The sequence below is a fragment of the Hibiscus syriacus genome, unplaced genomic scaffold (assembly GCF_006381635.1).
Source record: "Hibiscus syriacus cultivar Baekdansim isolate YM2019G1 unplaced genomic scaffold, ASM638163v2 tig00111372_pilon, whole genome shotgun sequence".
Lineage (NCBI taxonomy): Eukaryota > Viridiplantae > Streptophyta > Magnoliopsida > Malvales > Malvaceae > Hibiscus > Hibiscus syriacus.
The window spans coordinates 1,034,386-1,106,474 of NW_024063072.1; the positions used below are offsets into that span (position 1 = coordinate 1,034,386).

At 33.7% G+C, this 72,089-nt stretch overlaps 5 protein-coding genes, 1 long non-coding RNA gene and 1 pseudogene across 8 annotated transcripts in view; 3 read left to right on the top strand and 4 right to left on the bottom strand.

The window, feature by feature from the left end:
* The first annotated feature begins 17,324 nt into the window (after positions 1-17,324).
* LOC120159766 (glucan endo-1,3-beta-glucosidase 8-like) lies at positions 17,325-18,992 on the top strand. The gene is made up of 2 exons (XM_039170324.1): positions 17,325-17,681; positions 17,768-18,992. Exons 1-2 carry the CDS (start codon positions 17,344-17,346, stop codon positions 18,990-18,992), a joined length of 1,563 nt encoding a protein of 520 aa, XP_039026255.1. The 5' UTR covers positions 17,325-17,343.
* Positions 18,993-20,425: 1,433 nt separating this feature from the next.
* On the bottom strand, positions 20,426-27,936 carry LOC120159733 (crossover junction endonuclease EME1B-like). Of its 2 annotated transcripts, none has more exons than XM_039170296.1 (12): positions 27,588-27,936; positions 26,827-26,982; positions 26,581-26,669; positions 25,131-25,316; positions 24,893-25,046; positions 24,699-24,808; positions 23,799-23,974; positions 23,253-23,316; positions 23,024-23,142; positions 21,697-21,786; positions 21,172-21,286; positions 20,426-20,644 (listed from the first exon to the last, which is right to left on the bottom strand). In XM_039170296.1, exons 1-12 carry the CDS (start codon positions 27,871-27,873, stop codon positions 20,474-20,476), a joined length of 1,716 nt encoding a protein of 571 aa, XP_039026227.1. In that variant the 5' UTR covers positions 27,874-27,936; the 3' UTR covers positions 20,426-20,473. The 2 variants fall into 2 exon arrangements, with proteins under 2 accessions (XP_039026227.1, XP_039026226.1); XM_039170295.1 differs by having other exon boundaries at positions 25,131-25,334.
* A 3,282-nt stretch (positions 27,937-31,218) lies between these two features.
* On the top strand, positions 31,219-34,312 carry LOC120159736 (exosome complex component RRP4 homolog). Its single transcript, XM_039170298.1, has 7 exons — positions 31,219-31,373; positions 31,470-31,571; positions 31,672-31,717; positions 31,840-31,929; positions 32,905-32,970; positions 33,081-33,149; positions 33,728-34,312. The coding sequence occupies exons 1-7, from the start codon at positions 31,219-31,221 to the stop codon at positions 34,163-34,165; spliced, it is 966 nt and encodes a 321-aa protein (XP_039026229.1). The 3' UTR covers positions 34,166-34,312.
* Positions 34,313-35,244: 932 nt separating this feature from the next.
* On the bottom strand, positions 35,245-37,282 carry LOC120159735 (protein NRT1/ PTR FAMILY 2.7-like). The gene is made up of 4 exons (XM_039170297.1): positions 37,137-37,282; positions 36,817-37,034; positions 36,200-36,738; positions 35,245-36,093 (listed from the first exon to the last, which is right to left on the bottom strand). Exons 1-4 carry the CDS (start codon positions 37,267-37,269, stop codon positions 35,277-35,279), a joined length of 1,707 nt encoding a protein of 568 aa, XP_039026228.1. The 5' UTR covers positions 37,270-37,282; the 3' UTR covers positions 35,245-35,276.
* Positions 37,283-41,577: 4,295 nt separating this feature from the next.
* LOC120159767 lies at positions 41,578-44,982 on the top strand (annotated as a pseudogene).
* Positions 44,983-46,056: 1,074 nt separating this feature from the next.
* LOC120159715 lies at positions 46,057-48,453 on the bottom strand. Its single transcript, XR_005519379.1, has 3 exons — positions 48,194-48,453; positions 46,435-46,630; positions 46,057-46,341 (listed from the first exon to the last, which is right to left on the bottom strand). It is a non-coding gene; the product is annotated as an uncharacterized LOC120159715 (long non-coding RNA).
* Positions 48,454-70,559: 22,106 nt separating this feature from the next.
* The window catches only part of LOC120159729 (cellulose synthase A catalytic subunit 2 [UDP-forming]-like), a 6,301-nt gene continuing 4,771 nt past the window's right edge, over positions 70,560-72,089 (bottom strand). For both annotated transcript variants that reach the window (XM_039170289.1, XM_039170288.1), the window contains 3 exons: positions 71,911-72,089; positions 71,463-71,813; positions 70,560-71,325 (listed from right to left, as the gene is read on the bottom strand). The exon at positions 71,911-72,089 is cut by the window's right edge and continues 18 nt beyond it. In XM_039170289.1, coding sequence (XP_039026220.1) covers positions 70,741-71,325; positions 71,463-71,813; positions 71,911-72,089 — 1,115 coding nt within the window. In that variant the 3' untranslated portion in view covers positions 70,560-70,740. The remainder of the gene's footprint in view (positions 71,326-71,462; positions 71,814-71,910) is intronic.

The following is a 72,089-nucleotide window of genomic DNA, read 5'->3' on the forward strand; positions in this document are numbered from 1 at the left end:
ACATGAGCTTCTCTCTTCAATGTCATCAAGTAAACAAAACTGATGTGAAAAACATCTTCGTAACCTCAACAGTATGGTTGAAACTAACTGACAGGAATCTCAAAGAAATATTTTCAATTATCACCGACACACAAAAGGCCAAATTCAGAGTTCGAAATCTCAAGGAACTAATCCTTGGATCAAATAGTCTACAAGGAGACCATCTTTATTCATGCAACCATGATGTAGCTTAACAAAGAAAACACTGTCATGTGACACATGGTTAAGAAGATTGGGTATTTGAAAACATATTTGCTGAGTAGATATTTGTTCAATAACAAGACCCTAATGCAACTGCCTGATGAACGAAGCAATTATGTGTAGCCAGATTGACTGTTATTGTTTCACCATTTTCATTCTTCATATTTTTCTGTCTCATTAGAAATATCTGCTCAAGTCAATGATTTTTAACACATGATGATGTGGGCCTTCAGCATGCCCCAGTATTTGCTAATACAAATATTCAAAAATGCATCAACAATAATAATTCTGATTGAAATGGGCTTTCAGCATGCCCCGACATTTGCTTCTTGTTAATCTGGTCCTTCAAAATGCCCCACATGGATTTGTCTGAAGGAACCTTTAAAATGCCCCAACATTTGATGATACAGATGTTAAAAGTGTGCTTAACATTACTTTTTGTTGAGATGAGCCTCCAAGAATGCCCAAATATTCATATTGTTATGAGCCTTCACAATGCCCCAATATTTTTTTTTTGGTTAAAAATAGACCCTCAAGATGTCCCTCTAGATCTGTCTGAATTGAGCTTTCGAGATGCCTCAATTTTCTATTTCTGGTTTACTCTCGACGTCTGTTTGAATGAAATGTCATGATCCCCACAAGGTCCAATTTTGACAATGAACTGTTGTAGGTACTTGTAGCTTTATTCGTGCCCCAAATCTGTTTATCTTGAATACTCTCATTCTGGTGTCACTAAACAGTAGTATTGTCAAGTAATTAGAGAAATTTTCTTCATGTTGTCACAAACTTAAGAAGTACTCAATCATTATGACAGAAATGTCTGAGATATGTGTATTTTGAATGAGGTGACCATTTTCTGTATCTGGCAGGATTTAGTCAGACAGAGCAATAAAAATAGCTTGGTAATCCGTTCCAGGCTTACACAGTGGCTTATCATCTTTTAATGAAGGCCATCTCTAAAATATACACTTCCGTAGGTGAGAAACCAATTTATGCAAACAGTAATCTGATGCACTGGCAAGACTACATATGCAATGCTCTTGAAAAATCCACACCCATGCAACATGTTGATTCTGATAACAACTCATCTGATTATGAAGCGATCTTTCAGGATGATTTCACAGATATTGATAATTCTTCTGATACCGAGAAAATCCTGAATTCTGATTCTGATGAGGAGAATAAATTGTTATACTTGACAAAAATAGGATATTCAGAGGTTGAGGCTTCAATAGCCATGGAGAGATGTGGTCTGGATTCATCAACTGCAGAGTTGATAGATTTTATATGTGCTGATTAAATGGCTAAGGTTGCTGACACACTTCTTCCGGTAAAAGATAGGAAGCCATTATGCAATGATCCCAATTACAAGCAAAGGCGAAACTTGGGCCATGATTTTTGAAAAGGAATAAGCAGAGGAAGCTTGAAAAGAAGTTTTTTAATGAAGACGATCATGCAATTCATCTTTCAATTCAAATGATTGGTTCTGGAGTTCCTACTGAACCAGATCAGATAACTCAAAGAACACTTCCAGAAGATGCTATTGGGTCTCCTTATTTCTACTATGAGCAAATTCATCTTTCAAATCCAATGATTGGTTTTGGGGTTCATACCAAATCAGATCAGATAACTCAAAGAACACTTCCAAAAGATGCTATTAGGTCTCCTTATTTCTACTATGAGAACGTGGCACTTGCTCCAGTTGGTTTGGACTGAAATATCACAGTACTTATTCGATGTAGAGCCAGAATTTGTAGATTCGAAGCATTTTCATACTGCTACACTGAAAAGGGGCTATATTCATAATCTGCCAATTGAGAACAGATTTACTCTTATCATGTTTTCTCCACGCACTATACATGATATTTTTCCATTGACAAAGAAATGATGGCCTTCCTGGGATCCAAGAACAAAGTTGAACTGTTTACAAACATGTACAGGAAGTGCCAAATTGACAGAAAGGATCTGTAAGGCTCTTGAAGCTTATGACAATGAGCCACCTTCGAGTGTCCAGAAGTATGTTCTTGATGAGTGCTGAAAATGGAATCTGGTATGGGTTGGAAGGAATAAAGTTACTCCACTTGAACCTGATGAGGTGGAAATGCTTCTAGGTTTCCCTAAAAACCATACACGAGGAGCTGCTAGAGATAAGTTCCCCAGTGATATCAATGTTCTGTCTCTTTTCTCTGAAATCAGTGATGCAGAGGTTGCCTTCTACTGTCTTGGCATACTTTTGAAAACAGATGTGCAAGAACTGAATGATGATCAGTTGGAGTAATTGATGAGTAGATTTGTCGAATTCGACCTTGTTGTCAGTGGTATCTAGCGTAACAACCTTACTGGAAGAAACAAACATCATCAGGATGAGCTAGAAGATTTTTGTTGGTGCATTTTCTTGCAATGACTGCTATGACAACTGTATCTTCTGCTGCTCCAATATATCCCACTTTTTCGAATCATGGAATGGTTTAGTTAACGGTAAAACTGGTCATATTCAACTTTTGGAATCTTGTAACCAATGTTACCCTATATAAAAGGCCTATAAGGGTAGATTTTGTTCCAATGTCTTATTTTTTGCCATAAGTCCTCAAATTCAAATTCAGCAATCTTCTGAAGGACATAATGGATATCATCTTGATAAAGAAAATGATCGGCATAAAAGAAGTAGCAATGATGTATCAAGACTTGAGCCAGCATCACGGTATAACCAGAGTGCAGGTAGTGACTTGTTCATGGCTCTATGATGTAATATTCTAGAGAACATGAATTGATGGTTGAGGAAAATAATCTGTCTGGTGATGCTTATCGCCCTCAACATGAGATAAACGATAATATTTCTTGATGAGCTACTAGTAATGTCATAGGAGAGTGTCACAAGTTCAATTCTCCAGACTTTCTGGCTTCTTGGACCACTTGCCTTCAAAAATGTGAAGTGCTTCATTATTCTGGCCTCGTTCATTCTTTTTCTACAACAGAGGTAGAATAAACAACAGTTGTTTCAAGGACCTTCTTCATTTGAGACTGTCCTGTTTGAAAATGTTTTTTCTTCTTTCTTTATTGAAGAATGAAAGAATTTTGTAAAGTATTACCCCTTTCATGTTCACAATATAATCAAAACATAAATAATAAGTTTAATGAATATCCAATAAATCAACTACACTTTTAAATCATTCAAAAATCATAGTCCTATGGCAAGTGTCAAAACTATTGACTGATTTGAGGTGTAGGTTCATTTTGGTAAAGTAGGTTCTTTCAAGTGTCAAAAATCAGTATGTCGCTTCGGGCTTTCACTAACTTGAAGAAATGGTTGTTATGCTCATCTTGTAGAGATACTTCTTGATTCCAGAATCTCATGAATGTCTTTGGGATGTGTGGTGCTTCATTAAGAGCTTAAGATCATCTCTTATGTCGTTGTTGCACCATTCAATATTCGAGCCGCCTTTTCAGGTTTTCAACTCGAATCCTCCTTTGGTTTCAAGATGTTATTTAAAAATTTACATCTTGAACCCCTTTTTTATCATTTTTTATATCATGCATTAAAGATTTTAAAAATCAATTTTTGCAAATAAAAATCAATCTTGAGAGGCAGAATGAATTCTGAAGATATTCTCTTTAGATGCCTTCAATCTTGCTTTGCTTGACTTGGATCTGCCTTGCTGGGGATTTTTCCATCATCTGGATCCCTCTAGACTGCCAAATTTTGGATTCATTTCCATTTTCTCATATCTTCAGCATTTCTTGCTCTTCTTGTTCGTACTTGATCAACCTTGTAACTTGAGGATCAATAAGTCACCCATCTTGATTCAATTTCTTCCCTTTTTCTTTTTTCCCTTTTTTTCCTTTTTTCTCATTTTTTCTTTTTCATCTTTTTTTCTTTTTTCCTTTTTCCTCATTTTTTTTCTCTTTTTTCTTTTTTCTTTCTTTGCTAGATTTTTCTTTTTTCTTTCTTTGCTGTATGAGTATAAGACTTCAATTGCTTTGAACACCTCTTTTTCCTTTTTGTCCTTTTTTCTTCTTCAAGTATAATATTTCTTGACAAAATCTGAGTTTATTTGGTTTCTCAGAACTTTCCTTTCCATTTCTGCCAAAATCAATACTTCTCCGGAAAAGGCCTTTTTTACAACGTATGGCCCTTCCTAATTAGGCATCCATTTTCCCCGGAAATCTTTATGTATAGGCAAAATCTTTTTCAGCACTAGATCATCCTCTTGGAATTCTCTTGGATGTATTTTCTTGTCCGTTTCTAATGCATTTACTCATGGTAAATAGCTTTCAATTGATTCTCATCAATAAGGTTTAATTGATTAAATCGAGCTTAGATACATTCAGTCTTCTCCAATTTGTCCTCCTTTAGGATACAAAATGGTGGGATCTCAACTTCAATTGGTAATACTGCTTCCATCCCATAGACTAAACAATAAGATGTTACCCCAATAAATGTTCGCATAGTAATTCAATATACATATAAGGCAAAAGGTAGCTTCTCGTGCCAATCCTTGTAAGCTTCAGTGGTATTTGTAATGATCCTCTTAAGGTTCTTATTTGCTCCTGCAAATACCCCATTCATCTTTGGGTGATATGACACTGAGTTGGTGTGCTTGATCTGTGCGCGAAGTTTAGTCATCTCATACATAGAAGTCTTTGTAAAAAGAGGTATCTCAAGGGGGATGAATATTCAAGATTAACTTTACTTACATGAAAAATGTAATTAATGCATGATATATTTATTTCAATCAATCATTTTTTCTTCTATGAGTATGCTCCAATCACTCAAAATTATGTTCGATAAGCTGGTCCATAATGCCTCATCTCATCTCCTTTTGCAGGAAGATTCACAGATAATTGAAAGTTTGGTTCTTTTGAGGTTATTTGGTTTATGGTGGTTTTGTATTTGGAAGGACCAATGTGTGACTTTTGAAGTTGTATATATGGTGGAAGGTGGTATCATCAATCAACTCTACCCGAGAACATAAACATCTAGAGTGAGTTTCTCAAAAACAGGTAAAGACATTTCTTCAGAGTCTCAGATAAATGTAGTGTCAAGATTTGGTTTTGGTAAGGGTCGAGTAATTGGCATTGGATGGGATATTGAAGATATAATTTTACCACTTGCCAATAGATCTATAACTCTTGAAAAATTAAAAAAATATTTAATCTACTGGATACTCAATAATCTCAAGATTAAAATTTGACTCCTTGCTCATAACCATAAAAGAAACACATATTTATTTATTGCACAAAAGGCGGAGAAAGGAACAAAAAACATATTCAAACAAGATGCTGAAAATAGAAAGTACTACAGTGGTAGATAACACTTCCACTTGTTTATGTATCATTACTCCTCTATTGTTGGGTGTGTACTTGGCCCAGGATTCTTATCCTTATTTGCCCCCCATTTCTTGATCATTTCTTGTATCAAGACTCCCTTGTCGACGAGCGTCTCTATTTCCTTTAACAGTGACCAACAATTCCCTGTTGAATGTCCAGATACTCCCAAGTGAAAATTATAGAAGCTATTTTGATCGTAGCAATGGGCATAAGGCTTTGGTGACACCTTCACCAATCTTGGTGTAATGTATTGACCTTTAACCAAATGAGGGTACAGGTCTGAGATAGATTCTTGAAACACCTTCAGAGTTTTTCTCGCTCGCGAGGCTATCGATTTCTTTGATCGTTCTGAACGAATGAATGCTATCATGTTATCGAGGGGGTTCTGAATGCTCATTTCAGCTATAACTAGGGTAATATTAACCAGATTTCTTAAGTTATCCTTTGCCTTACTGGTTTTCGGAAAATCTGATACATGTATCTGAGGTGTCTTCTGGGTTATATCTGCCTCATTCTTTCTTAGACCTATAGGCCAATCTCGAATTACATCCATGGGAGCCTTTTGATTTCTTTTCCCATTTTCTTGTGCCCGATATTCTTCGTAGGATTTGGTTACATTAGTTTCTGTTGCAACAACGGTTTCTGAACATTGAACCTTAACCCCTTCTTTTATCTTGCATTTTTGAATTGCTTGCTCTAAAGGGTCTTGGAAATTTCCCTTAAGGTTACCAGGAACCTTAGCTGAACAATTTGGAATTCCAGTCTAATTTATCCAAGGAACTTCCTTATAGGTCCAATTCTCATTTGGAGGCCACTGTGAATGATCAAGTTATGGAGTAATTGATCTGGCTGATAGCATTTTTGGATGCAACTTTTCACTCGAACAGTGGAAGGGAGGAAATTGAAATCCCTGCACATTCTTTTTATTCTTGATCACTCTATAAGGTTTGGCACCATGTTTAACTGAATAAGACCTCACTGTATTAACCCCAGCTTCTTTCTTGACTTTAGTATTGTCAGAGCCTCTTATCTTGCCATTCTTGATAGCCATTTCGATGATTTCTCCACTTATGATGATGTCAGAGAAATTATTAGGGACAACCCCTATCATGTGATTAATATAAGGAAATTTTAATGTGCTGATGAACAAAGTAGTGAACTCTTTTTTAGTCAATGGTGGATGTACTTGAGAAGCAACGTCTTTCCATCGTTGTGAATATTGTCGAAAGCTTTCATTGCACTTCATATTCATGCTTTGCAACATTGTTCGATCAGGGGCCATATCAGTCATGTGCTTGTATTGACCCAAAAAAGCTTGAGCTAAATCCCTCCAAGAACGTATTTGAGTACATTTTAGCTGATTATACCATCTGGATGCAGACCCAGATAAACTGTCTTGGAAACAGTGGATCAACAACTTTTCATTCTCTGCATAGCCAGTCATACGACGACAATACATAGTGATATGATATGAAGGGCATGTGGTCCCATTATACTTCTCAAAATCTGGAACCTTGAACTTTGGTGGAATAACCAGGCCAGGGACCAAACTTAATTCTTTGGCATCAAACCCATAAAATGACTCAACTGTCTCTATAGATTTTATCACATCTTCTATATTTTCCAGTTGTTGAGTGAATTTTTCCTTCTCAACTGATTTGTTTAGGTCAAGGACCTCATTACTAATACAAAATTCATCAGGCTTCAACTCAGAAGTAGTAGGACAATCAGTGGGGAACGATGCTCCAGCTTGATATGGTGAGTTCTTAACAGCGAAGTAAATCGGTGATTGAGTTTCCTGGGGTATAGAGGTGAACTCAGGAATATGAACAGGTGTAACACCCAAAGAATTTATGGGGTTTTCAACAAGACTCTTTCCAGCGGTCTGGTGCTTCTCAATCATTTCTTTCATATTGTTCAATAGATCGATATGAGAATTTGTAATATTAGCTTCAATTTGTGCCAACTTGCTCCTCAATTCCTCTTGTATTTCTTTCTGCTCTATCTCAAATTTGGCTAGCCTATCCTCAATTTCTTTAGACATTTTTCTTGTGTTGTGCTAAGCGTTCTTCTACAAGGGAGAACCAAGATCACTTCGGTTGAAATCCTTATTTTAATGAATGAATGTTTTAACGTATGATATTAGTTTGAAACTATAAATGTAATTATACAAATATGCAAATGTAAAGATGTAAATGTAAAAATAAAATAATACAAAATCAAACAACAAATGCAAAATGAAAATACAAAAATGCAAATGCATGTATAAAAATGTATTACTCAAGAGTGATCATCTTAGAACAGATTTCATTGAACGCAAAAGTGATGGTACATCAAACAAAACTTTACATATAGGGATATATTTCATTCCTAACTTCTCCAAAGCCAAATTAGTCTATCAGCTTAAGGGACATATTGTTTGTCTAGACTGCAACTTCTTCCATGACATTCTCTTTCATCTTCTGTGTCACTTCTCGGAGTTGCTCATTTTCCCTTGTAAGAGAACCTTTCTGTCCAAGAAGTTCTTGAGCAAGATCTTCATATATGTTGCAGTTCTTTTTCAGCTTGGTGACCCCTGTGATCCACTCTTCTGGGGTGTTCCCTATACCAGCATTTTGAAAGGCTTGACTGACCTTCTGGAAATCTTCCTGTATGCTTTCCATTTCGGTGCTCAATTTATCATTTCCAATCTTTAAATGACGTATTTGAGCCTCGAACCTCGACAAATCTTCTTCTCTCTGGGGGCCCCTACTGATACTCTTACCTTTGAAGACTTTTGGTATTAATCTAGCAGGACCTTCGGTTACCAAACTAGGTCGATCATTTACCATAAATTGTAAGGTTCCATGATCCAAAAGACTTTGGACTCGACGTTTGAAGGCAAGACAATTCTCGATGGTATGTCCTTGAGCTCCGGCATGATATTCACAATGAACGTTGATGTCATACCAATTTGGATACGGAGGTTGGAATGGTTTTATGTAATATGGAGCTACTTCTCGTGCTTCAAGTAACTTTTCATACAACTCTTTATATGATATAGGTATAGCATCAATATGAGAATCGCCTTTTGTCTTGGATTGAACCTGATTTTTAGATGTCAGGAGCAGATTAAACTTTGACGACTTCAGATTACATGATTTCTTCTCATCTCTGGGAATTTTTACAATTGTCACCATTTCTTTGGTATCTCCAGATGACTTTTGAATACGAATGATGATTGTCTGTAACTTTTCCAATTGATTAGGATCAGAATTCTCTTGCATATCTGAAATTGCAAGATTATGTTTATTGATCTCTATATCTTTTTGTGCATGAATCTCTTTTCCTTTGGTTAAAACAGATATTCTTTCCATCATCTTGGACATCTGCTCTCTTATTTCTCGTATCTCCTCTTGCTCCTTAATGGACACATGATCTTTAGGTGCATAGCTCTCCTCTATCTTTGGAGTTCCCTCAGGATGCCATTCCATGATTGCGCCATATTTTGTTCGATCATAAAACTTTTTGTCCATTTATGATTTCTTTCCGATTTGATGAACAGTTTTTCAAGTCAACACCTTTTGGTTATGATATGATCATGAAATGCAAACGAAAGAAATCAATATAAACAAGTTAGAGAAAAATAAAAATGGGAAGAAAAAAAATAAATTGGTTAGTACCAAGAAAGATTATCTATCAAGGTATATAATATATCCTAACCTCATGTTTTTTAGTTTCATGCTTTGTTTAAAAAAAATGACCTAACCACATGATTTCTAGTTCACATGCATTTATTCAGGAAAAAGAAAAGGAAATAAAATAAATTAAAAGCTAGAGCTTATTTCTCCTTTGTGTATACTTACAGACAGAGGTTCAGTACTGTCTTAGATCAGGAGAATTTCTAGGGTTCATTATATGCAGGGTTTTGGTTCTAAGAGTAAAGGTACTCGAATTGTCCTTGTTGATGCCCCCTTGGGCTGTCAACCCTCAATCCTAGTCCATCACAGACTAAAGTGGATCGAGTTCAATTCGAGGGGATATACTTCTCTATGCCTGACACAGAGAATAAATTCTCACGAAGACATGGAGCATATGAACCCCGAAAGTTACTTGCTAGGTCTGACACGGAGAATAAATTCTCACGAAGACATCGCTTTCACTCCCACTAAAAAGGGACAAACTCAATTATAGAGCTTTATGTTATGCAATGCAAGTGTTGTGTGTGAGGAGAAATGTTCAAACCTCTAACAGACAAATAAAATAATTAATACCTGAGTAAAATAAAAAAAAATATTAATAAAATAATAAGTAATAAAAAAATTTGAAAAAAAAGAATTAAAAATTAAATGAATTTTTAATTTCTAATTAATAGAGACAATTTATAATTAATTTTAAAGTTTGACAGTCCCCAGCGGAGTCGCCAACCTGTCGTTACCGGTTTTCGTCCGGGCACGAATTTTTTTTATACTTTGCGGGAAAAATAATGTGAATAATAAATGATTTGGGAGTCGCCATCGGTCTTTTGGGTCAGGTAGGTCGAATACCTAAAAATTATCTTTTAAAAGAGTTTTTAAGAAAACATCAATTAAAAGATGAACTGATCTGCATTTATAACCAAAAATTCGTTCTTTTTATTAATAAAAAGGGATTCGTGGTCGGTTACGTTTAGGGAAGGATTAGCACCCCTATAACGCCCAAAATTGGTACTTTTTAATTATAAATTGTCTCTAATAATAGAATTTTAAGAATTCAAATATATTTAATTTATAATTATGTTATTTCAAATTTTATAATTTTATAAAAATATATAAATATAAGAAATATCTAATTATTTAGAAATATCAGAAAAGGGCTTCTAGGTGTTTTAAGACAGCTCTTTTCTTCGATATAAATAAATAAATAAATATCAAAATATGATTATTTCTTAAAAAATTTATAACATTAAATAAATAGGATTTTTATAAAAATAAATAATCATATATTATTTATTATATATATATTTATACATAATAATAATAATAATAATAATAATAATATAAAACAATAATAATGAAATTAAAACTATAAATAAAAAACTAGTAATTATCTTAAAGTATTAAAATGACTAAAATAAAATTATCTTAAATTTGAATATCATATTAAAATAAATTAAAAACATGTATTCAGGATTAAAAAATTAATTATTAAAATTAAAGGATTAAATCAGTAATTTACCTAAAATATTTATAATTACGGTTAAGGACTAAAATACATATATATAAAATTCGAATACCAAATTAAAAGGATCTAAAATTTGCTTTAGTGACTAAAATGGAATGTTACAAAACTAAGATGGATGCGGAAAGGATTTATCCATATATGTAAATTACGCATATACCCCTTCATAGATGGCCCGAAGGGCCAGCAGCCTCATTCTTCTCTTCTTCTTCTCTCTCAAAACTGAGAGAGTTATAAAACTCTCTCTCGCCTCTCTCTAGCTTCTGTCGCCGGAGAGAGACCAATCATCGGCCGACCGCCTTGCCCCGGCGCCGGCAACCACCGCCGGCCACCACCCATGGCGGTCGGAATGTACAAAATTACCTCACTTTCAAGATCCAACTACCCCAAAGCCGAATCTGGCTTTCTTTTCTCCTAAAAACCCCAAGAATTTCCTAGATCTAGGTTTTATACCTTCAGGTTTTCGATGTTTCGACGGCGGTTTTGAAGTTCCGTTGAAGGTAAGCCACTCCACTCTCTTCTCTTTTCTTTTTGCTCCCTGTCGTTTTTGGTTTGTGCTCTGTTTTAGGTTTGCAGTTGGTCTCCTCCTCCCTCTTTTATTTTGCAGGTGTGGTGGCTTTTATAGCCACCACCGAGGCTTTCGTCGGACCGGTCCCTTAGGAGGCTTTTGGTGAGTCACCGAGCTATGTGGTGACTCACCCCAATAGTTGTGACGTGTGGGGCGGCTGGCTCTTCTGGAAAGCTCGGTGAGGCAGCAAGCGTCGGCAGCAGATATTGGACCATCTGGCGGCGGCTGGGACGTGGCTCTCTAGAAGCAATGGCGACGGCTGGGACGTGGCCCTAGGGTTATGATACCCTAGGGTTTTATCTAGAAAGCTGTGGTCCGTTGGATCAAAACAAATCCAACGGCTGAAATTGATGCTGGCGGCTGAAAAAGATGAAACCTTAATCAGTTTAGGGTTTCTGTTTGTAACTGGGCCTAGACCAAGTTGGGTCTGTTGGGTCTGGGCCAGTATGGGTTGTAATTGGGCCTCCGGTCTGGTTTGTAATTTGGGCCTGTAATATAATAAAATTAATAATAATTAATTATTTAATAATAATATAATATAATAATAAAACAAAATAATAATAATAATAAATAAAACAAATGAAATAAAAACTACTGTCTTCACCTAACGTGCTTGACTATGTTAGAACTATTTATTAACTAATTAATAAGTATGATTACCACCCACAATTATGTTGATCTAGTGGGATGAGGTATCAGATTTCTTAAACAAATGTCAGGGGTTTGAACCTTGACCTTTGCAAATGTAGCATATTTTGGCTGGGAGGGTCACCTCGTCTCTGTAGTACTCGATTTGGATTAATCGACTAATATACTAGATACTAATGACTAATTAAAAAATATGTACGATTACCAAGGATACACTTTTACCAAGCATACACTTTTACATACTAACATACAGAGTAACTTACTCAAACATGCCTTACACATGAATTTACTTGTCAACAAGCAACTTACTTATCCAATTACCTACTAAACATGATAACTAATAAGACATACATGCCACCAACATCAAAATTACATACATTCACATCTCTCATATACTATATACACATCAAGCATCATAACAATATACCCAAACAAAAAAATACACAAACTAAATACTTCAAGTACCATTTTATACATTTCATCACTTTAGAAGTTTTTCGATAAGAAAAAAAATCTACATAGATCAACGCTAGAAATAACTTGTGACTCCTAACTGTAATCTAGAATGAATTTTTTTTTGTCTTCGTTAATTAAATTTTTATTTATACTAAAAATCAACTAATTTTCTTAATTATTAGTTAATTAATTATCATGCCATATATTCAATATATAAAAACATTACGGATGAATTTTGAAATTAAGCCATAAATTAAACTTGTGTTTAACTTGTGTTTTCATTTTGTTATTCACGTGCCTAGGTATTTGTTTTTTATTGTTCTCCTTAATAATTATATATTACTTTGTTAGCTTGTTTCTTTGTTCTTAATAAAATGTTGCACTGAGCTTTAAGAGAGGAAAAAAAACTTGCATTTTCATTATTTCAAAAAAGGGTTACATTTATGCAAACCAAACAGTGAAAATGCCCACAAAAATTAGAAAAACAAGTGGGGTAGAATGATAGAGAGGGTGAAGGGGAGAGGTACAGGTAGATGAAGAAGGAGAACCAGAGGGAGAATCAGAGGGAGATGATGAAGAGTGAGATTTGGAAGATGTTGATGGAGGTGAATGCGCCAAACTGAAAGTGGAAGCTTTCTGGAAACTTTTAATCATGATGGGGAACTTACAAGTCCCATTGGATGGATCTTGTTTAACAATCTTAACCATTCCTTGGAAATCACAAGCTGCTTTACTTTGATTTGACATTTGGTAGTATATGTTGAACGCAACCGATGCGTTCGTTTCAATTCCCATGCCTGAACATGAAGCTCCGGCCACCAAAGTCGTGCAATCAGTATTATTGCAAGCCCATGCAACCTTTACTTTCAAATCCTTTTGGTCGGAAACATCCTCGTTGTACACACCACGGCTTTTGCATGTAGGGCAAATTTTTCCCACCCACAAGCGACTTGTTCTGTCCTTTCCCTGAAAGATCCATTGGGTACTTAGGTTGTCCATCAATGCTAAAAATTCCCCAGTTCCTCTCAAACATTCCTGAATCAATACTCTTTTGATCTTCATCCAACAAACAAAACATGTACACATCAGGATACGTCTTTGGACGAAGTGGAGTTCCCTCCTTTTTCGCCATTTTCTTCAACAGACCATCGTAGAATCACTTGGCATTTTTGGTGGTTGAACATTACCATCAGTCGGCCATCCAACTCCCCAACGATGATTGGTATGTCTGGGAATTTGGCTACTTTGAGTGCCGCAACAAGAGTGTCGATATTGGCATCAAGAACATTACGATATTTAACGCCATTGTCATCCATGGAAGACGAGTCATCGTTATGGAAGAATGCATAGTTTTCAGGGAATCCAGGGTTTTGATAAAGATTAAGAAAAGGATAGATATTGACGATGAAAGTCGAATCGTTTTCGTCGAGAAATGCACATATGTCGCCCATGATATCTGCTATGTCAGGTCGGAATATTCCGTCGGATGGTTTGTAAGTAGGTGTTGTGTAAACGTCACCATTAAGAGGTGATGATACTTTGATATCTTTTCCATGACCAGCTTCATTTAATGCCTTTAGAACGTTCTTCATAGCTGGGAGTGTTAAGTTGGTGAACGTTCCATTGTAGGATGTCAGAAATGGTTCATTTTCTACCGCCACGTACCTGTAAAATAGTTTAAAACATTGAAAAAAAGACAAAGTAGTTTATGTATCAAAATTGAAGTTGAACTTACTTGAAATTGGCACGCTTTTTACCCATATAGGTTGTGATATTTGCTTTAACCCAAGCCTGGGCGACACTGTATTTCTCAGAAAGGCTTTCCAAAGATTCATTAGGAATCCTCACCATGACCTCAAGATCAGTCCCTGCCAGGGCATTTAAAACTTCTTTTTCAGCATGGAAAATCTTAACCTTTTTGATGCCATTATCTTTTATCATTTGAACAACAATCTTTGGGTCTAAAGGATGTGATGCAATGACACCCCAATTCACACCAAGCTCTTGTGCTACAATGGTAGCAGGCACAAATATCAGTACACATGCCCATAAAAAGACCTGAGCTTGAACCACTTCAAAGGAGGGTATCAACAGTTTATTCAGAAGAAGGAAAAAAAAATGGATTTTCTTTGTTTTTAGTAAAGTAAAACTATGGGTGTTATTGGTTTTTATTTATTTTATTTCAGTTTTATGATTGTCTCTGTTTCATTTGTAAAGGTAAAACTTGAGATTTATAAGGATTATTAGGCATATATCTATAGTAGAGTTCTTGGTCGAACGAGAAACTAGTGACGATACCAGCGTTAAGAATAGATCTACATGTTGGTTGCTAGTGATTTTCTATTTATTGTTTCGTTTGAAAATATGTACAAAAATAGGGAGTTTACATGTTGAATAAATCTACCAACTGTACAGTACAAAACAAATAAGAGAAAATATTTGATCTCTCTCATCCCTCCTTATTTCTTCCTCCACCTTATACCTTTTCTTTTTCTCCCTTTCATAATTATCAAAACCCTAGGTTTGAGTTTTTTAATTTTTATTTTGTTTAATAAGGGCCAATTTCGGAGTACTTATGGTAATATCTATCCCATAATTAAGAAATGTCAAACACCTAAAATTTAATTTAAAATCAGGACTGCAAAAGTGATCTTTAACCTATCTTCAAATGCTTAAATTACTAGCCTTTTGATGTGAAAATTTAGTTTTAGAGTGAAATTATATTTTTACTCAATTATTTAATTTTAATTTATAACCTAGTGTGGTAGTACTACAACTATTGTGAGATCCAAATCTATTGTGATAGTACTACAACCATTGAAAAAATCAATAGTAAATATTATCATGGAAATCCAAACCTATAAGAACAATGTGAGATCCCATATAACCAATGATACCATTAATATTGACTATATTAAAAGTGATGATAATCTTGTAGATCATTTTACAAAAGTTGCAGCCAGAGAAAAGATCACTTTACAAGTATAAAAACAACTGTGAGGATACCCAATGTTGTTATTGAATATCTCAAGAATAGGTTCGATATGGAAAATGAATTTTAAAGTGATTTGATGCGATACATGTATCTTGTAATGGAAATGAAAGTTACGTATATTTATACTTCGAGTGACGTCTATAATTTGTTTGAGTAGAATATGGAGTAACGTGAGCATCCTTATAGCATATAGCCTCACCTATATGAGTGTGGAAGAGAGGTTGCTTCCTATGCGGATTAAGGCTTATTCTCTAAAACGTACATTATAATTGGAATAAAGCACATGGCATAACAAGTTAGTTTAAGAAGTTCTAAGAAAATTAGTTTTACAGAAAACCTGTGAAATTTTAAAAAATCTTAAATTCCAAAAAAACCCTTTAAATTTCCTAAAACCATAATATCTAAATTCTTAAATTCACCTAATATTATCGTTGATAGTTACGATGTTACCATCGCACTAAAGTCTCCTCCGCTTGTCGTGCACATTGTTTGTCATTCTGCCTTTGGCCGCCATTTGACTAAAACATTTTGCATTCGTTGTTTGACAATTGATTGACACGTCATTAGTTGATTTTTAATAATGGAAGAGTGGGGCAATTGTTAGGCATGTAAACGAACCGAACGCACACGAACGGATGTATGTTTATGTTCGTAAATAAACGAACAAATTTTTTTTGGTCATGTTCGTTCATTAAGGAATATAGCTTGTTCATGTTCGTTCATTTAAATAATAAACGAACACGAACGAACGAACATTAACGAACAACATAAACACACACAAAAACTTATTCGAATACAACAAACGAATGTAAAAAAAAAGTAAACAACAAGAATAACAACTTAAAATTCATTAATATAACCTGTAACTTTAGAGTTAATTTGTTCGAATACGACAAAAACATACATAAATCATAAATAAGCTATATGAACATAATAAAGTCTTAAAGTTAATTTGTTCAACAAAACAATCTTCTTGAAATCCAAACAACTTCAATAATCTTCGTAATATATTCAACTTGCCCTCTGTTCGAACATAAATGAACGAACATATAATCGAACGTTCACGAACGTAAATGAACGAACGAGCCCTTTGTTCATGTTCGTTCATTTAATTGAACAAATGCAAAATCTTGTTAATGTTCGTTCATTTAATAAATAAACGAACTTCCCGCCGTACAGTTCATGAACGGTTCGCTGATTTTTTTTTTGTTGTTGAAATTTTCAAGAATTTCAGGGTTGTTTTGAAGATTTAATTTTTTATATACATCATATATAAAAAAATATTATTTATATATGTATATTATTTATTATATTATAATAGACGAATTAAAACGACGCGGCTTTGATGGGACAATCATGTCAGCAACCATTAATGTTGTCATCTTCTCGTTATTGACTTAAAGATAGAGTATCATAATTGAAACTGAAACCTAAATTAATTACTATAATTAGTAAAATTAGAAGTTCAATAATATAAGTGAGTAAATAGACAAAGTTTAATGGTATATAATGTAATTTTTTTTAAATCAAGACCATTTCACATTCTTAAGCCTAAAACTATTTTGTTATGGGCATAGTTTCAACCAAAACTAAAAGTAGTAAATCACAACGTGATATACGTAGTCTTTTGTATGACTACTTCCAACTGAAAAGATAACCATGTAATGCTGCTCTCTTCTCTAGTTTCTCGTCCAACCAAGAACTCTACTACAGAAATATACGTAATAACTCTTATAAATCTCAAGTTTTACCTTTTCAAAAGAAACAGAGACAAACATAAAACTGAAATAAATAAATAAAAAACCAATAACACCCATAGTTTTACTTTACTAAAAACAAAGAAAATCCAGATTTCTTTTTCCTTCTTCTGAATAAACTGTTCACACACTCCTTTGAAGTAGCTCCCACAATGGTTCAAGCTCAGGTCTTTCTATGGGCATGTGTACTGATATTTGTGCCTGCTAGCATTGTTGCACAAGACCTTGGTGTGAATTGGGGTGTCATAGCATCACATCCTTTAGACCCTAAGATTGTTGTTCAAATGATCAAAGATAATGGCATCAAAAAGGTTAAGATTTTCCATGCTGAAAAAGAAATTTTAGATGCCCTGGCAGGGACTGATCTTGAGGTCATGGTGGGGATTCCTAATGAATCTTTGAAAAGTCTTTCTGAGAAATACAGTGTCGCCCAGGCTTGGGTTAAAGCAAATATCACAGCCTATATGGGTAAAAAGCGTGTCAATTTCAAGTAAGTTCAACCTCAATTTTGATCCATTAACTTCTGCTTAGTTTTTTTTTTTCAATGATTTAAAAATGTTTTGAACTATTTTACAGGTACGTGGCAGTAGGAAATGAACCATTTCTGACATCCTATAATGGAACGTTCACCAACTTAACACTCCCAGCTATGAAGAACGTTCTGAAGGCATTAAACGAAGCTGGTCATGGAAAAGATATCAAAGTATCATCACCTCTTAATGGCGACGTTTACACAACACCTACTTACAAACCATCCGACGGAATATTCCGACCTGACATAGCAGATATCATGGGCGACATATGTGCATTTCTCCACAAAAACGATGCGGCTTTCATCGTCAACATCTATCCTTTTCTTAATCTTTATCAAAACCCTGGATTCCCTGAAAATTATGCATTCTTCGATAACGATGACTCGACTTCTATGGATGATCATGGCGTTAAATATCGTAGTGTTCTTGATGCCAATATCGACACTCTTGTTGCGGCACTCAAAGTAGCCAAATTCCCAGACATACCAATCATCGTCGGGGAAGTTGGATGGCCGACTGATGGTAATGTTTACGCCACCACAAAAAATGCCAAGAGATTCTACGATGGTCTGTTGAAGAAAATGGCGAGAAACGAGGGAACTCCACTTCGTCCAAAGACGTATCCTGATGTGTATATGTTTTCTTTGTTGGATGAAGATCAAAAGAGTATTGATCCAGGAATGTTTGAGAGGCACTGGGGAATTTTTAGCTTTGATGGACAACCTAAGTACCCAATGGATCTTTCAGGGAAAGGACAGAACAAGTCGCTGGTGGGTGGGAAAAATGTGCCCTACATGCAAAAGCAGTGGTGTGTGTATAACGAGGATGCTCCCGACCAAAAGGATTTGAAAGTAAAGGTTGCATGGGCTTGCAATAATACTGATTGCACGACTTTGGTGGCCGGAGCTTCATGTTCAGGCATGGGAATTGAAACGAATGCATCGGTTGCGTTCAACATGTACTACCAAATGTCAAATCAAATTAAAGCAGCATGTGATTTCCAAGGGATGGCTAAGATTGTTAAACAAGATCCATCCAATGGGACTTGTAAGTTCCCCATCATGATTAAAAGTTTCCAGAAAACTTCCACTTCCAGTTTGGCGCATTCACCTCCATCAACATCTTCCAAATCTCACTCTTCATCATCTCCCTCTGGTTCTCCTTCTCCATCTACCTCTACCTCTCCCCCTCCCCCTCCCCCTCTCTATCATTCCCCCCCACTTGTTTTTCTAATTTTTGTGGGCATTTTCACTGTTTGGTTTGCATAAATGTAACCCTTTTTTGAAATAATGAAAATGCAGGTTTCTTTTTTTTTCTCTTTTAGCTCAGTGGAACATTATATTAAGTACAAAGAAACTTTTAAATAGATATTATTAAAATGAATAATCATATATCGTGAACATAATAACATTTAACAAAATTGTTATACTCAAATTCTAATTAGAAAATAAATTATATTTTGTTGTATTCTCTTTGTTGAAGATTAATTGATGATTAAATTTATTTAGTTAATAATTTTCATTTCATAAGAATTCTTAGCGACCAAGTATTTGTCTCTATAAATAGTAGGCATGTCTTAGTTTTTAAAATTACAAAAAATGATTATTTTGGATTGTTTAATTATTTTGAAAATAAGTGATGGATTGATGGAGTATTTCAATAAAAAAACATTTTCTTTACTCTTAAAATTAAGTTTCTAAAGATACTATGGTGAGTTTTATTAACTTAACTTTCATTACGTTTAAATTATAAATAAGTTTTATTTACTCTAAATAAGTTCCTAAAGACAACATGTACTAAAGTGAATTTTATTAACTTCAGTTTTTTTTTTTAACTTTCATTACGTTTAATCTCAGCTTTTGTCATCCTGTTTGAACTGTGATAGTTCAGTGCAGGAGATCAATCCTAAAGTAGTACGTAGAAGATTAAGTTGATACACTCTCCAACAGGGTTCAAAGACATACTTAGCCAGCGATTCCTTGATTTAGTAGCAAATCAGGGATTCAACCTGGGCTTGTTCTTCCATCCAACGTGAAGTCCACCCACTGAGACTTGGGGTCAATGTGAATCTTTAGTAAATAATTTAATATGTTGTAATTTCGTGGAATTTCTAATTATATGGTATTTTAAATATTTTTATGTATGTTTATTTTTTTATCTTTTTAATTATATATTTTAATTATTATTAGAATTGAGATCAAATTGATAGTGTTCATAAATAGAGAGAGAGAGAGAGAGAAATTTGTTAAATTATTTAAAATTAGGACCAAAATGAAAAAAAAATTTAAGAACTAAGAACTAAACATGTTATCATACCAATTAAAAAATACAACATCAAAATTTAATGATAAATGATCAAAACAAAACTGATCAAAAACATTAATGACAAATTTGAATGTTTTTACAGTTTAATAATCAGAACAAAAGCACATTAATGGCTTTTAATCCTTAGTTAAGTTTGGGTTTATTTATGGAATTTTTCTCTCCAACTCGTTCTAATTTACATGTATGTCACGTATACAATATTATTTAGATTGACATGTGAAGTTAATGTTGACATTATCGTTAATACTGTTAAGTGACGATAAAATCATGTGAAAGGTCGAAAATAAAAGCATAATATTTGAAGATTATAAATGAAAATAAAATATTGACACATAAGTTGATGGATTATCAGTGAATGTTATCAGCATAATGCAATGATTTCTCTTATGTGCGAAGAAAGCAAACAAGAAAAGTTGACTATCCACTAATGTGCGAAGAAATCAGCACCATCCTCAATGTCATCAGTTTTGATGCTTCCACTCTGAGCAATGAGTACTCTATACACTCTCTTTGAACAAATTTCACCTAATCTTCGGTCGTTTCCTACTAACCCTTCTACCAACAAGTCCTTGAGCAGAAATTCCTTTTCATGTACCTGCCATTACATTACAATACCTTAAACAAATTACTCAACTTCTTCCATCCGAAAGATAAAATGTTATAATCCACTTGGTAGGAATAAACCAAAAGATGGGAATGGATCAACGAAAGAGGAAACGAAACTTTGTCTTCCGTCCTAGTTGATTACGGGACTTCAACTAAGGAAACCAGTTGAAAAATTCAGACAAGGATAAATGGTTCAACTAAGAAAACAGTGCAAGTTAAAGCATGAACTCTCCTATCACAATTGCCATGCCTTTAATCAGCTCTCTCCAAAAATATTCCACATATTGCAAATCATAGGCCTTATATGCTTCCAAAAGTAAAACTGAGAATCTTGAAAGTAAGAGAGATTAACAAATAATTTTTCTATGGCAAGGTACAGTTGCACCCTCTTAAAGTAGTAAGTTCTTTAGCTTCAAAAATCTAAACCAGCTTAAAACTGAATTAGGAAAATTGGCCACTCATAATGTGTGATCAAATGGAAAAGATTTACGGTATAAGGAGGGCAGTTTGACTTACTGATTTAGTAGGGTCCATGTAAACACGCAAAAGTGATTTCATGGTGGGGTACTTTTTCCCTATGGCAAGAGCAAATCGTGGCTGGACCTTTGGGATGGCAAGCAAGGCTTTTAACCTGCATGTGAAAAGCTAAATCAGCAGTAAAATGAAAGGCGCAAAAATAATGAAATGATTGCAGTCAATACAGGTTTAAAACTAGTTGCAGAAAAAATAGTGAATTGTGGAAATATTTTTCTTATTTTCTTTGTTCACATTAATCTGATACTCATCAGCTAACAAACAAATGGGGGCTAATTCATAATTTCATATTTTGTTTCTGAACAATTATGGCATCACTTCATCAGAATGTAAGCAAGACAGACACTTAATTGGTAGAAACCAAACTCCAAAAAGTTTATGTGCTCCATTAAAGCTGGGAAATAAGTCGTATTACTTTATAAAACCAAATTTTCTTTCTCCAGGATGAACAATCAATGACAAAAATAGAAACAAATCAAGCATGCAAGTGTTTGAGATTTTACTCACCACAAGTTCCCTTTTATTAAATTCTTGTCAATGGAATCCTTAGGAATAAGGGACCCATTAGCACTTACAGAGAGTCGCGTTAACTTCTTTCTGCAAATAAATAAATAAAGTAATACGTAGATACAAAGAATTTTCCCTGCCAAGGTACTGTGATATTTTGAACAGAACAGAACACTAAAATGTGTATCTATAGTGCTTGTCAATTTCACCAAAGAGACCACTGAACTTTTTCTCAATGCAAGCAAATACAGCATACTAGATTCTGAAAAATTAGATGGTATTCTAATTAAACTAATCTTTAGAACTCCTTCAACCATCTAAGAAACCTGAGGAAATCTTCTTTCAGAACACAAATTTACCACAAACAGCACCAGCCTCATGAATTGCTAGCGTAGCAAGGTAAAATATCCTTGTCTCAGACATTCTCATGATTCCGAATGCATGACATATTAATCTTAATCATTGGATAAGGTAAAAAGCAACAAAAGTGGTTGAAAAAGTTTTGTAGCAATTGAAAAGTTATACCCAGGATAACCTTCATTCATCATGCAATTATGTCCATATTCAGCAACAATAAAATTATAAATCCAGCAACACTGAAGAAGGGCCTCTTTTTTTCTCTCTCAATAGCACAATATTTCAATCAAATTCATGTCACCGATATAGGGAGTAAAGTAAACCACTTGTGGAGATTTGTCAGCTCTCAACCAATGGAGAAATATGATACTGGCAAGTGGCAACTACTTGGCAACATTCGGTTTAGTATTGCAACCAGAATAAAAACAATCTGATACAGCAGTTCAAGTAAAGCATCCAGACCTGATGTCCTCAATTTTCATCAGGAGAGGCCCATGTCATTGTTAATGCAGATTAACCTTTGAAATGCAAACCAGTACACTACAACATTGATAAGCTTGCCTAAATAAACTTTAGATGATTGATGAAATAGTACATTCCACTTTAAACCCAAAATTTTAAATATTTTCATAATGAGGGTTGTTAGTTTCCTACAGAAAATGAAGGAACAAGTGCAGCTACCGAAAATGTCAAACAAACATGGTGCATTCAGTTACCAGGTAACCAGAACATATTATGGACTTTAGGAATTACTTAACAAGCAGTAAGATAATCACTATCTATTCACACCATGTCAAACAAGCATGTTAAAGAAAAATATGTAATGGGTCATCCAAATCTTTTTAAACCACCTACTTGATGAGGCCAAGACCTCACATTATGTGACCACAAGACTTAATAATTGTCTCTATGCTACAACCGAACTTGAATTTGTGTACTTTGAAATCCATTTTAAAATCTAGAGTGGTACCTAAATTGGCACGAGGCTAGACTGCATGTCAAACCAACAACATGTTCAGCCAGTTCAGATTCATCTGCACATTGCCTAGAGTGTACCCTGGCATAATATGCAGTCAGCTTTGCCAGCTCCTATAAACAAATTTCACACAGAAAATGAGATAAAAATAAGATATTAAAACAATAAAAAAAAGAAGCTAAAACAACAAGATAATTAGTGCATATGCAGTTAGAAGTTTCACCTCCTCAACTGGCGGATGTCTCCAACCACTATCAATAGCAGGGTTCTTGTAGTGTTCATTTTCCCTAATACATTGCCAAGATACATATTGAATTTCATCTCAATGTTGCACCATCATAAAGTAAGCAACCAAAAAAAATTAATAGCAGTATTTAATTGTAATTTTTTTGTAAAGTTTATGAACATATCCCAGGTCTATACAGTGTATCCAATCTGGAATTTTAATCTGTTTCTCTCTATCAACAATTTCTATCAAGACAGCATAAATGATATCATAAAATCCATTAACTAGCTCATCTTTAAAGCAAACACAGAAAGAAATACAATTTTCCTTCAAAGAAATGGTGCAACTTTGCTAGTAATAATCACATAGGAAAAAAGGAAACATAAAATACTACAACAGGGTAATACAGTAGCCTTCCTAACATGCAAATTACATCCAAAAGGCAGGAATACATAGTCAAATATAGAGGAGATAGGAATTAAAAAACCATTTAAAACAAAAAGGGTAGAACATCCATATAAAGGAAAGTTCGGCAACTCTGACCTTTTGTTAATGTATGCCATTAGCCTATTTGTCAGATAGCAAACTGTATAAGATGAGTATTTACTTCGGACTCTAGAAACGTGATCCAGAAGTGTACCACTAGTTACTAGATCACAAAACTCTGCAGCCTCACAAACAATTAATACATATTGAATCTCTAGTCCTTCAGGAAAAATCTGCAAAAAAGCAGATGATCTATGTCAATAAACAGTTAGTATAGTTTTTTTCTTCTTTTTCTTATGTTCTCTCTCTCTCTTTCTTTTCTTTTTTTAACATGCAAAGAAATTAACAATATCTAACTGAAAAGTAGAAAAAGCAAAACTTTAGATTAAAAGTTATTTTGAAAGTCGGTTGTTTAGCAACTACTTTTGCCAAAAGTTATCAGTAACATACAAAGCAATGCATCTTTCCTACGCTGAATATCATCGAAAAGCTAATTTGCACCTTAGAAGCACAAAACTTAACCAACTCTTAGACGCATTTAGCGGTTAAGTTCGACCTGTAAAGTATAGGGAAGTTTAACATGTCTGAAGTTATAAAGGGTGAGCCCAGCCAACATGATTAGCCAGTTAGGTTATAAGCTACAGAAAAACCAGAGTCTCATGGATGCTAATATGTTAACACCGCCATGCTAAAAATATGAACCAAATTTCCAAGTAAACAAATGGGAAAAGAGAAGAAAATAAGCAGAATTAATTTAAAAGCTCAATGTGACCTTGAGGCCATGGATGGTTAATACAGTATAAATTGTTATGGACAACATAAAAATATCATCTCTAACCCACCAGTGAAAAGATGAATCAAAATCCGACCATAGGATTATCAGTTCACTAAATCCAAGCCACTAGCATAAAATTACCAAGAGATTTGGATGAAGTGTATGAAAGTCAAACTTATTACCTGTGAAATATGTTCGGGAACTGTCATGGTCCATGCAATTGATTTTTCGATTGGATTTGATGTTATGTGATATGTAAGGCCTTTATCAGCAAACCTTGAAAGTAAATGTCCTACATAACAAAGCCAGGGAACTTCTCAGAATATGCAGATGCCAAATATTAGCATGAATAATCTAACATTAATGATGCCCTTACCTCCTATTGACCCTAGTTCAACCACCTTAGTATCAATTTCAGCTACAATAGATTTTAGAGCAAATTTTCCTTTTTCCCATTTCTGCCTCTCTTTCTGCAATTTTTTTAACTCTGCAGCTTCAGCTTTCAAAGCTGCTTTTTGCAACTTCTCTTGCTGCATGTTAGGTTTTGATCAGTTACTTAACCAACAGAAAGTATAAAGAAGATAACAAAGATTTGCAATTAAAAAAGTACTAGCCTCTTTCTTTAGCTTCTTTTCTTCCAACATACGAGTCCGCTCCTCCTTTGTCATCTTATTTTTTACTGTTGCTCCACGTTTAGTAATTTTCTTATCAGCAGCGTTAGCTTTCATTTCTTGATTATGCATTTTTGCATTACCCATCTGCTCCAAGCTAAAATTTTCTTTGTCTGGATCATCATTTACCTGATCAATTCCATAGAACTATACGTTCAATACAGCAGCTGACAATTTATAACTTAAATTTCTCTTGAGTTCTCCAAACTTTTGTTAAACTTATATAATTCAAATAGAAAAGAAAGTTAGGTCTGTGAATAAGCAAGTATTCAGGAGTGCAAGGGGGAAGGGGGCTGAAAACTTGCTAAGATGCATGCAACAATAGCAAACTGGCTTTATTGCAAACAACAATATGAAAAATAAATTAAAAGCAGAAAGTAAAGTAGGAAGGAGTTAAGGAAACATCATGTAGGACCTGAAACTAAAAGTACCTACAACTCAAAATAACCAGAAGTAAAATAAAATGCAGATGGTTCTTAGAGTCTTCAACTTTTCCCAAACAAGTGGGTGTTCAAAATCTTATAATTGTCTACTATTTCCTTTCAACCTCAGAGTTCAAGAAGAGGATTAAGTAACTTCTCCAAAATTAAACTCTGAACCTCAAAATACCCCCCCTCAAATTCATCAATGGAACAGTTTCAGTGCTTCCATGACATTTATAATTGCCAAACAAGGAGAAAAGCATCACTTACGCAATTGAGAAGAAATAGAAAAATGAAATTAAAAAGATGATAACAAATTAACCATGCCACACACAAAAGAAAAACAAATGGTTTTCATTTTATCAAATTATTTTTAAAAAAATTTACCTGAATTATACTTGACATAAGGAACTTTGTGCAGAAAACCAGCTTTCCATGTATTCTACTATCATGAGAAAGACCCTACCTCAACATTAGACTCTACTACCCTCCACAATAAACTTTTTATGTCAATGTTTCAAGTTTCTGGCAGTCTCACTACATCATATCATACACCACTCCAAAAAAAACTGAACTAAAAGGGGAATATCGATAAGTGTTGCTGACTCAAAATTCCAACAAATTTACATAAATGAGTCAGAGGTTCTGGCATAACGCCCAATTGATCAATTAAGAAAAGAAAAAAGAATTTAAATCCCTATCATCCAAGACAATAAGAATATGATATTTTCCTAATGCTAAGGTGTCGAAATTGTCTATGCATATTTCTCGTGTGATATTTTCAATGATGCTATATGTTCAACTTTATTAACTTTTTGAAACACCTATCAATATATTTGCTTAGCACTTGAAATATATGTTTAACCTAATTTCCACACTCCTTTTACTTATGCCTTGAAATTTGGGAAGCAAAGACAGCGACCTATTTGGCTATATCAGAAGCTCAGTAATGCATCATTATCTAATTATACCTCGAAAATTAGATGATCACCATCATCTTGCTCATACAATGGCTGAGAAGAACTGTCCTCCTCACACATATGGATTAGATTAGAACTCCCTGATAAACATAATTATTTAACTTCCATTAATATACAACAAATAAAAACAGATTCCAAACTACTGGATATGCTTCCTTTGGCAATTTTCCAAATCGTAGCACGGTTTCAAGAACCAGAAATCATATATAAATCAATTGCTAGACAACAGTAACAAACCTATATGAGATTCATAATCAAAAAATCTAGAACGCCATTCTAACTCTTCGGACTCATCAATGTCGGAGCCCTTTGATCCATTCTCCTGATCATTGTTCCTTTTAGAACCAGTATCAGAATCATTATCAGATTCCAAACATATCAATCTGCTTATTCCTGTTAGGTAAGGAAACAAAAGTAGAAAGATAAAGGTAAACATTATGCAAAAGGAATAATGATGGAAACCCATTAGAGTTTCTTTTTAACCAACAGAAAACTCTGAACAAAATCAGGGGGGGGATGAGTCAAATATGAATAACTCTGACTCCGACAGAAAAGGCAATTGGAAAACAAAAACTCAAAAAGACCTAAAAGCATCAAATCCAAAATAAATTTATCCAAACTGCTAATAGAATTGAACCTCTTAAGTTTTAACTGCAATAACTGGGGGGGGGGGGAATACACTTCCCATGATTTAGTAAAAGCTTTGATTTTACCTAGTTTTAACTCCGCTGGTTGCTTTTTACTTCTACAAGAAAATGAAAAAAATATACGTGCATATATGATCACATTTGAGCTATATTTCCCAATTTTATCATACACAGTTTTCAGTTTTACCATTTGCTTTTGATTTTTTTGTCAAGAGTATCGCTCAACATAAACCAAAATTGAACCATTTTTCATTCAAATTAAAACAAAAATGAATAAAAAATCCAAATTGCAACCTTAAAACTAAACCAAAAATCAACTAAAATGTAAGCATGTAAAAGGGGAATGTAAACCAGAGAACTTGGCATGTCCAAGCTGAGGCTCCGAAGCCCCGATTGAAGGGACAGCATTGGAACACCCGACGAATGAAGGCTCTGACATCGGAGTTTCGGCCACAAAAGAAGGAGTGGAACCGGAGGTGAAGACGGCACCCAAAGACGGTTTTTGCGGGGTAGGGTCATCGTCGAGAATAAGAACCGGATGTAAATGACGGTCCGGTTCGGTTCTGGGTTTCTTGGAGATGGAAGGGCGTGGGGTGTTTGGGTCATCTCCGTCCGATAGGACGATTGGATCCGACATTTGAAGCTACTGCACGCTGCTTATTGGACTCTGAAAAATCGTAAGATTTGGGAGTTCAGTTTTGTTGTATAGTAACTATAGTTCGCTTTTGGCTTCGAATAAGCGCGGGATTAGTGAAGGGAGATTCAGTTGCGTTTGGTAACGAGGATTTATCTATTCTTGTTTTAGTTTAGTTAGAGCTTTGGGAATCTAATGGTGAAATACAGTTTTAATCTATTTCAAATTTTAAAATATAATCTTTATATTTTATTTTAATGATTTTATATCTTATTTTTTATTCAGACTTTTTATTAATCATTCTTATTTTATCTTTAACTATTAATTTAATAATATTTTAATAAAATTTCAATCATCCAATAATTATAAATTTTGTGTAAAACTAAAATAATTTTATATTGTTTATATTTTATTTTAATAATTTTATATCTTATTTTTTATTCAGACTTTTTATTAATCATTCTTATTTTCTCTTTAAATATTAATTTAATAATATTTTAATAAAATTTCAATCGTCCAATAATTATAAATTTATGTAAAACTAAAATAATTTTATATTATGTAATAGGATCATATCCCTTATTATTACTATAATCTTCAAAAATCGTTAACAAAGATCACTAAGACTTAGGAGTAGGAAAATATAAAGATAAATCAGGCGATTAATTGTAAGTGGATAATAGTGAGTAGGGGTATGCAAATTAATTTATAATTATTGACTGTTATAATCATTATTTTATAGATTAATTAATTGAACAGTTAAAAACAAATGATTTTAATTAGTCAAATTATTAAAAGGGATAGTTAGCAGTTACGATTATGAATTTTGAAAAACAATTACCAACTATTATTAAATTATACACATTTTAAAGAGGAAATATAAGTATAATGGTTGCTTTATGTTTGTTAAAGATTTATCTTTGGAATTTTGATGATATATTGGACTGTTGTTATGTGTTTAACTTTGTAACATGATTAATGATGATTTATCTTGTGTTATGTTGAAATTTTAAACTAATATAATAATATGTAGTATGTGGTATGTAGATGTACTAGTTACTGTATAGTATTTATGTACTTTTCTTCTTCTTCTTTTGAACCAATTATAAAGTTAGTGTTTAGAATTTTTCTATTTAAGTATTTTATGTTAAAACAACTAATATAATATTTATTTGAGATATAATTTTATTATATTAAAAAGAAAAAAGAGAAACGAAAAAAATTATAATATGTTCGATATTAACTTATAATTGAATCGTTAATAATGATTAATCATTAGTAATTAATCGTTTCTTACGTTTAGATTACGGTTAATAAAATTTAATAATTATTATAACGATTAACTAAATCGGTTAAAATAAATAATACGATTAACCGACTGTGAAGATCCCTAGTAATAAGATCATATCAAATGGTTCCTTTTAATCAATCCTCGGTGAATGGAGATTAAGGGTAGAAATGTGAAATTTCCTCTTAGTGGAACCTTCTACGTTTCAGTTCAGGACGCTATGGACACTATTGTGGAACGACTTGAAGTATAAAGACCCTTTGCAGATAAACAAAAGGTAAACTACATAAAAGGTCACTGAAATATGAGTAAGTTTTATGTTCCCACATTGAAGTTTTAAAGATACAAAACAGTTACTAACATTATTATTTTATAACAAATTGGTCACTCGATTGTTAAACATCATTATCTCAGTAACAAAAGGCAAATGTAGCTCGTTAAGCTAGCTTGTTTGGCAACATTTGGCCACACAGGAAGCTAAAATCATTTGCAGGGATCTTTGTCATCTACCATTGGCAACATGAGGAGTTTAGAACAATTGGATGTTGCTTACAATGTTTTTTGTACATTATCGTTCTCTCCAAATTGGTCTGTTCTTCAATTCCCTAGAGGCGTATGAAACGTCTTGGGTCTAACAATCGTTATGAGGACTCTTATCAAATCCTTCTTGCTAATCGTGAAGATGAACTTGAAACTAAAATCGGAACTGGTCCTCCTAAAATGCCTCTAATTCTCGATGGGATAGCTGTTGTGGTTGGCAAGCATGTTCTGCTCGGTAACAAGACCAATACCGATGTGAATAACCACAACAACGATGGTATTTAGTCAGGTTTAATTTTGATGGCAAAACGGTTCGGGTAAACCTTGTAGCGCATATTGTTGATGAGGCTTTTACCAGGGTTAGCGCATGGCTAAAATAGCTTTGTTCATGTTAAAGGTAGCTAATTGGAGGAAGGTACTTCAACAAATGTTATCCTGTCATTGTTGGTGGCAAACTCAACTCTTCCTTTGATACACCACAAGACAACGATGGTCATGGAACCCATATTTTATCGACTGATGGAGGTAACTCAATAGCCAACACAAGTGGTTTTGGGTTTGGTAAAGGGACGACGAAATGAAGGTCCCCTAGAGCTAGAGTAGCGACATACAAGGTGTGCTGGCCATCGGTTGGAGGAGAAGAATGCTTTGGTGCAGATATAATGGCAGTTTTCGATATGGCCATTCATGATTCATGACGGTGTTGACATATTGTCTGTGTCAACACCGTGATTGGCTCTTTTCGTGCTATCAAAAGGGGATTGTTGTGGTCTGGTCAGGTGAAAATTCAGGACTTGTTGATGGTACTATCTCTAACATTACTCCATGATAGATCACAGTTGGAGCCAGCACCATGGTTATGGAGTTTCCTAGCTAAGTTGTCATCGACAACAGTATGCACTACAAAGTTTACCTACTTCCCCTATATCATATCATGCACAAAAGTTTAATTGAATATAATAATAAATGCAGAAACTACGACAAAGTAAACTATAAATTAAGATTTGGTGGTCAATATAGTATAATACTTACTATAAAGAAAGTAAACTATAACAAAAGAAACCTGGGTAATACGGTTTATGAACCTCTTTGATTTTCCCCTTTGACTTTAATTACTCTCATAATTTCTCATTAAAACAATAGTATTTTTTATATGGGAGTCAAACATCGATCAACCTACTATCTCGCATCGCCAAATAGTGTCATATCAGCTACCTTAACATGTCACATCAGTATTCCATTATCTCAGTATCGACGGTTAATGGTTGAGTAACCAATTTGTTATAAAACGATAACTTTAATGACCAAGCCATTATTTTTGAAACTTTAGTGACCAAGCCATTATTGTTTAAACTTCAGTACTAAAAAAGTAACTGACTCATACTTCAATGACAATTTGTGTGGTTTACCCAAGTAAAAAAGGGTAATACTTAATGATTAGGGTTTAGGGTTCTTATGTTTTACAGCCAGAGTTTCGAGTACTACAAAACCAAGCTTTTGCTGATTTGCAGATCAAAAAAATGAGAGGATTACAGCTGCCGTTGAGCCAAACGCAAAGAATACGACTTCAAAGAGCATTCGAAAAGCTACAATCCCTCTCTTCTAAGGCCAATTCCGACGCTTCAGTTACCGTCGCCGATACTATTCCTGTCAACTACGAAGACGCTTTTCTCAAGTACCCCCAACTCCCAAAATTATTCAGTTCAGCTGTATCTTGATTTTATATACAAATAGATTTAACTCTTTTTTCTCTTTTCTGAAAATTTTGAAGGGGGCATGGAACAACGGACCTCAATGGCGAATTGGTGGCAACTGTGTGTGGCGTGGTGGAGCGCATCAACAAACTGGTCTATGTTCGGGGCTTACGAGCTAGGTATTCTAAAAAAAAATTACTCTTCAATCCAAATGCAATTCTCTCCTTTTTTTTTTCTTTATTGGGGAATTTGATTAATTTCAAATGTTAAATCTTTGAGGTACAAGCCAGAGGTTGGGGATATTGTAGTGGGACGTGTAGTTGAGGTAATGTCTTAAAATGCAAGAAAATATTTTCACCATTTCTAGGTACACACGTATCTTGGAAACAAACTCAATCAATTTGGTAGTTCTATAAAATTTGTTTAGCTTTCTTTCGGATTTTTTAGGTTGCTCAAAAGCGGTGGAGATTGGAAATCAATTTCAGCCAAGATGCCGTTTTAATGCTTTCCTCGATGAACATGCCTGATGGTATTCAGGTAACTTGTATATCGATTGTAACTTGTACTACCCTTTGAAGCAAAACTAAGACTAGGATGGATGTCTTAAACTATTAAGTTGCAAGCAGTTAGAATATGTGCTGAAATGTATGCTTAATTAAGAGTTCAGTAATCCTGCTATATCCTAGATTAGCATTTCTGTTTTAGTCAGCCTTCCATCATTTTTTTTATGTTTCAGAATATTCTTAGGATATTATCTGGATAACAGTTATAAGTTTCTGATCTTATGTTTATTTTGGTTTGTTCACACCAGCTCAATGATTAACAATATGTTTTATGTGTTAGTTATTGTTGGATAATTTAAAATTAACTGGATAAATGAAAAATCAGGCTTGAACTTGATTAGCAGCTTGTTATGTTTGAATAAGAAGCAAAGTGACTGCAGGAGTCTCCCTTGACTATTCACATATTTCTGGCCTGATCAACTTGCCGTCGAAAACTGCTAGAGGTTGAGCTGAATTTACACTAATCATAGTGCAAAAATGACCAGCCTGACAATAGAAACAAAAGTGTTTTTTTTTTTTGCTTTTCTTGTAAAAATGGGACTTTTTTCTTCTAGAGGGAGAGTTTTCTTTAACTTGTTACTATGCTATCTCTGGTCTTCGAGTATCTGATAGTTAAAGTGTCAGTTTGTATTAATTTACCATAGTAAGGTTCTGAGTCCTTCTATTGCCTCTTTAGATAGTAGTTCCAATTAACTGAGACTAAATCACCACGGATAAAAGCCAAGTCTATATTTTTGTCAAGTCAGTGAAAGATTGGCTCTCATTACAGACATATGCCACAAAGTCCAACAGTTGTATGTTAAACCTGTGTCTAGTGAGAGGGGAAATGTTTATGATGGCGGCTTTTTGTGTGATATGCTGACTAAACCCTGAGTTTTGTTATAAGTTTTTGCTTCCACTGCTTACAAATTTTATTGTTTTAAATTTCACTATTGATTGTTTTTGTTAGAGGCGGCGAACTGCTTTGGATGAACTAAACATGCGTGGTATCTTTGAAGAGAATGATGTTGTCTGTGTAAGTCCTGCGGCCGACTTATTTGTTTATTGTTTTATAAAGTTCCTATGTGACAACAGATTGAATAAGATGATAAACATCAGTGTTATAGAACATTCTTTTTTTCTCAGGCTGAGGTTCGCAATTTCCAACATGATGGCAGCTTACAACTCCAAGCAAGAAGTCAAAAGTATGGAAAGGTATCTACTTAGAAAATCTTTGTTTATGCCTTCTGCTTTGGCCTTGCTTTCTGTAAAAAATGTGTGTTTGTCTCAAAATAAGCAATATGTGAAAAAAGAATGAGATCATAAGCTTTTTTATGTCACGGTTCATGAAAAAAATTATGAATTGGAATAAATTGAAGGAATAATGCTTTAGCTGTCTGCTTATTGTTTCTTTTTCTTTCCCTCTTTATATTTAGCGAAATTGTAACTTTCTTGCACCAAGAATTATAGAGCTGCAAGGCAAATCTTCATGTTGGAATGTAACCAAATGCTTTAACTTGGTCATGAAAATGTGTGGGATAATTCCACGAAGCATGCTGTAAAAAAGGGAGAAGTATTTAGGTTATTAGGAACTTAACTTTTTGTGATCTAAGGTCTCAAGGCACAAGAAAGGTGGTTGTATATCTGTGAATCCTTTCATACATATGCAATCTTTGCATATAGTAAGCCTTGCCTTAAATTTTGTTTCTTTAATTAGTTTTTTTCGTGCAATACTCAATATGCCTTGCATGTCTATGATATTAAAGCTGTTGCTGATGTAATTCACACTACAGCTTGAGAAGGGCCAATTGCTCATAGTTGATCCTTACCTAGTGAAGAAAAGCAAATCGCATTTCCATCACCTTGAACATTTTGGAATTGACTTGATACTCGGACGCAATGGATTCATATGGGTTGGTGAACATGTCGAAACCAGAGACAGTATGGCAGTGGATCAAGCTAATAGTTCTGAACAATCCATGGTTCTTGAAGAAAAAAACCAAACTCATACCCCTCTAGAGATGAGGCAGAACATATGCAGAACTGCGAATGCTGTCCGTGTATTGTCTACTTTAGGTTTCAGTATGGATGCAGATTTGATCATGGAGACCGTTGAATTGAGCAGCTCATTGAAAATCGATATACATGACATGCTAGGATCAGAGTTTCATGTTCTGGTTGCTGAAAGGGAAGCCGAGCGGAGAAGCTTGATGGGAAAGCGGAGAAGATGATTCGATATTCGGTTGTAAACAGTTCTTGTTCAAGGTAATGTTGCTAATCTTTTCCAAATGTTAGGCAAATGATGAACCTGGTCCAAAATTGTTCCTGTCTAGAATCATTATTCTATGGAATTTTAATGGTTTTCACCTGAGATTGCAAAATTACCGCGCGTTTTAGAAGTTTATGTATATACAAGATCAACACTTAAATCCTCACGAAAATACTTGAAAAGATGTTTTCAAGATAAATTAAATAAGAGTGAACTTCCTAATACTCAATATGATCACAACGTTTAATTTTTCCCCCCTTTTTATAGTTTTCTTCAAACCTTTTAAAAAAGTTGTGAATAAAAATAAAATCAAATTAAAAATTCCCACCATCAATTTTAACTTAAAGAATCAATATTCAGAAAGCTAAATTGAGAATAAGTGTAAAATTATACCACTTGTTTATTTTAAATGTCTAATATTTTTTCCATTATCATTTTAAACTCAATTTTATCACATCTATTAAAAAAATTCATCAACCACTTAAAATATGACACACGGTACATTTATAAATTTTTAAAAAAATTATTTAAAAAAATCTAAAATTTCTTTAAAATCTGAAAAAAAAACCCACTAAAATTCCTAAACTCAAGATCATACTCAAGTGGACATCAATACATTAAGGACAAATGCATTAAAATCACAGTCATGTTAACAACAATGCATTTAGGACAAGAGCATTCAATTATGGAAATTACATTTTAAATCATGTAGACAGATTTATTTAAGAAGAATGCATCCAACCTATATTAACATAAGATGCCTTTAAGACAAACGTATTTTTATATTTGATAAGAACAAACTCATAAAAAAATTCAACCCTTCCATGTTTTTGGACATGAAGTCAAAAAAATTGATGCATTTAAGACAAATGCATTATTTTAAATAAATTGTGTCCAAAATAATTGATAATAATTTTTGTTTTTAAAATACGTAGATTCTAAAAAAATAAGTTTTTTCATCAGTCTAAAAATTATTTTGACAAAATTAATATAATATTCTTTATAATTTTATTTTTATAATCATATTCTATCATTTTATTCAAAATCATAATTTTATATTCAATAAACCCTTATTATTGAAGATTTTGATACCTGTAAAGCTTAGCACACAGTAAAAAATAACCAAAATTAAGTAACCCCAACACCACGAAAATCCAGTAAACACTGTCTAATCTTCCCTCGTTAATATCATCCGGTAACCATCCGGTGACGTTCCTTATCAGATCAACCGCCGTTGCGCTGACGTAGAAAGCGACGCCGACAACAATGGAAATCATGGAAGTCGCTGTGCTTTTCATGGAAACGGGGAATTCTTGATAGTACAACGAAACGTTCCCCGGGAAATGGAAAGCTTCTCCGATGCCAACTACGATGAGTTGAGGAAACAGCCATAAGGCCAGCATTGGCACCACGGCGGCGGTTCCACCCTGCTGGCCTTGGAGGTGGTTTTCGTGGGCTGTTTTTAGCCTCTTTGACTCCACCACGGCGGAGATCGCCATGCTTAGGATGTTGAAAACGTGGCCTGTTCCGATTTTTTGCAAGGGTGTTAATGACCGGCCTGTCAGGTTCTTCCAATTGGGGTAAAGAAACCGGTCCAACAGGGCGATGAAGGTGGCCGAGGAGATTAAAACCACGATCGTAATTGAACCGGCGGGGATCTTGAAATCGGAGCCGAGGTGACGATCCATTGCTAGAGCTTGGAGAACTGTCATGTTGTTTTGAATTGCAATTGGGGTAGTTAAAAATACAGTGCTGGCCCATAATGGGGAAATTCTGACAAGAGTTTTCAAGTCCTCAACCTGTTGAACAGAGCATAATCTCCATGGCTTGGCTATGGATCCATCTGAATTAATGTCTCCTTCAGTTTTCATAGCGGCATTGTTCAAGAACCTACGTGTTATCAATGGAAAAATACAAAGAAAATATATAAATTATATGAGAATTTGAAACTTCCTCTCGGTCCTCTCGGTCCATAAGGAGTAATAAGTATTCATACCTGAAGCTCCGTTTAGGCATTGTAGCAATGGATTTTCCATCTTCATCATTAATCTCATGGTGATAATCCTTGCTTTCAGATGAAACCAAGACTTTCCTCTTTCGTATTGCAGCAACAATCACACGAGCCAAACTCGTGTAAGGGCTTCCTCGAGGCTTATCATGGCGGTAGAAACGATTTCCCAGCAAGAAAATAATAAAACCCAGAAAATTAAACGCTGCACAAATTCCAAATCCAAGTCCCCAACTAATATTATCCTCTACATAGACGATGCCTATTGAACTAACAACACAGGCTGCATAGAATGTGAAGAAAAACCAGTTGAAGAATCTTCCTTGATCTTGAGGATTATCGAATTGATTGGCTCCTAATGTTGCTAATATGAAACGAACCACCCCCAGGCCTATTGATGCCAAGGTGATACCAGAATATAGAACAGCTAAGTGGAGCTTCGATGGACCATTGCACAAGCTTGAATCTGTTTCACAGTGTGGTCTCAAATGGCTAAGTGTTGCTGTTAAGGTTAGAACAATTATTCCCTGGAAAGGTTTACAAAAATGGACATTAGAAATCGTATTTACTGATCTCTGGGAATTAAGAGTAGGGTGTGTATATACCAGTAAAGAGAAGAGTGAAGAGATTGAAACGACATGGAAAGAACCAAGGAAAGAGTCGGCCAAAACAGCTCCAATAATTGGGATCAAATTGATGGAACCGTTGACCACATTGGCTATCTGAGTAGCGTCAATGCTCTTGACATTGAACTCCTCGATCAAATACACGATCAAATTCGTCAGCCATCCCCAACCAGCTATCATCAATCCTGTCAAAGTTGCTGTTGAAACACACCACCAAAGCAGTTTCATTACAGCATGGTTTTAGACATGTTTGAAGGAGAGAAACAAAGAGAGAGAGAGAGAGAGAGAGAGAGAGAGACCTGAAATAAAGAAAAAGGTGACCCAACCGCCACGTTCACGGCCGGAACTTAACATGTGTGACAGTGATTCAGAGTCGCCATTCGTGGAGGTGGCAGTAACAGCTGACTGTTGCAACTGATCCGTGGATGACATTTTGGCTTTGAGGTTTTGGAGATGAAATGGTTTGGGCGAGGCAGTCATTTATAGACTGTTTATATAGTAGTATTGTGTCGTTTATACAGTAACATCACTACGAGGACCATTAAGGTAAATTACATATTTATTATCTAAATTATCAGTTTTAGTCTATTTTAATATATTAACTTTTAATTTTTTAAAATCATTCCTAACATTTATTTTTTGTTTCATTTTATTACCTCGTCGTTAAAAATTTAACGGCACTGCATTTTTATGGATAGATTATATTGTTCATCACTCAACTATCTTCTCACTCCTATTTTGGTATTAAAGTTTAAAAAATTTCAATTTAACTACTCAACTTTCAAATTACTCCTATTTTAATCACCCTAATTTATTTTATTAATAATTTTTGTGACATGACATTTTTTATTATTATCTTATTAATATTTAATTAAAAGTAAAAAATAAATTTGAAAGTTAGAATGATTAAATTATGAGTAATTTGAAAGTTAAGTAATTAAATTAAAAAAAAATAAACTTTTGTGACCAAAATAAGAGTGATAAGATAGTTGAGTGATGAATGATGTAATTTATCCATTAAAGAGGTGCCACGTGCAAATCACCCTTTAAGTCTTAAAAGACGAGGTACTAAAACGAAGCAAAACTAAATATTAGGATATGCAGGGCAACCATTTATAAACTTCAGATCTCTCTTTTCTTTTCCAATATAAGATTAATGTCTTAAACCTTTCCAAAACGTGACATTTTCTTAATATTTAATACTCCACACATTGTTTCAAGTCATTATTAATCAATCTAACTTAAATGTTTTGAACTCATCACGTGACTTTAGTAATAAAATAGAGTATAAATCTTTTTAAAGGTCTAGAGTTTGAGTAGTTGTGTATTATCAATAAATAAAAAAATTCTTATTTTTCCAGGCATGTAATATGATTTGCATGGATTTAATTATTAGTCTTTTCTCAACCTTCGTCTTTTATTTTTTTATACAAGCCATTAGTTCTATCAAAAAGATGAGATATTGAGAATTACTATAAAGGCTTACAATTATTTTCCTAATATAAACATACAATAAGAATATTTTTTATAATTATTAACAATAGCGAAACAAAATGAAGGCTAATGGGGCCACGGTCCTCCCAAAATTTGAAAATTCATAGTTTAGGCCTTTAAAATTTTTAATTTAGTTCCACATCATTTTTAAAAATTCATATTAATCTTTAAATGTTTGAAATATTTTTAACTAAACCCCTCCAAATAAATTTTAAAAATTCTCATTAAGGTTCTCAAATTTTTAAAAACTTTAGTTAGACCCCAATTTTTTGAAAAAATGTAAATTGATCCCTTCAAAATTTTTAATTTAAACCTATAATTTTTTAAAATTTAAATTATCCCCCACCCACCAAGTTTCGCCACTGATCATTACATATAAATCTAGTTACTTAAGATCAATACAATGTTCATATAAAAAAATTATTAAAAAACTAATAAAAAATATATAACTTTTAAATATATGGAGAATTGATTATAACTATATTGGTTATTATTGGTTTTTCAAATAATAAACTGTTTTTTCCTCCTTCCTACCAACTACAAGTTTAGTCAACTTTCCTAAATGTCATAAGATGGTCCATGTGGTTTGGAGAAATATTATATACATTTTCCTAAAGATATATCATACTGATCATGTAATGATAACAAACCCAACACCAAGAATATTAGGTATGGAACACAACACCAATAATGATCCAAGTTGTACCTTTTAAATTATGTTTAAATTTAATTATCGTATATATATATATATATATATATATATATATATATATATATATATTGATTCCTAGGTTAATTATCGTATAATTTTTAAAGTATGTTATATATATATTTTTTTAAATTTAGGGTAGAGTACATAAATGGTTCATCGACTATATGGTGTTGTTTTGTTGAATTCCCTTATTATTAAAAGTTACAAAATAGTCCCCCGACTATAGAACATTGCTTTGTTGAGTCCTCTGACTATTAAAAGTTACAAAATGGTCACCTGACTATTCATATGTTCCAACTCATCGTTTTATGTTAAAAAATTGATGGTCGTTTGAGTTGGACTTTAACCTATGACTGAGATATGATAAAATTATATTTTAATGATGTCTATTGGCATTGTCGTCACTTTTAAGCACTGGCTCGACAACATAATATTTCAAGCATTGACTCGACGACATAATATCCCAAGCACTGGTTCGACGACAAAATGTAAATGAAGACTCAATCCATAAAACACGCTTCAAACGATTCTATGATAAGATTTTATCATATCTCAATCAACAAGTTAACGTCTAACTCAAAAGGCCGTCAATTTTTTTAATAGAAAATGATGAGTTTGGAACATATAAATAGTTGGTGGTCATTTGTAAATTTTAATAGTCGATGACTTAACAAAGCAACACCTTATAGTTGATGTACCATTTATGTACTTTACCCTAGAATTTATTAAAAACTCATTATCTTGGAAGATGGAGGGTCAGATGTATTAGGTAATTGTTTTAAAGATACAATATATTTTCTTTAATCTTTTCCCTTATCCTTTTCGTTAGCGTGTTTTGGCATTTGAAATGTTTATTGCTAAAACATAGTGTTGACTTCATTCCTATAGACTATAGTAAGAAATTAATCATGGGGACATTGTTGATTTGAGCAATTGTTAGCAAAATGAGATTTGTTTACTAAAAAACAAAATTAAAAATTTTACGTATCAAAAGCAATAATAAAATAATGCTCGTGATTGAAAACATAATGTTTCCGAGGCGCACTTTCAACCATTTACTAGTGGGGGTACTGAGAGGCCGGCCATCTTCATTGACAGCTAATAGTTCAGCAAATGCACCGCGGCTCAGCCACTACACTGGACTCGGAGAAACTTAACCCAACCTTATCACCATCTTTGATGCCTGCTGGGCTCAGATTTCCACGCCTTTAAGAGGCTTGATCTTCGGCTTCCACCAACGACATATTTAATCTGTTGGAGACTTGACATAAAATTCATTGGAGTTTGTTGGATTGAGTTCTAAGCTTTTAAAGAGCGTTAGATATATGAAGACGTAAAAGGTCCGTGAAACCTAAGTACAAGACGAAGGCATCCGATTTTTATAGGCAAAATGTAATTTTTGTGTTAAAAAATTTATATATTAATTCTAGAATGTATTCACATCCATTACTATTAATTCACTCATAAAGCATTTTCTCCACATTCTATTCTTTTATCATTTCTTGTTGATTAATAGGTTATGTAAACATATTAATTCACTCTTAAAGCATTTTCTCCACACTCCTAAAGCTTCAGATGGGTTGATTAATAGGTTATATAAACCTTATATGTGTTGGGAATAAGAGAATGAGAAAAATGTAATGAATAAAATATAAAGATTTTGTCGTTCCATATAGCCATTCTTTTACTGCACTTTTTATCTTATATTTTTTTAAGATGTTCTTCTTCCTATTTTCTTCCTTTTTTATGTTTCGCCTAACGTTTATGCAGAAAAACCCTCGAAACCCGTGTTTGGAAGGGTTTCCCGTTTCACGTTGTGCCTAAGACTCCAAAGACGTTTTGCTTTGCACCTACATGCGTCTGGCGTCTTAGGTGCAGTTTTGAAACCTAAGGTTATAACTAGAGTTCATAGACAAGAAATTGTTTGACTCATAATAGAGTACGTCAATTGAAATTATGAGTGAACATACAATCCAGTGAAGTTAAGTTAAAAAAAATTAAGTTATTCGAGTTTAATAATTGAAATTTTGTTTAAAATTTTTTCAAGTCGAGTTTATTAAATTCGAGTTGAGTTATTCTGATTTCTGTTTAAATTTAATTATATATATATATATATATATATATAATGTTATAATACTATTTGTTTCCAATTTAAACGGTTTTATGTAACCATACACAATATACATATATATATTTCTTCATATTTTTTCATATGTGATATACATATATAATGTAGAGTTGGGGGACTCGACTCAAACTTAAAAATCAATCCACTAATTACTAAAACTTTTGAGTTATTCGAATTCTATTTTATAACTTGACTTGATGAAGCCCAGACTTTCCAACTCACGCTTTTTTGACCCCATAAATGCAATTTTAACCTCTGTTTCACCGGTAAACGCTTCAATCTTTCGATTTCTTCATCCTTCAATCTCCATGGTCCACCGTTCGATGAGCCTGAAATTGGACTATTTTGGTTGACTTGTCATCTCTTGTGGTCCATCATTCATATTGGTATTTTGACCATCGGAGCTATGTCACGTTAGTTCGTCCTTCAAATTTTTAATGACATATATTAAAATGAAACAAAAATTAAATGTTAGGTATGATTTTGAAAAAATGAAAGTTTATGTATTAAAACGGATCAAAAGTGATAGTTTAGGTACTAAATGCGTAGTTTACCCTTTTTGATATTATAATTTTCTTTAGAGTAAAGTATATAAACAATCCCTAAATTTTTAGAATACTTGCATTTTGATTAGTCAACTTTTGAAACTTACAATACAATCATCAAACTTTTAATTTGTTTTCAATAAGGTCAATCCTGTTAGTTTTAACTGCCGTGACACTTATTTCCCGTTCTTCTTCTTCTTCTTCTTCTTCTCACACACATAAAAATAACTCTCGTTCACTCCACCTCCGATCAGCGATGGCTCACACCGCCATCAACATCGTCACCGAAGTTGCCTCCTGAGCACACCTCGACCCTCGATTCATACTCATCATCCACTATTCATCCCAAATCGTGAGAAGATTGTTCGAACTTCTATCCCCGATCTTCATCGTCAGTCGCCGTGATTGTCACCGTCGGTACTAGTAGGAGCGCCACCCCATTCCAACCAAAACCCCGCTAACCACTCGCCGAGACTCACTTCCGTTCGTCGTGGAAAGGCCTCGAATCTTCAAAAAAAAAAACCAACTCCCCTTTTCTGTTTTCATTGATTTTTGAACCTTTTGGTCCCGTGGAGCTTGTCCAATTACCACTTGATCTTGAAACTGGGCAATGCAAAAGTTTTGGGTTTGTTCAGGTTAGTTATAATTAAAAGTTTATAATGCTTGTTTCCTTTATGGTAAATAGATAAACACATACTTGTTTGTTCTTTACAGTTTGACCAACTTGAACATGCAAAAGCAGCTCAAGGTGCATTGAATGGGAAGCTGGAAATCGCTGGTCGAACCATTAAGGTATGATTGTTAGTTTCATGAGCTTGTAACTTATGTTGTCTGAAGTCTAATTGAAAGTCTGTTCTTCTGTTACAATAATTTGCTCTTTATTGTTGTCTTCCCAATTAACATCTTTATGGTTATATTTGTGTTTAGGTTTCATCTGTTACTGATCATGTTGGTACCCAAGATCCTGCAGCAAAATCTGCCGACTTTGATGATGAGGAGGGTGGTTGTTTGGTGAGCTAAAATGCATATTATTATAGTTGTCTTTTATGAATACTGGTTTTTGTAGATTTGTGCTCAGTTATCTCCTCCTAATAGTAGTTCGTAGGAAGTGGAATCTGCTTCTTTCTTGCAAAGTTGCTCTTCCTTTTTCTGCTTAATTATCTTGTGTATCTTTTATCCAGGCTTTGAATGCTCAATCAAGAGCATTGCTTATGCAGAAACTGGATCGCTCTGGTATTGCAACAAGGTTTGTATTTCAAATAGTTGTTTACAGTTTAATAATAGTATAATACTAAAATTAAGTACACCCACAATGTGAGTATTTACTGTTATTATTTGAAGAGATGAGTTATTCATGTAGTCCTTTGTTAAAGTGGGAAGTTTTCTCAACTCTTTAAGTAAAAAATTTTTAAGACATACTATTTTTTTTGTTATTGTTTTAGATTTTGGTCTATTATAATTTTTGACCGAGTTGTTTTCACTTGATCTTAACGCCAAACTCAATCAGGGACTTCAATAATAACTAGAATTTGATGCAGCCACTGTCTGAAGAAAATATTCTTTTAAGTAATTATATTGTCATAAAAAAATAATACATGGATAAAATGTGGGTAGGTATTTTTAAGCAAAAAGATGGGCTTATGTGGATGGATACTTGTCGTGTAAAAAGGCACAAATAATTTCAATTTTAAACATTTATTAAAATAACTATATTTATTTATTTGTCTTTTTTCCCCAACTGAGTTCGCTTCAGTCAGAGATTTTATGATAGTATAAATGTCCAATGTAATAATTTTGCAGTATTACGAGCTCCCTTGGATACCCTCCTTAATGGGTCAGCTCCTAATTCACAGGCTGTTACGCTACCTGTCAATGGACAAGCTGCATATCCAGCACCAATTCTTCCTCCAATCATGTCTACTACACCCCTTGATCCTATTGGACATCCCAGTGAGTGTTTGTTGTTGAAGAATATGTTTGATCCTGCATCTGAGGTTTGGAGTTCTCTTGTTCTGAACATGCTATTTTCTTGTTACCTTTTGTCTGCTTTTGTTTTTGCTTTTTCTTTGTTGTATGAGTTAGTGATTTCTGTAAATTCTATTGTAGGTTGAACCTGAATTTGATTTGGAAATTAAAGAGGATGTTGAAGAAGAATGCAGCTAATATGGCAGGGTGAAGCATATATATGTGGACAAGTAAGCATTCCACTGTTTGTTACATTTTATAAGCTAATTTTCTTTCATCCATTTTTTGTTGACCTTGTTATTATGTTTGTTCAATGGTGTGGATAAGGTACTTTTATAGCCTCTTTCAATTTTTTTTATTAATAAATACCAAATGATTATCTATGTTTAACAAAGGGTAAGTTCTGTCAAGCTATGCATTGTTTGTTTTACTTAATAGCTCTATTAATCTCTAAATATGTAATTGAAGATGAGTTTTGGACGGCTTTCTTTAAAAGGAACTGAAGGAGCTTTTGAGTGTAGTGACATATGGATACCTCTTCTTTGTCCATTGCTGTCATTTATTCCTTTGAGTTACTGGATTTTGCATTAGAATTCCTAATATGTTTTACCTGTGTTCTATATATAACAATTCATGTGAAGACTATCTATTGATTTTAATACTGGAATTTGCATCCTTCAATTAGGTGTTCTGTAGACTGGAAATATAGGGTCATCAATGGGCGTAGCTCTCAATTTTTACTGCCAGTAATCTGATTGTATGCTTTGAACTTTGAGGAAACTGTTTAGACTGACATTTGTAAGTGTATGGTGATTGTCCATGTTGTATATCTTGTGGTATTTGACCATAATTGTTTACAAGGTAGGACTTCAGATGCTATTCAGTGACTAGTGACATCTTATTTTCTATTCTAAAGCTTTGTTAGGCTAATCATTTAAACTTGACAGATTTCACGGTTCATTTTTTTAATAAACGAAAATTTAAAATTTATTCGAGTAAAGAAGGATTTGCTTTGCTTTTTCCCAAGTGATATTTGCGCAAAATGTTAACACTCTTCATATTTTGAACAGAAACAGTGCTGGTTTTGTCTATCTACGATTTGATTCCATAGAAGCAGCAGGTAAAGCTCAACGTGCAATGCACATGAGATGGTTTGAGGGCCGATCAATACCAGCCTTATTCATGGTAAATGTGTTTTCCACCCTAATATCAGGCTCGATTCATTACGTATATTATCAATTAACAAAGTCCAGGAACTGCTGCAGCAACTCCATGAGTATGAAGCAAGGTTTAAAGTCTGAAGTTGGAGCCATTTCAAAATGTGGTTGGATGGATGGTAGGTTCTATTTTGTCAACTTTGTTACACAAATGATCTAAATGTAAGATTATGATGGTAATGACCTGTTTATCATTGGCACTATAAACTTGATGATGTGCCTTGTGCTATGTTCGAATTTCAAGTTTTATTAGCAATTTCCATAGCCAATGCCATCACAACCCATAAAAGCATTGGGTTTGTCACATTATTTTGATGGATTTGTTTAGTAGTGTAGTGCAATAATTTAGTAAGAAAGTTAACTGATTTATCCCTCCGTGCTTGAATCATAGTGTAGTGCATATTAAACATGTTTTTCCAGTAATTTTAGTCAAAATGCATCTTTTGCATTTTCTAATAAAGAATTAAATGTAACTTATGCATGCCATTTAATCTCCCATAATTCAAATGACCTAATATATAATCTCATAACCAGAAAGATTCAATGAATATAAGAAGAAATAATATACTTATTAATAATATTAATTTGGAACAAACTCTCATACATACACCTTTTCCCTACAAAGATTCTCCCCGTAAATAAAATTAACTTATCAGATACTGAAGTCCTCCTAACTTGTAGAATATAATATGCATCATTCCAAGATTAAAACTTTTCCAAAAGTGAACTGTAGTTTCTGACACTTTACCTTCGATTGCTACGGTGTAAGAATTTCCATGTATAGTTGATTACCATAGTTGCATTTGTGTGAAATTTGTGAACATCTCTCTATATTTCCATACATGTTTGGTTGATCTTTTGTCAATCAACCATGCATCATTATCTTGAGCCACATAATTCCAATTCCAAAGTCCGATATTTTCATAGTAAAGTTGATAGTACAAACCTAAAAAGACAAAACCTAACTTCAGAAGATATGTTGTGAACAGTTTGATGTATAAACGTATAAAGCTGCTTAGGACTGTAAATGTATTATTCATCAACTTTTCTCTCCAAATGCCAAATTTTAGTGTGGAGCATAAAACAAGAAAAAGTGGAAACAATAAACTGTCCGCTGAGGAGACAGATAGCTGGAAGGGTACAGTAAACAATCAAGGGAATCGATGTCAACGGATATACAACTGAGTTTATGTAGGAGAGTCGTTCCAACCATTTCAACCCACCCCCATGTCCATACCAAATGGGACAATGTCTGCTTAAGAAAATTTCAACAGATTCGACAACCCAACGTATAACTTGGTGTAGATGATCTGAGAGGTTAATAGGAGCGGAACCCTTGAAAGCGGGGCGTTTGGGTATGCAATGCACAGATCTCCAGCCATGACAGTGCATCTTGAATCCAGTCAGGATATCCTCAGTCACCGACCCATATATCCAGCCAACCTGTGTTGCAAGTTGAAATTTTTTAGGATAACCAATGTTAATAAAATTACAACTTGCCTATATCAAGAACATGGATTTATTTCAAGGTTTCACTTCCTTCCCCCATTCGGTTTTATCTTCATAACCACAGCTTATGACTTGAACAGCTTCACTCAGTAATGATGCTGGGCTTGCATTTCGAGGAACCCCGCCATTCTCCAGAGATTGGAAGCCGCGAAAACAGGGGACTGACCGAATTTCTTTTTCATTTTCATTTCTGACGTGTCTGATGACTTCTGAGTATTCAACTCTGATAGTAGAAAACAGGTTCTAGTTTAGAATGTCGTACTAAAAGTACATCGTAGGCGTATAATAGTAGGCCTGTAAACGAACCGAACGCATACGAACGGAGGTATGTTCATGTTCGTTCATTTAATAAATAAACGAACAAATTTTTTTTTGTTCATGTTCGTTTATTAAGGAATATAACTTGTTCATGTTCGTTCATTTAATAAATAAACGAACATAAACGAACACGAACATAAATGAACACGAACATAAACGAACATAAACGTTGGAGACCCTACCTTCCATTGTTCTTTCATGAAAAATAGTTGACAATGCAAATCAACCAAATCTACAGTGATAAATAGCGTAAGAGCTGATTAGCAGTGATGAAATGTTTGAAGATATTAAATATTTCGATCGATAATTTAAAGATATTAAATGATTCACACGACTTTAATTTAACGCTATAACATTTATCTTAGTGGTCCATGATTACATATGAACAATCATTTTCCACTACGTTATTCTATTAAATTCACTGGCTAAAAGTTTTGTGACATCAATGTCAGACTTTAGTGAGGTTTGTTAATAATGGTCATTTCCGTTGGCAGAGTAAAAAATTTAACAGCATAAAGATTTCGAACGGTACAAATTGGACTACAAGGCAATAACATAGATCCGAAATCTCTTCGATGCTACATACTATAATTGATATTATTGCTAAACCACCATTTAAAATTTTAACGTGCCTAAAGTCTACTCCACAACTAAAGGTCACACAAGAACTATGAAAACCAAAGTTCATTGTCAAAATATATTTTCTACTTATTAATGGGTTCTTTCTAGAAAACCCATTACTTTCGCTATTACACTCTTTTTCAGAAATTGCATAGAAACCTTTGTTTTGTTTTATGGCAAATTCTATATATTTTTCTCTTTATTGATGCTCATATACTTCCGATTATTACATTTATCTTTCCATCTATTTCTAGAAAGAAGTATGATGTTTTCTTGAGTTTTAGATGTGAAGATACCCACAATAACTTTACATATCAACTATTAAGCAAAATAAAACAAAGAAAGAGATGAAAACAGACCTGTAAAACTTCAGATTGCACTATAATATAACTTGTTTTGAAGCTTCCAGCGATCGTCTATACTCTCCAGTGAACACTATGGTTTGGGAAAAAAGGGGGAAAATGAATATAGGAACATAAATTGATTAATTAATATTTTTAAGATACTTACAAATTGGTCACCAAAATTGATTTAAGAATATTGGGTTAAACATAAATGAATGAACATAAACGAATATAACCGAACGAACATAAACAAACATAACCGAACGAACATAACCGAACGTTCACGAACATAAATGAACGAACGAGACATATGTTCATGTTCGTTCATTTAATTAAACGAACACAAAATCTTGTTCATGTTCGTTCATTTAATAAATAAACGCACATAAACGAACTTCCCGCCGCACGGTTCATGAACGGTTCGTTGAACGTTCAGTTCATTTACAGGCCTACATAATAGGATTAAGGAACTGTCAATTGGCCCCACTTAAGTGAAACATTACCTGTAATTCCCCCTTCAATGTTATCAAGAACATGTATCTGCTTCAAAGCTTCCCTCGACTTCTTAGGCTTCTGCTTCAGCTGCTTGGTTTTCTTGTTCTTTCTTGAACAACAGCACAGGCAACAGAATCATTTCGGCAAACAGTTGCAGGTCTTGCCTGGAGGTTTCTTGGTAACAGGAGCATCAAAACCGTGAAGTGCCTGCCTTCTGAAATCACAACCTGTCCCAACATTAATTGGTCCTTGTATGCCATCTAGTTCTTTCATGTTGATCTGTTTTCATAGCAAAATATTAAGCTTTGAAAGGTACCCAAAATAAAGAAACACACAATTTATAGGGACCCAAAATATTAAGTTTTGAAAGGTACCCAAAATAAAATCTTTTAAATATATGATATTTCTATCCTATTAAAATGATCAAATATTGACTTCTTTAATTTTAATTTCTTTTTATTTAAAAATTTAATATTACTAAAAATATAATATTTATATTAAAAAGGGATATATTTTATAAAAATTTAATTATTTTTAAATAATTATTGTGAAAATTTTAAAAAAAAAATTCAAAAGTCAACAGAAAATAAATTTAGTAAAACGGATAAATATAAAAAATTTAAGAGTTTAAGGTAAGTTGTTAATAAAGAATGATCGCTTTTTAACTATTCAACTATTTTTAAAAAAAATTATATATATATTTATATTTTGATTTTATTTTGATCTTTCACTATTGAAAGATAAATAAAATAATTGAAGTGATAATTCTTTAATTATTTTTAAAAATGACGTGAAATATATTAGATTCGTCGATACACCCCATAGCGCATCGAAAAAAATCTAACGATCTCCTCCAATGATCAAAGTACATGAAATAAATCGGGAAGAATATTTCAAAATATTACCTTATTTCGTCTGGAAACTTTTAATGCGAATTTGCTGAGTTCCAAGTCGCCACGACAGAGTTACAACTTTTATACAATCCACCCAGAGAATCAAAACATTCAATGCATAATATGGTTGTTAAATCTTATGCCTTTATATATCTTTCAAAAATTGAATCCAACTCAAATAAAATTTTATCATATATATATTATCTTTAATTGAATATTATATTTTAAAAGAGTTTAATAATTATAATAATTATCTTTTTTTTTTAAATATAAAAATTATCTCAATTCAGATTATTTTCTATCAAATAAATATATATATTTTATTAGAATTTAATAATTACAATAATTATATATTTTTAAATATATAGATTTGTTTCAACTCAGATAAAATTTTATCATAAATATTATATATATATTAATATAGTTTGATAATTACAATAATTATTTATTTTTTAAATATATAAATCTATTAAAACTCATATAAGATTTGATCATATAAATATATATATTTTAATAGAGTTTAATAATTATCTCTTATTTAAATATATAAACCTATTTCAACAGAGATTGAGTTATATCTAATAAATATTTATATTTAATAAAGTTTGATGATTATAATAATTATTTATTTTTTAAATATATATAATTACAAAAATAATTATAATAATTTCATTTTTGTTAAAAATATATATGTATCAAATATATATATATATATATATATATATATATATTAACTATATAATATTTTTAAATGTACATGTAAATTATTTATAATTATAATAATTTCATTTTAGTTAAAATATTGTGTGTATCAAATACATATATTATTTTTAAAAAAAACTATATTATTTTTAACTAAATATTAGGTAATTTAGTTTATAATTGTTCGTTTCAACCATAGACTCTTGTAGATTTATGTAACATTAGCAGTAATATCTAGAATGATTCTAATATTACAAACAATAAGTGACATTTAGCAATACATCATTGATACCTAAGTTACAATAAATCATGATTCGACATAATCTTTATGTGATTAAATTTTATATACCAAATCATTTTTCTTTATATCTAAATTGAACACAAGTCATAGATCAATCACATTTGTATAGTTTATCTAATATTTCTTGACATCTCGAGTATACTATTTAAACGAATAACTATGATATCTTATATCAATTTATTCGAGCATGGTCATGCATTTCATAGTCTCAATCAAATAGCATAAGATATTACTCTCATTATGTAAGAAGGACAAATCATATATTGATCAATCATATTCCACTACATATCTCGTGACATGTCCAATATCAATATAATACCTTCAACCTGTCTAGATGAAAATCGGATCAGAGATGTTACCAGAACTTAAACAAAAATCAAATATTCATAAATCATACATAACATCACTTACAAATATGAAACAAAATCAAATCATCAAAATTTCACATTGTATCATCGTATTTATTACACAATAATCAAATCACAGTTGATTTCGTACTTAGTCCTTACAAAAAATTTCTAAAAGTTCAAGGTATTATCGGACAATATTAGAACTATAAGGATCATTCATTTTACAATCTTTGACATTTAATCATTTCGTAATTCATATTATCTATGTCAAAAATAGACTTAGCCATTTTAATATATATATATATATATATATATATATATATATATATATATATAATATATATATATATATATATATATAGATATATATATAAAAACTGATTCAAACTTAAAAACAAATTTACTAATTACTAAAAAATTTAAGTTATTCGAGTTTTATTTTATAACTCGACTCGAACTTAATTTTTTTTGATTTGATTAGAGTTTATGAAATTATGAATCAAGTTAATTAAAATCAAATTTAAAATTTTGATTGTTTTCAAGTAGAATCGAATTTTACTCCCCTGCATATTATTCTTACTGTTTGTTTTTAATTTTCAAAATTTTATATAATCTAAATGGCATTCTAGTCATGGTAATATTAAAGAATATATTAAAAGTTTTGAGATTAAATGTGTATAAAACGTTAGATAAATTAATTTAACATAAACTTATTACGTATAATAATATTTTGTAATTATAAAATTATACTCAAATATTATTTGATTATATTAAAGTTATAATATACATATAAATATATACTTAGATTATAAAATAATATGATTATCTATAATTATAGATATCATCTCACATTTTATCTTAAATTATAAAATAATATTGTAGACACCCATTTTTTTTTTGTCAAAGTTAAAAAATATTATTAATTATTATTATTATTATTATTATTATTATTATTATTATTATTATTATTATTATTATTATTAGTAGTATTATTAAGTGTATTTATATTTTGTGCAGGCCAAATGTGGTCCAATTATAAGCAACCCAACAGACCCAGATCAATAACAGTACCAAGCCTCTCCACCGACGAGTCACTAAGGCTAGTCACCTCTGAGCAAGTTGAAACATCATCATCACCATGTCGGCCACTGAACAGCAAAAACAAACAAATAATATCAGCAAAGTCAAAAGCATATCACCTAAATCATACCTAACCTGTCAATATCCTACCATAAACGAAGAAAATGCATATGCATCCATTAAGATTAGGTGGAGATATCAACCATAAAAAGGCAGAGATTAGAGAAAAATGAAAAAAGAAGGGGGAGATCAAGAGAGCATTCGAATAAAAAAAAATTGAAAGAGGGATTGGGGAAATCCTGGCAAACGACACACTGTAAACTCTATATTCAAGCAATAACAAGGGTATCAATTATTTACTATTTTTCCTATTATTTTCATCATTTTTAATGCATTTTTCTTTTGATTTGATCACTTTAAATCCTTGCATGTTCGATTAGGTTGAGTAAAATTTCTTTTCGATTCTCTTAGGGTATGGAAATATATATATATATATATATATTAAAAAAAACCAACATAGATATACATTTTTATTGTTTTCGAATATAACTTAGTTGCCCACAATAACAGAAAATAATATGAAAAATTAGAGAGGGAGAGTACAAGGAAAAAAAAAAAAAACTGTGAGAAAATACTAAAAAAAATCCATTCGAAAAGCTTACCTTAAATCGAAAAGAAAAAAAAAACCCCGAAAGAGTAGGGAGTAGGGAGTGTCGTTTAACTCCTCAACGGATCCTATGACAAAGGCCATGGTGAATTCCATCTTGTGCCTTGTCTGCTAGAAAGAGAAAGAAAGGAAAAGTGATGAGCTAGAGTGTAAAACGACAAGAGGGGAAGTAAAGAGGAAAAGGAATGTGGCCTAGGGATTAGCAAATGGGAAAATACACAAGGATATGTACTGTTTTGGATAGTAAGGTTCCATACACCTAGCTTATGGAATAACCACACGTTTAATCCCTGTTGATTTGTATCCATACCTTATAGTCATTAAAGGAAGTCTTATTTATCTTATTTTGAGTTTTAACATTTCAGTTTTATATTATAGTCCTTAGATCAATATTTTTGTATTTCTAATTTTTTCTCCATGCTTTATCCGAATTCAATTTCAGTCCTAACTGGTAATGTAATTAGTTTCTGTTTGTTTATACATTTGATTTTTAATTTTCTGCATGTTTCTTTTAGTCCTTATGCATTTGTATCCTTATTTTCAAGTCATAATTAAAGTTATGTTTATTTTGTTTTAAGTATTTTATTTTTAATATTTATATTTTAGTCACACTATTATATGTTTATTATTATTTGACTTTAGTTATAATGTTCGTAATTATTGTATCTTAGTCATTGATTTATATTGTTATAATATTTTTGGTTATGTTCAATTTAACCACTAAATTTTTAAATATCCTATTTTAGTCATGTTATTATTAAAATATTATTTGTTTCAATTCGACCATATATATTATACATATTTTTTTTCCTTAATATAATCGGTATATTTTTCATCAATATTTAAATTTCATCTAGTTGTGCATATTTAATTTTTAAAACCTTGAGATGAGCACCTAGGCTATTTTTTTTAGTTTTAGTGGCACACATTTTTTAAATACTTGATATCAAGATCAATTATTAATTTCACCACTATACGAGGTCCACCATTATTTTGAAAGCATTCATTCCATTTGGATGTATTGCTTGTTTGGTTTTGCTTGTTTAGATTCTTTGTTAATTATATGTTTAATCTTTACTATTTGTTGAGTTTTAATTTACTTTATTTTTTATCTAGTAAGAATTAATTTATGATATATTTGTGTGTGTATATATATATTACTTAATACGTATTAATAATAAATTTTAATTATTTATGATATTTGGTTGAACTTATTTATATTTTAGTTCGTTGACATATACATTTTCCTTAATATATATATACTCAAAATGGTCTTCAAAATTTATATTTTTTATTATTCTATTCTTTAAATTTATTCCTAAAGTTTTTTATTTTGGTCTTTATAAGTTTAAATATTTTTTGCTATTTTTGTATTTAGATTTGTAATATTTATTTGTTTTACTCCAGTCCTTTGAATTTCCTCATTTAAGTTATTAATTTAAAGCAATTAATTAATATTTAATAAATGTATCATATTTTAACTTGATATTTGATTCAGGATTTTCACCATTACGACAACGTGTAAGCGAAACAGTACCAATTTTGGGCGATGTGGGGTGCTAATCCTTCCCCACGCGTAACCGACTCCCGAACCCGTTTTAATCGAATCTTTGGTAAATGCTGACCAGCTTTTGTCTTAAAAATGATTTTTCTTAAAATTGTTTTTAAAAGACGTTTTTAGGTATTCGACCTACCTAACCCAAAGGTTGATGGCGACTTTTTTTAATTCTTTTTAATTTATTTCAAATTACTCCAAAATCACCCATTTTCCAAAATTAAAAGTCGTAACAGTTTTTTAAAACAATTAAACGATTGTCCCCGCCGGAAAACGGTTACGACAGCTTGGCGACTCTGCTGGGGACCAGAATTTTTTAGAGAGTCAGTCTGTAAGTCGCTTACATTGTCGTTTGGTAAAATTATGAGTTCGAGTCTTTAGTTAACTTTTGATCCTTTTATTGAAGTTTTTAATTGCTTCATTTTATTATTGTCTTACTAACATTTTTATCTTTGTTTTCAGATTTGTCCAAAGTTTTGTCGAATGGTGTCATTTTCCTTTTGAGTCAAAGGGTTGAATGTTCCTCCTCACACACGTCACGAGCATTGCATAACATAAGATCTATACCCGAGCTCCGAACCTTTCTAAGTGGGGGCGAAAGCGACGCCTTCGTGGAATTTTCTCCGTGCAGGCCTAGCAAGTAACCTTCGGGATTCATATACCTTATATTTCGTGAGAATTTATTCTCCGCATAGACATAAGGGAATGTATCCTCTCGAATTGAACTCGATCCGTTTAAGCCTATAATGGGTGAGGATTGAGGGTTTGGCAGCCCAAGGGGCACTAACATCAAGGACAATTCGAGTACCTTTTTCTATTAGAAACGCAACCACGCATATAGTGAACCGTAGAACGATCACCTGAGGTATATATATCGAACCTATGTCTGTCAGTAGGTACCCAAAATAGGTGTACACAAAGGAGGAGCGTTTCTGAACTTTTCTTTTTTTGCTTTAAATATTGTTTAATAACAGCATGCGAACTAGATACCATGTGGTTAGGATTAATTTCTTGAAAAATTATTGTGGGTATATAACATGCTTGGGTAGATATCATGACGGGGTAGGTGTTATATTCATCTTTAATGACATTTTTATTTATTCAATTTTCTTACTTGTACTAATTCATTTTCATTTTTTTGTGTTTTTTTTGTTATCTGCATTGCATCATTCAAGATTAAGGGTGTTGATCTTTAGTTAATCGTCAAATTGGAAAGCTTTCAATAATGGACAAAAAGTATTTAAATCAAGTAGTTCAAAACTCTGAGGTACGACAGTGGGCTGAAGCATTGCAAAGATTGGAAGGGGACAGTTTGCTAGCTGATCACATGTCAGATTTAGCGGGTTATGCTTTCGTTTCTCTTAAAAGAAATGACATCCATGACTTACGAGACATTTGGGAAAAATGGGAGTCGAGTAAAGAAGCGGCAGTTTTACCAGTGTTATGGGGATATTTCCTATCTGTTATATATTGATATAGATGATGAGTTGATCCGAGCCTTGATTCAATTTTGGAATCCAGGGTACAACTGTTTCACTTTCAATAAAGAAGACATGGTTCCTACCATCGAAGAATATATTGCCTTGTTGCGCATAGAGGATGCTCAAGAGAATCGGATTTATTCCAAGTCCATCAAAACTCAACCCTTCAATCAAATTAGCCAAATCGCAGGAGTGCGTGAGGAATGGGTGGTTGCTCGTACCAAACAAAAAGGTGAAAGTGAAGGCATTTCTTGGATTGCTATTAAAGGAATCAGTCAAAGTCATCCTGACGAGAAGGTGCGATTTGACCTCTTTGCAGGTATTTATGGCTTAGTCATTTTCCGAAGGCTTTGGGATTTATTGAGGCTGCAGTTGTGGATTTATTCGAGCAATTACAAAAAAGGGTCAACCCTGCTCCTGTAGTTTTAGCAGAGACTTTTCGATCCTTGAATGCTTGTCGAAGGCTTGGAGGTGGTCGATTTTCAGGATGCGCGCAATTACTATTGTCTGGATCCGTAGCCACTTCTGGAAAATTGAAAAAATTTCATATCATCGGTTTAGTACAAGTTACTCGCCTTTGAGAGAATTTCTAGAGAAAGATTGGCCAAAAGGAGTCACTAAAGACATGTGGATAGATGCCCTTAAGAATATGCAAGACAAGGATATCGTTTGGCGTGCCCCTTGGCAATACAAAGTGAGTTCCTCTATAAGTGCGGGTAATTGGGTGATGTTGCTCGGTTTATGGGGGAGCAATTGGGTACGCACCACTTTTGGTTATGAGGCAATATGGTGGCCATCAATTTATCCCAGTCACTGCTGGATTGCACTCATCTGAGTTTGTATTCTACGGGAACAATTACAAGAAAAACATCTCGAATGCAGTTAGAGGATGGAAGAAGACTTTTTGTACTAGAGCCGATGCAGCCAAGGTAAGTTGACGCCAATTATGAGGAATGGAGGTCTATAAGAAAGAATGAAAATATTCCTCTACCTGACCAAAGTAAGGATATAACTATGGAGGAACGAATTCAGATAGTCCCATCGGAGATAGAGATCTTAAGAGCAGAATTCGAAGCTGAGAAAGAAGGTTGGTCGAAAGAACTAGAAGAGATTCGACAAGACAAATTCATGTTAAGTATTGATGTTGACTTTCATGCCGCACAATTTGCAATGCTAAGAAAGAGAAAAGAAAAAGTAGATTCGGAGTTGAAAAATCTGAAGGGTTACTACAAGCTGCAAAAATCTGGATAACAGTTGGGTCAGCATAGCATCAGCCAGTTAACCAAAAGTTAAACGCAGAGAAACATCGAAATAGAGATTTGAAGGAAAAAAACGATCGTCTACTCAAGAGCTTGGAGAAAGGGAAAGAAAAAATAGAAGATCTTGAGCTTGATAAGAGGGAACGGATCATAAGATACAAGGTCGAGAGTCGAAAAGCTATGAAAGAACTAAAAAGAGAGAAAGATCGAGTCAAAGAGCTAGAAGCTGAGAAGACCATCACGATCAGGGGATTTGAAACTGAAATAAATAATATTCTTGTCGAACTTGATATTAGAGAACAAAAAATCGAAGAATTTGATATTAAAAGAAAGAGGTGGGAACTAGAAAAGAAACACTTCAATACTAGGCTCGAAGCAAGACAAGAGACAATCAACAGCTGGATGGAAAGGTGTGGAGATAAAAATGTACAAATACAAAGTCTCAATCGAAGGATGCAGGAAACAAAAATGAGACTTGAAGAGGATCTGGCTCAATGTCGGGCTAAAATCACAGAATTCAGTGATTATATCCTATGACTCGAAGAATCCTTGTTCCGAGGAAGGATTATCATGGGACCAAGTAACCTTCAGGAAAGTTATGAAGAGAATGCCTTACTGCGAAATCGAATTCGAAGCCTGGAAAGCACACTGTAGAGTTGTCAAGTACGAATCACTGAGTTAGAAGGAAATATCCAAGGAACTATTGAACAGTGGAAAACATCGAATGATTTCTATGAAGAACAGAGTGCAGATAGAAGCAACATGGTAGTCGAGGCTATAATACAGATGAGTGAAGTTTCCAGATACATTGGGGAATTAGCTGTCGAAGCAAAGGTCATCAAGCATCACATCAATCCGGTTTTTGAGTTTGGGAAGAAGATGTCTTGGTTGATTAAAGAAGTTGTCAAACTTAATCGGAGGGCTAGGCCGTATCTGTAAAAGTGAACTATTGTGTAATAAAAACTTTGTGTTCCAATGGAAGTTGTTCTATGATAATTAACTTTTTGAGATCAATACCTTTTGCATACATTCATTGCATTGCATTTATTTTAAAATTTTGCATTAATACATGCATTCATTCATTAAAACACCAAAAATAATGTAAATATAATTTTCAATCATTGTAGTTATTCTGGCATTCAACTCACACCCGTACGTACTCGGAATACAACTAAGAAAATGGAAGCTAGAATGATTCAACTTGAGCAAGAACAAAACAAGCTCAAGAAGAAATGAGAGAGAGATTAAAAGATGGAAGAGATAACAAATTCGCAAACTGGTCTACTACAAAGGATGGAAGAAATATTTAAGAAACATGCTATAGGTAGAAGGATCACGGATGGCCAAATAACGTCACCCGAGTAAGATTTATCATATCCTCCAGGGTTTGAACCAGGGGCATCACATCCTGCGGGGTTTACTTTGATCCCCAGCACCTACTAGGGTTTACACCAGAATCTGGTCCTCCTCCTGGTTTCACACCTGTACACATCTCTGCTCACCCTTCGGTACCTCAAGAAGCACGACCTCATGTATATGTCAGCAATGAGAATCAGCAGCACCACATGGGATATGCATTCCCAAACAATTATCAGCCTGTTACTGAACACTTAACTCCAGATCTAAATGAGTTAGCTGAAAAGGAAAAAGCCAATGAACAAATAACTCAACAGTTGAAGAAATTGGAAGAAATGGTAAAATCAGTAGAAATGATTGAACCGTTCTATGGGTCTGACGCCAGAGAGCTGAGTTTGGTCCCAGACTTGATCATCCCTATAAAGGTCAAGGTTCATGAATTCAAAAAATACAATGGAACCACTTGCCCTTCATCTCATATTACTATGTTTTGCCGGAGGATGGCTGGCCATGTGAATGATGAAAAATTATTGATTCACTGTTTTCAAGACAGTTTAACAGGTTCTGCCGCCAAGTGGTATAACCAATTAACTAGGGCTCACATCAAATCATGGAAGGACTTGGCAAAAGCATTCCTAGAACAGTATCGCCATGTTACAGATATAGCTCCTAATCGGTGGACTTTTCAGAATATGGAAAAAAGAAGTAATGAGACTTTCCGACAATATGCTCAAAGGTGGCGTGATGTTGCTACCCAGGTCCAACCCCCTTTACTCGAAAAAGAAGCTACTGTAATTTTTGTCAACACTTTGAAAGCTCCATACTTGGGGCACTTTCTTGGAAATGCCACCAAAAATTTTGCTGATTTGATCATCTCTGGTGAGCTCATCGAAAATGCTATAAAAAGTGGCAAGATTGAAGTAGCTAGCTCCAAAAAACCTATATACTGGAAAAAGGAGAATGAAGTTGCAAGTTTCTACCACAAGAATACTGCAAATAGTGTCACAATAACCCAATCAAGGGCGGAGAAGAATGATATGAACACCGTCAGAAATGATTTCAAGGGACCTCGTAAGGAGAGAGAAAGTATCCTTCACACCACTACCCGTACCCTATCAGATATACGCTTCATTATTAAAAGCAGATGTGGTACGCCCCTACCGTTTGACTCCAAAATCTGATTAACACAGGAGGATTATAGTTTGACTCAACAGATGTAAAAAAACACCCACTACCGAATCATGGAGGCAAAGGGATAAATGAAATCCAGAAGGAGAATAGGAGGAAGGCAAAGAAAGACGTTCATGAAATTAAATCTCCCTTCAGTTGGGTATTCCAACAACTCTGTCAGGCTGGCATAATTCGACAAGATCCTAAGCCGAAGACCAATGAGTGTGGACACTATTGCAAATATCACCAAGAAGAAGGACATGAAATTCAGCTTTGCCCTGAATTCAGGGGGTTATTACAAAGATTGATGGATCATAAGGAGGTAGAGTCTTTGAGGAAGATAAGGAAAAAAGAGAAGAAGATGTCTTCATGACAGAAAATTCTGAGCCCGTTCATAGAACAAGTAAGCCAGTGGTCATTACTGTGAAACCATCAGCAACGAATTCTGGGTCGTCAACACCAAAAGTTATAATCACAGCTCCTTCACCATTCCCATTTAAAGACACCCGCAAGGTGCCTTGGAACTACACTGCCAATGTTTCATTAATAAGGGAATCTGGTTCGCTAGAGAAAATAAAGGTAGTTGAAGGTGAAGCACCAGGAGGCAACTTGATAACTGAAATAGTGAATGAAGTTGGTCACTTCACAAGAAGTGGGAGGTGCTATTCTCCCGAGGTATCGAAAGAAGTAGACAAAGTGAAAGCAAAAGGAAAAGTTGTAGTGGTACCGCAGAAGATATTCAACGATGAACTCCCACCAATGATCAATAAGCCGGTAACAGAAACACAAGCTCAAGAATTCTTGAAGTTTCTAAAACATAGTGAGTATAGTGTAGTTGAGCAGCTACACAAGCAACAAGCACGGATTTCGATTCTGGATTGTTAATAAATTCAGAGGTACATCGGAATGCTTTGAGAGTGCTAATCAAACGTTTGTGCCTGAGGATATACCAGTGAAAAGTTGGATCGAATTGTAGGGCACATAGCTGCTGACAACTACATAACTTTCACTGATGATGAAATTCCTGATGGAGGAATGGGATCGGTAAAAGCCCTCATATCACAACTCACTGTCATGGTCATGTCTTACCAGGTGTTTTGATTGACAATGGGTCTGCACTTAATGTTATGCCTATGGCCACATTACGAAGGTTACCGGTGGACAACTCACATATGAGGGCCTACCAAAACATTGTCAGAGCCTTTGATGGAACTCAGCGGGATGTGCTTGGAAAGATAGAGGTACCACTGTTGATTGGACCAACTATCTACAATATTGATTTTGTGGTGATGGACATCAACCCTTCATATAATTGCTTGCTTGGGAGGCCATGGATTCATTCTGCAGGGGCAGTCCCTTCATCCTTACACCAAAAATTGAAATTAGTGTCAGATGGTCAGTTGATTAGTATTGGGGCAGAGGAAGAAATTATTGCTTCTGTGACGACTGACGCCCATATATTGAGACGGATGAGAATGCTCTAGAGTGTTCCTTCAGAGCCTTAGAATTTGTCAATGCTACTTTGTTGCTGAAGGAAACAAGATTCCTCGCCCACGTTTATCTGATTGTACTAAGATGATTGTGCGAGAGACTCTAGGAAAAGGAGCCAAGATAGGAAGGGGTCTTGGTAGATGCTGCAAGGGACTTTATATCCCAAATTTGTCATGATGAAGAGCGATCGCTTTGGGCTGGGATTTAAGCCTGATTTTCAGCAAAGAAAGAAAGAAATGAAAAAGAGAGGTGAAATAAGAAGAGCTAGACTAAAGGAGAGGACATTCCATGGGAGCATATGTCTTTTCCTCCTCTAATGAGCTCTTTCAAGTTTGGAGGAGTGTTTGATATAGAGAGCAACAGTTAACCAGAGAATTGACGAAGAAGAGCAGATGAAAGACAGAAACTTGTTCAATGAAGCTATGGAGGGTTGGTCATTAACATGATAACTGGGGATGATAAAGCAGGAAGATATTTGGCTGGAATCTGTCCTTGCTTCCCAGGGGAAACACTGAAAAATGGATGCAGAGGATCTCCCTATAGTTTTTAAGATTAATTCAGAGTAATACCCAGTACTAATCCTTATACTTGTGCCCGCAAGTATTAAGGAATTTTATAAGGGCAGCTATGTTAACTCTACTTGCTTTCAATAAAAGACAATATTTTTCTAAATGACCATATATTTTATATTTATATTTCATTCTTTATTCTTTATCTTTACATTCATTTCATAAATTTTGGTCTCCTTCCAAATATATATTCGATTCAATTTCCCTTTGCAAGTGTCACCATATCAATAGCATGAATGTTCATGAATTTAATACTGAGATAAACTTTGAGCAACCCATATGTCTGGAAGAAAAAATGAGTGTCAAAATGAGGTAGAATGTGATGTTCCTAACGAACTATTAAGACTGGTAGAAAATGAGGACAAAACAGATTTACCTACCAGGAAGAAACTGAGGTTTAAACTTGGGAACTAATGATGATAAGAGAGAAGTAAAAATCGGCAGCACACTTTCTGCTGAGATAAGGCAAGACTTGATAGATCTTCGAGAATTCAAGGACATCTTTGCATGGTCTTACCAAGATATGCCAGGGCTGAGTACAGATATAGTAGTGCACAAGCTTCCGATAAAGCCTGAGTGTAAGCCAGTTCAGCAAAAGCTCAGAAGAATGAAGCCAGAAATGTTGTTGAAAATTAAAAGAGGAAGTGATGAAACAGATTGATGCAGGGTTTCTTCAAGCGGCAAAGTACCAGAATGGGTTGCCAACATAGTCCCTGTGCCAAAGAAAAATGGTAAAGTTCGCATGTGTGTGGATTACAGAGATCTTAATAAAGCAAGCCCGAAGGATAATTTTCCATTGCCTATATAGATACTTTAGTGGAAACACTGCTGGTCATTCGTGGTTTTCTTTTATGGATGGCTTCTCGGGGTAACCAAATAAAAATGAACATTGAAGACATGGAAAAAACTACATTTGTGACTATGTGGGGCATATTTTGCTATAAGTGATGCCATTTGGTTTGAAAAATGCTGGGGCAACTTACCAAAGAGCTATGGTGACTCTTTTCCATGACATGATGCACAAAGAAATTGAAGTGTATGTGGATGACAGATTGCCAAGTCCAGGACTGAAGGTGACACATTCAAAACTTGAGAAAGCTTTTCCAAAGGTTGAGGAAATATCAATTGAAACTCAATCCAACTAAATACACATTCGGGTAACGTCAGGGAAACTCTTGGGTTTCGTGGTTAGTCAAAAAGGAATTGAGATTGATCCAGATAAAGTAAAGGCCATTCAATCTTCCACCGCCTCGTACACAGAAAGAAGTTCGAGGATTCTTAGGAAGGTTAAATTATATATCTCGATTCATTTCACAATTAACTGAAAAATATGACCCAGTTTTCAAATTACTTCGAAAGAACAACCCTGAAGTTTGGAACAACGAGTGCCAAAAGGCTTTGGAGATAATCAAGGGATATTTGTAAAACTCCAATTTGGTATCACCAGTCCCTGGTAAACCATTGATCCTTTATCTAACGGTCTTTGAAAATTCAATGGGATGTGTATTGGGGCAACATGACGAATCTGGAAAGAAAGATAGAGCTATCTATTATCTAAGCAAAAAGTTCACTGATTGTGAGAGTCGATACCTGCCAATTCAAAAGCTATGTTGTGCTTTGATATGGACTACTCGAAGGCTCAGGCAATACATATACCATACTACTTGGTTGATATCTAAGCTTGACCCTTTGAAATTTTTAATGGAATCACCAGCTTTAGCTGGTAGATTGGCTAGATGGCAGATGTTGTTATCAGAATTTGACATTGTATATGTGAACCAAAAGCAATCAAAGGGAGTGCCATAGCAGATTTCCTTGCAAGTCGTGCCTCAAATGATTATGAGTCCTTAAATTTTAATTTTCCAGACGAGGATCTGATGTGCATCACAACCAAAGGAGGAAACAAATCAGATGATAAATCTTAGAGGTTGTATTTTGATGGAGCATCTAATGCTTTAGGACAAGGAATTGGAGCAGTACTGATTTCCCCAGAAAATGTCTATTATCCTTTTACAAGCAGATTGGAGTTCTTTTGCACCAATAATATGGCAGAGTATGAGGCTTGTGTCATGGGGTTAAGAGCAGCTATAGAAAGAAAAATCAAAGTGCTCCAAGTATATGGAGACTCCTCACTAGTGGTGTATCAATTGCGAGGAGAATGGGAGACGAAGGATCTAAAGTTAGTGGAATACCGAAGATTGATCCTTGAATTGGTAAAAGAATTTGAAGATGTCACTTTCAATTATCTCCCTCGAGAAGATAATCAAATGGCTGATGCTTTGGTCACACTTGCTGCAATGTTCCAAGCAAATAGAAGAGTTGACATGATGCCAATTAATATGCAAATGTATAATACCCCGACACACTGTTATGATATCGAAGAAGAGGTAGATGGTCGTCCATGGTATTATGATATTTTGCAATACATCAAGCATCAAACTTACCCACAATGTGCGTCTGATATCGATAAAAAGACAATAAGGAGAATGGCTGCCGGATATGTATTAGATGGGGAAGTTCTGTACAAAAAAGGTAGTGATCAAGTTTTGATGAGATGTGTGGATGCCCGAGAAGCAAAAGGTATACTTGAAGAAGTGCATGAAGGGATATGTGGAACACATGCAAATGGGCTTTCTATGGCCAGGAAGATCATGAGATATGGATACTATTGGGCCACTATGCATTCAGACTGTGTTGATTATGCAAGAAAATGTCACAAATGTCAAATCTATGGGGATAAGATTCATACATCTCCGTCACCTTTGCAAGTGATGACCACACCATGGCCGTTTCTATGTGGGGCATGGATGTCATTGGGACAATTACACCAAAGGCTTCGAATGGACATCGTTTCATATTTGTGGCAATTGATTACTTTACTAAGTGGGTTGAGGCTGCCTCGTATGCAAATATCACGAGATCTACAGTTTGCAAATTCATAAAGAAAGAGATAATTTGTCGGTATGGATTGCCAGAAAGAATTGTCACAGATAATGCCACTAATTTGAATAACAAGATGATGGTAGAACTTTGTACTCAGTTCAAGATAAACATTCTAATTCAGTGACCTCGTCCAATGATGAATGAGTGGAAGCAGCAAATAAAAATATTAAAAGGATTATCACAAAGACCCTGATACTTACAGAGATTGGCATGATAAATTACCTTTGCCTTGTATGCATATCGAACTACAGTGCAGACTTCGACAGGGGGCAACACCTTTCTCTTTAGTATATGGGATGGAAGCAGTCTTGCCAGTGGAAGTAGAAATCCCATCACTTCGAATTTTGAAAGAGGTGAAATTGGATGAAGCTGAATGGGTTCAGGCTCGGTTTGACCAATTGAATCTCATTGAAGAAAATAGATTAAAAGCTATTTGCCATGGTCAGATCAGAAACGGATGATGAGAGCTCATGATAAGAAAGTTCATCCAAGAGAATTTCGAGAGGGTGATCTAGTGCTAAAAAGATCCTGCCAATTCATAAAGATTTCCGAGGGAAATGGATGCCTAATTGGGAAGGTCCATATGTTGTCAATAAGGCCTTCTCTGGGGGAGCGTTGATCTTGGCAGATGGATGGAGAAAAATTGAGAAATCCAGTAAACTCAGACTCTGTCAAGAAGTACTATGCTTGAAGAAAAAAAGGAACAAATAAAAAGATAAAAAAATGAAAATAAAAAAAAATGAAAAAAAGAAATGAAAAAAAGAAATGAAAAAATGAAAAGAGAAAAAGGAGGGTTTGAGATGAAAATCCGCAAAGGACATCTTGAAACCAAAGAAAGACTTTGAGTTGAAACCTGAAAAGGCTGCTCAAAAGCATTTTGAGATTAGCATCAGACAACTAAATCTTCTTGAGGGTCTGATATTTTGAGAGAAGCTTCATCTATAGACATTTTGGCAATTCTCGAAGTCCTCCAGACAGAAGCTCAACTCAATAGTTATATCAAGTGGATTGATTTCAGGAACATTCGTGCTAATGATCCATAAGGACATTTGACTTATGGTTTTAAATTTCCATTATTCATGTGATTGCCATAACTTTGTAATTCAATTCTTGTCAGTAAATTCGAAGTTTGTTATTTCAAGTTCCAATTTTATTCATTCTTCTTATAAGTAGATTGACATGTCATTAAAAATAAAGATTTTTGGTATTACTCTGAATTAATACTTCCATATAGATATTCTAGCCCTAATGATTGAAAGAGTAGGATATGACATGGCTAAAGAAAATGCATGTGAGTTGAGAAAATAAAGCACATTGAAAACACTGATATTTTGATACGCTGACAAAGATGAGCATTTCAAAAGGAAACAGAAAAAGGATTTGCATGGGAACGAGAGAAATGAGAATTTGCAAAATAGCCCAAGCAAAATGTGGAGTGCAAACGAAAGGACCAATGACGCATTTAAAATGAAAATTTGCAGGACCACAAAGTCATAATATTAAAATGCCATCATGCATACATCAGTAGGCATCTATAAATAGGAACATGCTCATTCATATTCATTGAAATGCTTTGACAGAAATTCAGAGAGAGTCAATAACAATTAAGATTCACAGCAGAAGGAGGTGAACCAACATTTCCAATGGAGAGTTCATAATGAGAGAACTCATCGACAGAGGGAGAAGAAGTTCATAATGAGAAGAGCTTGTTCGACTTATCACTCGATTTATGACATTTTGAATCAGTGACACCTCGCTTGAGGGATTGATATTTTCAAGAGAGTTCATGAGAAGAACTCATCCAACGAGGAAGAAGTTCATAATGAGAAGACTTGTTCAAATTCGCATCAACATTTTCAATGGAGAGTTATAATGAAAAGAACTCATCCGATAGAGGGAGAAGAAGTTCATAATGAGAAGAGCTTTTTGACTATCACTTGATCACGACATTCGAATCAGTGACGCCTCGCTTGAGGGATCGACATTTCCAATGAAGAGTTCATAATGAGAAGAACTCATCATAAAGGAGAAAGTTCATAATGAGAAGAACTTGTTCCTTTCAAATTCACCACAGATGGAGGTGAACCAACATTCCAGAAGAGTTTCATAATGAGGAAGAACTGTCCTAAAGGAGAAAGTTCATAATGAGAAAAAATGTTCTTTCTAAGTCCACCGCAAAAGGATTTGTATCAACATTTCCAAAAGAGTTCATAATGAGAAGAACTCATCCACGGAGAAAAAGAAGTTCATAATGAGAAGAACTTGTTCATCTAACGACGAAGGAAGAATAGAAAATGGTTGTCTGTTTCGTCTTTGCCTATTCTTGTTAACACAGAATGTGCAAAGAGGGCAGCTGTAGACACCCATTTTTTTATTTTTTTTGTCAAAGTTAAAAAATTATTAAATTATTATTATTATTAGTATTATTAAGTGTATTTATATTTTTTGTGCAGGCAAATGTGGTCCAATTATAAGCAACCCAACAGACCCAGATCAATAACGTACCAAGCCTCTCCACCGACGAGTCACTAAGGCTAGTCACCTGAGCAAGTTGAAACATCATCATCACCATGTCGGCCACGAACAGCAAAAACAAACAAATAATATCAGCAAAGTCAAAGCATATCACCTAAATCATACTAACCTGTCAATATCCTACCATAAACGAAGAAAATGCAGATGCATCCATTAAGATTAGGTGGAGATATCAACCATAAAATAGGCAGAGGATTAGAGAAAAAGGAAAAAAAAAGAAGGGGGAGATATCAGAGAGCATTCGAATAAAAAAAAAGATTGAAAGAGGGATTGGGGAAAATCCTGGCAAACGACACACTGTAAACTCTATATTCAGCAATAACAAGAGTATCAATTATTTACTATTTCCTATTATTTTCATCATTTTTAATGCATTTTTCTTTTGATTTGTTCACTTTAAATCCTTGCATGTTCGATTAGGTTGAGTAAAATTCTTTTCGATTCTCTTAGGGTATGGAAATATATATATATATATATTAAAAAAAACCACATAGATATACATTTTTATTATTTTCGAATACTTAGTTGCCCACAAATAACAGAAAATAATATGAAAAATAATTAGAGAGGGAGAGTACAAGGAAAAAAAAAAGAAAAAACTGTGAGAAAATACTGAAAAAAATCCATTCGAAAGCTTACCTTAAACTCGAAAAGAAAAAAAAACCCCGAAAGAGTAGGGAGTAGGGAGTGTGTTTAACTCTCAACGGATCCTATGACAAAGGCCATGGTGAATTCCCATCTTGTGCCTTGTCTGCTAGAAAGAGAAAGAAAGGAAAAGTGATGAGCTAGAGTGTAAAACGGCAAGAGGGGAAGTAAAGAGGAAAAGGAATGTGGCCTAGGGATTTAGCAAATGGGAAAATACACAAGGATACTGTACTGTTTGGATAGTAAGGTTCCATACACCTAGCTTATGGAATAACCACACGTTTAATCCCTGTGATTGTATCCATACCTTATAGTCATTAAAGGAAGTCTTATTATCTTATTTTGAGTTTAACATTTCAGTTTTATATATTATAGTCCTTAGATCAATATTTTTGTATTTCTAATTTTTCTCCATGCTTTATCCGAATTCAATTTCAGTCCTAACTGGTAATGTAATTCGTTTGGTTTATACATTTGATTTTTAATTTTCTGCATGTTTCTTTTAGTCCCTTATGCTTGTATCCTTATTTCAAGTCATAAATTAAAGTTATGTTTATTTTGTTTTAAGTATTTTATTTTTAATATTTATATTTTAGTCACACTATATGTTATATTATTATTTGACTTTAGTTATAATGTTAAATTATGTATCTTAGTCATTGATTTATATTGTTAATATTTTTGGTTATGTTCAATTTAACCACTAAATTTTTAAATATCCTATTTAGTCATGTTATATTAAAATATTTGTTTCAATTCGACCATATTATATTATACATTTTTTTTCCTTATATAATCGGTATATTTTTCATCAATATTTAAATTTCATCTATGTTGTGCATATTTTTTTTAAAACCTTTTGGTTATGTTCAATTTAACCACTAAATTTTAAATATCCTATTTTAGTCATGTTATTAAAATATTATGTGTTTCAATTCGACCATATATTATACATATTTTTTTTCCTTAATATAATCGGTATATTTTTCATCAATATTTAAATTTCATCTATGTTGTGCATATTTAATTTTTAAAACCTTGAGATGAGCACCTAGGCTATTTTTTTTTAGTTTTAGTGGCACACATTTTTAAATACTTGATATCAAGAATCAATTATTTAATTTCACCACTATACGAGGTCCACCATTATTTTGAAAGCATTCATTCCATTTTGGATGTATTTGCTTGTTTGGTTTTGCTTGTTTAGATTCTTTGTTAATTATATGTTAATATTTTACTATTTATGTTGAGTTTTTAATTTACTTTATTTTTATCTAGTAAGAATTAATATTATGATATTTGTGTGTGTATATATATATTACTTAATACGTATTAATAATAAATTTTAATTAATTTATGATATTTTGGTTGAACTTATTTATATTTAGTTCGTTTGACATATACATTTTCCTTAATATATATACTCAAAAATGGTCTTCAAAATTTATATTTTTTTATTCTATTCTTTAAATTTTTGTTTGTGTCGTTTTAGCCTTTTAATTTTCTAATTTTGTTATTTTGATTCCTAAAGTTTTTTATTTTGGTCTTTATAAGTTTAAATATTTTTTTGCTATTTTGTATTTAGATTTGTAATATTTATTTGTTTTACTCCAGTCCTTTGAATTTCCTCATTTAAGTTATTAATTTAAAGCAATTAATTAATATTTAATAAATGTATCATATTTTAACTTGATATTTGATTCAGGATTTTCACCATTACGACAACGTGTAAGCGAAACAGTACCAATTTTGGGCGCTGTGGGGGTGCTAATCCTTCCCCACGCGTAACCGACTCCCGAACCCGTTTTAATCGAATCTTTGGTAAATGCTGACCAGCTTTTGTCTTAAAAATGATTTTTCTTAAAATTGTTTTTAAAAGACGTTTTTAGGTATTCGACCTACCTAACCCAAAGGTTGATGGCGACTTTTTTTAATTCTTTTTAATTTATTTCAAATTACTCCAAAATCACCCATTTTCCAAAATTAAAAGTCGTAACAGTTTTTTAAAACAATTAAACGATTGTCCCCGCCGGAAAACGGTTACGACAAATATGATTGATATTAATTATATCTCACATTTTATCTTATTTTCGTAGACTCTTAATCTTTCATCTTTTTGTATATTCTCTTTATCTCTATAATTCTTATCCTATAAATAATTATTTTTGTAAAATTCATATTGATATAAATAATGAAAAAGACCTTATGTTATGTACAGTCCATAAAGCTTTCACATAAGGTACAGCTTCAACCATTGTTGGGTCAGTGCATCTGTGCTTTATTGGAACTGCACCAGCACTCATAACATTGATTAAGGCTCTAAATGAGATGAGATATATTGAAAGTTATTCGAGTTTGAATTAATTAAAGTCTTGTCAATACATGATTCAAATAAATTCAACTTGAGCTCAAATTCGAACTCGAGTTCTTAACAAGTCAAAACGAACTACTCGATAACGACTTGAAAAATTCGTGAACAACTCAAAAAATAATGTATTTAAATTTCTAACTTTCTAAATTAAATTATTAATAATATTAACATTTATATGTTATTGTTTTCTTTTAAAAAATAAAGTATAATGTTTTCATGTACTTAAAATTCAAGTTTAAACTTGAGTTCGAGCTTCAATCGAGTTAAGTCATTTTAAGTTTTTTGGAGCACGAATCGAGCTTCAAATTTTGATTTTGAGTTTGAATCGAACTTAATAATTTTAAACTCCCAAATTTTCAAGTTGAGTTCAGCTTTAAACTTTTCTCAACTCAACTCTTTAGAGCCTGATTCATCTGAGAGAGCACACTTTTTTCTTTATCCAGAATCTCAAATAGCAATGTGTAACTACTTTTTACAGTAGCATAGATGCCAACATTGGTAGTGTCAAAACACCTTATCTTCAACAGGATGATCATACACAGATCACGTATTGTATTTGCTTCATCTTCAAAGAACTCTCCAATAAGTACTAATTTTGAGATATGATGTGACAATATAGAATAACCTCAAAATACTGATTTCAAAAGGGAACATTGGCATTCACCAAACAGGTTTGTAAAACAAGGCAAATAAGAAAAAAATCTACCGAATTTATGAGATTTGCATGAAGCAAACTCTTATCCCTCAACTTCAGAAGACTCTAAAATTGATGTGAAAAAGGAACCAAACAAAGATATAGCAAACGAATGTGAAGCATGTTGTGAACAGTTTGATGTATAAAGCTGCTTAAGACTGGATAAATATTATTCAACTTTAATTTATGAGCTTGCACTGGGCAAACTCAGAAAATTAGAATATTTTTAGGTTGGAAATAAATTGTTGGAAATCCCCCCATATTGACCCCATAAAAATCAATTTTAAAAATAAAACCTAAAACCCATGAATATATAATAAAAGAATTAATAGAAAAAGAACTCTGTAGAAAACAAAATAGCATTGATGTCACAGCCTATATCTACACCCCCTTTGCCTCAAAATTTCAGCTTGCTGGAAGAGATCGAAAACTCAAGACCTCGAGCTGCTTCTGTTGCTACTGCTTCTTTATTCGTGTTGTTTGCCGTCGTCTCCTAGTCATCGCAGTTCAGACCGCAAAGTTCTAATACAGGGCCATCTTTCGAGACGAATGGGTTTATTCTAACCCACATAAGAGTCAAGATTGAGGCCAGCAGAATAGACCACACCAATATGATGGTTGGCATCCTGTCTTGTTTCCCAAGCAAACCTTTGAGGAAGGGGTAGAGGTGGATGATAACCCAGAAGGCGAAAAATAGTCTACCAAATAACGGACCCCATGAATCATACCCATTATTGATGGCATCCGAGATCCCAACCACGACACCGATTATGTTTATGATCAATAAGGTTGTGGGAGGGATCAACAAGGTCGTCCACTTAACGATATAAAGCTCCGAAAATTCACCATCATCCGCTGCCTTAGAGGTCACAGTGAAGCTTGTGTTGACACCCGCAAGTACCTTTAGTAAACCCTGAAAGAGGGCGAAAAGATGTGATGAAACACCTCCGATTACCCAGAACTGCTCATTTCTCCACCAGTCATCAATTCCGACACCACCCCACTGCATCTCAAGGATACCGGTCACGGCAATTGATATGAAGAGAAGCATAAATACGAGACTGGCGTAGTTGCTAATCTGCAAGTGAGGCAGGTTCCAAACAGTTACCATGGGGTTAATATAAAAACTAAAAATAAATCAATATGAATTCACTTTTCTCTCCAAATGCCAAATTTTAGTGTGGAGTATAAAACAAGAAAAAGTGAGATTTTTACCTCAGGAACGATAAACTGTCCGGTGAGGAGACAGATAGCTGGAAGGGTACAGTAAACAATCAAGGGAATTGATGTCCACGGATATACAACTGAGTTTATGTAGGAAAATCGTTCCAACCATTTCAACCCACCCCCATATCCATACCAAATGGGACAATGTCTGCTTAAGAAAATTTCAACAGATCCGAGAGCCCATCGTAGAACTTGGTGTAAACGATCTGAGAGGTTAATAGGAGCGGAACCCTTGAAAGCGGGGCGTTTGGGTATGCAATACACAGATCTCCAGCCATGACAGTGCATCTTGAATCCAGTCAGGATATCCTCAGTCACCGAGCCATATATCCAGCCAACCTGTGTTGCAAGTTGAAATTTTTTAGGATTACCAATGTTAATGATATTACAACTTGCCTATATTAAGAACTTGGATTTAATTTCAGGTTTCACTTACTTCCTTCCCCCATTCGGTTTTATCTTCATAACCACAGCTTATGACTTGAATAGCTTCACTCAGTAATGATGCAGGGTTTGCATTTTGAGGAACACCGCCATTCTCCAGAAGAGTGGAAGCCACGAAAACAGGGGACTGACCGAATTTCTTTTCCATTTTCATTTCTGATGTGTCTGATG

Excerpts from the sequence above, each read along its gene's own strand:
- LOC120159766 (XM_039170324.1), top strand. The coding sequence starts at position 17,344 with ATGGTTCAAGCTCAGGTCTTTCTATGGGCATGTGTACTGATATTTGTG. Across the intron at positions 17,682-17,767 it reads AAAAAGCGTGTCAATTTCAA|GTACGTGGCAGTAGGAAATG; the intron begins GTAAGTTCAACC and ends ACTATTTTACAG.
- LOC120159733 (XM_039170295.1), bottom strand. The coding sequence starts at position 27,873 with ATGTCGGATCCAATCGTCCTATCGGACGGAGATGACCCAAACACCCCA. Across the intron at positions 26,670-26,826 it reads TGATTATGAATCTCATATAG|GGAGTTCTAATCTAATCCAT; the intron begins GTTTGTTACTGT and ends TATGTTTATCAG. Across the intron at positions 20,645-21,171 it reads ACATGGACCCTACTAAATCA|GTACATGAAAAGGAATTTCT; the intron begins GTAAGTCAAACT and ends ATGTAATGGCAG.
- LOC120159736 (XM_039170298.1), top strand. The coding sequence starts at position 31,219 with ATGAGAGGATTACAGCTGCCGTTGAGCCAAACGCAAAGAATACGACTT. Across the intron at positions 31,718-31,839 it reads TAGTGGGACGTGTAGTTGAG|GTTGCTCAAAAGCGGTGGAG; the intron begins GTAATGTCTTAA and ends CGGATTTTTTAG. Across the intron at positions 31,930-32,904 it reads ACATGCCTGATGGTATTCAG|AGGCGGCGAACTGCTTTGGA; the intron begins GTAACTTGTATA and ends TGTTTTTGTTAG.
- LOC120159735 (XM_039170297.1), bottom strand. The coding sequence starts at position 37,269 with ATGTCATCCACGGATCAGTTGCAACAGTCAGCTGTTACTGCCACCTCC. Across the intron at positions 36,739-36,816 it reads CTTCACTCTTCTCTTTACTG|GGAATAATTGTTCTAACCTT; the intron begins GTATATACACAC and ends AAACCTTTCCAG. Across the intron at positions 36,094-36,199 it reads ATGCCTAAACGGAGCTTCAG|GTTCTTGAACAATGCCGCTA; the intron begins GTATGAATACTT and ends GATAACACGTAG.